We start from the raw sequence: 70643 nt of genomic DNA on the forward strand, positions 1-70643 counted from the left end.
TTTCCATTGAGACATATGGAATTGCATTTCTCTGTGCCTCAGTTTCTCCATCAGTGAGCATGGTATTTGCTTGGAGGTGGTTCAGCCCCAAGGCCAGAGGACCATCTGCTTAGTCTGGCTGAAGAGAAAGGTCTAAAGCAATCCTTTTGTGAATAGTCACAGCCAGCGTCCCCAGCCCTATCCTTGGCAGGAGGCCCTGAGTGCATTCCTGAAGCCTTATGCCCTTTGGCCTGTGTCCCGTCCCCCCCCCCCCCCCCCCCCCCCCCCCCCCCCCCCCCGGCTGGGACAAGACCTAGAAAGTAGGAGTGTATGTCACTTGGGAACCTGGGATGGGACTGAAAAGGGTGTGGGGTGGGCCAAGAATTTCTCTGGGTGGCTCAGCCCTTTAGCCCCTGGCACCTCAGAGATCGGGGTCACAGAGACAGACAAGGCTAATAGAGACTGAGCCTGAGAGTCGGAGATAGACAAACACAGGGCCTAAGAGAGACAGAAAGACTGGAGCTGAAGCAGAGATAAGACCCACTTTAATCTCTCCTCTCCTTGGTTCATGCACCTGGAGATGGGCCACATAAATACACAAACTATTATATGTGCCCCAATTATCTTCTGAAAATAATCACTTTGGGACAGAAATTACTCACTATATCCCACCTCTACTCTTGGAAGGGAAAAATATTTTTTATTACTACCCTTCAGGTGTTACTAGGTAAATAAGTCAACGGGTTTATTAGCAGAAATTTACTGAGAATTTTCTATACCCCACAAAGGCCATTTTTGGATTATTTTGGATTTTGGGTTTTCTGTGTCTCACCCTCTCATCAGCATGGATGGAAACTTGAACGTTTTCTCTTGAATTACCATTTAAGTTGGCGTTTAGCAATAAGAGGGGTTACTGGAGAAGAGGGAGGATACCCATACAGGGGCATTTGGCCTTAAACATTGGATAAGATTAGATAGATGAATAACCTGCTAAACAATCGGGGACCTGTATCCTGGAAATTTGTGAACAAGCACTGCCGTTAGTAAAACAGGACTGAGTTCTAGGTCTGGCTAAGAGCCTCCTCACTTTCCCTCTCTAAGCTCTCCTTAAAAGCCGGGTGTTGATTTTGAAGGTTCTCCCTAGCTCAGGCGTCCAGCTTAGGTCGAAAGAACAAAAGCTCCTTGGGAACAGGTTGGAGACTTTCTTGTTTGTCTGTGCATATACCCCGGTGCTTAGCACAGGGCAGGCCCTTAATAAATACTTGCTTGATTTGTTATGGTTATGTCTAATATAAAACCACCCCCAATATTATTATACACATATATTTAGTCATCTTTAGGTTTTGAAGACTCCAGGACTCGCAAAGACCAAACAGATATTATAACTGCTTATATTTTTGAGCAACGTCTTAGATCTAGTGTTCTCTTACACAGACGTCATTCTATTCCGTAAGTATAGAGAGTCCGCAAACTTGCCGTTCCTTCTGCATTAGGGTAGATTGGGGGATTAGGGGGAGGGAAATCTTTACGAAACGCACCGACTTTTTCAAGCCCCGAACCAATCTGCTCTCCCCCTCCCTACTCCTTTCCAATAAAGGAGGAAGAAAGCAGTATTTTATGTGTATATGTATGTATGTATATACACATTCACATATTTCTCAAAAGTTGTAGGGAAGAAGCTTTAGTAGAACCAGTAAGAAATGCAAGCAAGACCCCAAAAGAGGGGGAAGAGAGAGAGAGAGAGAGAGGAGAGAGAGAGGAGAGAGGGGAGAGGGAGGGGGGGAGAGAGAGAGAGGAGAGAGAGAGAGAGAGAGAGAGAGAGAGAGAGAGAGAGAGAGAGAGAGAGAGAGAGAGAGAGAGATGAGAACTGCTGCCGCGGCTGCAGCAGCGGCGGCGGCAGTGGCGGAGGCGGCGGCGGGGCCCGGCGTCCAAGTGGCCAGAGTGTTGGAGGGGAGGGGAGGGAAGGGGAGGGGAAGGGAAGGGAACAGAGGAGGGAGGGGGAGGAAGGGAGTGGGAAGAGTCCGGTCCGGGTTTTGCCTGCAGCCCCCGGGCAGCGTTCAGTGCTCGGAGCTCCAGCCCGGGCGAGCAAGCTAGCGAGCGCGCGGCGGCGGCGGCGGAGCTGGGATGTAGAGGCGGCGGCGGCAGCGGCAGCGGCGGCAGCAGCAGCGGCACTGGGAGGGAGCTGGGGCAGCCGAGCCCCACTGCATCCTTAGCGCCCCGGCGGAGCCCCGGGACCAGCACATAGTCTGCATCGTCCCCTCCGGGGCCATGCGCCCTGCTTCCTAAGCCCCCATTCGGTGGCGGGCGCCGCGCGCACCCCTCCTCTCTTTTCGTAATATTTGAGTATTAGTTGGGGTGGTTTTTTTTGGTTGTTGTTTTTAATTTTTGGAGAGGGAAAGCTGGGAGGAAGCGGACAGGGGGGCAGGTGCTTTTTTCCCCCCGCCTTTCTTGTTGCCGCTCTGGATTCTCTGGGCTAAGCCGGGCGGCGACAGTGCGCACGGAGGTGGCTGCTGCTGCTGTTGCTGTTGCTGCCTGCTACTGCTGCCCGGAGCGGCGGCGGCTGATCGGCTGCAGCTCCCCCCTGCTTTTCCCATCGCCCCCCCCCCACCTCCTCGTCCTCCTCCTCCTCTCCCTCCACCTCCCCCCCTTCTCGCGGTTGGCGGCGGCAGCGGCGGCTCCGGAGAGCTCGGGTAGGTGTCGGGGTTGTTGTCCTTCCCCCCCCCCCCCGCCTCCCCGCCCCTTCAGCCTCCCCTCCCTCCCGGGGCTGGGCTCCCCCTGCCCCTCCCCCGTCTCCCTTGGGGCAGGCTAAGCGGACGGGGGTGGGGGGGGGCTGGAGTTGGGTGGAAGTCGGCGGAAAGTTTGCAAGCTCTCGCTTCCCCGAAGTTCAGGTGCGGAGAGCCGCGGGCGGGGGTCGGGGGGCTGGGGGCCACCACCCTCCGAGGTGTGGGGAGCATGGACCCAGGAGGTCGCGGGGGGGCGGGAGAGGTCTGGGCCCAAGTCCCCAGGTTCCGAGATCATCTTCGCGGCTAGGACTCCGCTGCGATCCCGGGGCTGCTGCCTGCTCGGTCGCAGATCATTGAGTCCAGACAAAAAGCGGGGTTTTAGGGTCGGGGGTGGGGGGGCGTGACCACTCTGCGGCGCGGAACTGGGGTGGGGGTTGGGTACGGCTTTGCCCCCCTCTCCCAGTTGGGGTCAGCCTTGCGCTCCAAGGAGTTGGGAAAGGGGTTCCCCTGGCGGGGGGCGGGGTGGGTGGGAGGCGGTGTTTCCCGGGAGAGACTGGGGTCCTCAGCCTGGAGGGTGTCCCTGACCTCAGGCAGGTCAGGATCTCTGAGTCTCGGGAAGAAGGGAGTCTGTGCTCCTCAAGCCTGCTGGTCTCTGCTGACCTTTCTCTCTGCCCGGGGCTGGCGCCAGTGCCGGTGCCCTGTGCCCATTCCCTGTGCCGAGGGAGGGAGGATTGGGGCCTCGGTGGCCATGGGGATGAAGAAGGCTTGGCCTTTCACGTTCCCTAGTTTTGTCCCCTTCCTCTTTCTTCCCTCCCCCCCAGTCTCCCTACCTCTCTTGGCTCCAGGTTGGGGTGTGTGTGTGGGTGCTAACTCTGAGCCCGGCGCCCTTGGCCACGCGTGGCTGCCCCTCTTCCCGCCCTACCCCCCCTTCCAACCTCCGGAGGGGGGGGCGGTATTTGGCCGGAATCGGGGTCCTGCGGGGATCGGAATACTTTTAGATCTATTCATTCCGAGTCCTCGCCCCCGCCGGGATACGGGGTGCTGGGCAGGCTGATCAAGTTTGGCATTTTTCCCCCTCAAAGTATTTGCCCGTCTCTCCCCCTCCTTCCCCCGCTCGTCCTCCCCCCGCCCCTTCTCTTCCTCCCTTCGTCTATCCCAGTATTTGGGATTCTCCAGTGTAAAGGGCTGTCTCTAGCTACCAGCGTGGGCTGTGCTGTGCGGCGTGCCGGGCCGTGCCGTGCTCTGCTGTGCTGAGACTAGCAGAGACAGGGAGGGTAGGAGAGGGGATGAGAGGAGATGCTCCCGGCGGGAGGAAGAGGGAAGGGGGTGCCTGATCGGGTGGTCAGGGACCTCTCAGCTGCGTAGGTCTTCGACTTCTTGTGAAGGGGTAGAGGCGGCGGTAGTGTCCGCCACCATCCCCACCTTCCCGGTAGCTGTCTGGATCACCAGACTCCCAGACGAATCTAGGCAACAAGCATTTATTAAGCACCTACTATGTTCCCCTTAGCTCTCACATTCCTCCTCCCTTTAGGTACCTGGAAGGTCTCCCTCCCCTTATCTCCGTTGGACTGGGATTGTCTATGTAAAATTACTCCGACCCAGGAGGAATTTAATTTTCTTCTCGGAAAGTCGTCCTTTAGTGCACCCCCCCCCCAAACGCACACACATACACACCCCACCCTGGTTTTCTGGTGAGTAGGGGCACAGGGAACGCTGTGCGATCATGGACTTAGCTTTGTGGAATTGTGGCAAATGCTGTCCTTTTTAGGGGGGATTGGGGAGCTGTGGAGAGTGGGGGAAACCCTAGGAGCTGTCAGAACCATTGAAGTCCCCATAGGAAAATGGGGAATAATTTCGGTTTTCATTTACCAGGAAGTAAAAGAACTGGGGGGGGGGATGAGAAACACGCAATTTGGGGGGGAGAGGGAAGAGTGGGGGTGGTGCCTTTTAGTGACTGTTGCAACCAGAGTAAAAATTAATGACCCAGGCCCCTAGGGAGAGTGAGACTTTGGGCCAGATGGGTTGAAAGTCCAGTAATAACCCCACCCTCTTTTGTCCCTGGACCCTGAGTAGCCTTTAGGCTGAGCCCTCCGCACCTGCGGAACAGTGAGGGGTCTTAGAGCCAAGTGTAAGGGTGCTTGGTAGGACTATGGGGTTGTCGTCGGGGAGATCAGGGGTTTGACCTCTGTCTTCCTGCCCTTTGACTGGCGAGGTTACTCTGGAATGGAGAGAAGGGGCTCCCGCCTCAGGTCCCTACAGATCTCCCCCACCCCCACAAAGTTTATCCAGGAAGTGTGCCTGGGAATGGGGGTGGACCCACTGGGGTGCCCTCCCCTCTTTCCCCCCGACTCCCGCTGGGGTTTGCCTACAAAACACTGAATCTCTTTCAACTTTTCCGCTGAGGCCGCCTGGCGGGGGATGTGAGAGCGCCACGCTGGAGTCGCTCGGGTGCCGGCTTGCTTGGGGAGGGTCATTTGAACACTGAGGCATTTTCGCACAGCTGCCAAGCCCGGCATGGAGCGAAAAGGCTGCGAGGAGGGGGCGGGGCGGGGGGGAGACGGTTTTCAGCTTTTCCTCCCCCTCCGCCTAGCCTGGTGGAGGTGACATTCCAGGAAGACAGGTTCGGTAGACCTCCTCCCAGGTTATTGGGTGTGACCCCCGGTGGGGGGGGGCGCGGCGGGGGCGGAGCCGTACCCAAAGCTTGTCCAGAGTTTGGGGGAGGGACACCCATATCCTAAACCTGTGTTGTGGAAATAGGGGACTTCAGTTCTATAGGAATTGTGGAAAGCAAAGGAAACTGACCCAGCTCTTGAATGGGGAGGTGGGGGGCGCTGTATTGATGTAACAGATTTTTCTGCCTCCTGGATTTCCCTGGAAAAGAAACAGGAAGATTCCGCGGAGGATTGAGGGCTTGGAGGGGTGTGCAGAGTAAAGTTAATACTGATAGGGGGTATTCCCTTTCTAGGAGGTGAAATTTAGTCTTGTTCTCCACTCCTCACCCCTCACCCCTTTGGGTGGCTTGGAGTGTGCTCTGGAAACCTTGATGCTTGAGAGGGCTGGATGCCCTCGATCTGTGTGTGGGGGGGGCGTTGGTTAATTGAGGGTCCTCTTCTGCCTTTTCTGAAACCTGACCCTTCCCAGTTAGATGGCTGATGGGCAGAGCTTTTCTTACATGGTGGGGCCCAAATTATTCCCCCCTTCATCCCTCTCTCTTTGGTGCTGGACAGGTTTAACCACAGCACCGTATCTATCTATCTATCTATCTATCTATCTATCTATCTATCTATCTATCTATCTATCTATCTATCTATCTATCTATCTATCTATCTATCTATCTAAGGGTTGTTTCTCCTTAGCTCAGCAGGTGATTGGGTTGAGGTCCTAACAGTCTGTGGACAAAGCTTGTTGATTTATGAGCTGTAGGTCTTTATCATGTGAAGCCAGAAATGTCCTGCCTCTGTGGGTGGAAGGGAGCTGGGAGTCCATCTCCCTTCCCCCTCCCCAAGCAGTTCTTTGCGTTGGACATATGGGGACCCTCTCCCCACTTTCCCCTAAGTCTTCACACTTTGAATGATAGGCTCCTTCTACCCATTTGACAGATGGAAAAACTGATGGAAGGTAATTACATTGGGATTAGACTCTAGAGCAGTTGAAGTTTTGTCTGAAGGGTGTCTCTTTTTCTGGAAGGGGTGGGCCCCCAAGGTTGTTTTCCCAGTTTGCAGGTGTAAGCTAATTGAGATACTGGCAGAAAATGTTATTGTATATGTTTGGGGAGTGGTGCTTGAATTGCCCCCAAAGTAACTGTTTGGGTAGTGGGATCCTCCCCACACATCGGTCTCAGTTTATAGATATATCCCAATTTCATGGAGGGTGGGGGCAGAACATGAGGCTTTCTCATTTCAGGTATTCCCCTTCACTTTCACATACCAGATGAATATGTGGAGATGTTCCAATGTGTTCTCCATATACCTTCCCTCACCCCACCCCCTCCTACCCCCAGTATGGGAGGGATGTGGGGAGGTGTATGGAGAACACACTGGGGCATCCTTGATTAAGTGTATTAATAGTTAAACTCAGCTCATAGCTTAGACTCACCAGACCACGAAAAGCCTCCGCCAGTTACTCACGCTCTGTTGCTCGGCAAGAATATCCCGCTCAAGTTTTTTCCCCCCTGCTTTCTCTTTTTTTTAGCCCCCCCCCCATCCCTAAACCAGGTCCACCCAACCCCACCTCAGTATGTAACTGGGAAAGGGCCCTAGCCTGGTTCCCTGGAGAAAAACCAGGACTTCCTCTCTCTCCTGGGTATCTCCACCTTCCTAAACTCAAATCTATTGTCAGCTGACAGAGGTGACTATGATGAAGAGTGTGAGTGTGAGACTCTGTGTGTGTGTATGTATGTGGGGGGGGTGTTGGTATAAGAGATCCAAGCCTAGGTTGTTTGTACATCTCCAAATGTGTACCTCTCTTAATGTCCCTTGTACATAATAAGCACCTGTCCCTTTATTCACAAAACCGTGTCAAGGTGCTAATCCGTAAGTGTACATCTATCTGTACAGACTCCCTGTCCTCCATCCGTGCCTGTCTTTGTATGCTTGTGAATTTGTGGGAATCCCTGTGTCTCTGCAGAAGGGAACCCCCTTCTTCCTCAGCCCTCTCCAAGATCTTGGCCCAGACCTCTCAGACAGGCTTAGACTTCTGGCCTTCCAGGCACTCACAGTACCTGTTTGTTCCCTTCCCCTGTTAACCATTCCTTTCCTCCCCCTCAAGTCTCTCCCTTCAGGAGGCTGGTCCTTTGTTACTTACACCTTTTCCTGCACCTAGAATTTTGGAAGCTAGAGGAAGACAGACTGGGGACCTGGGTGACAGCACTTATCCACCGAGATGGCAGCCTGTGATTACAGGAATAAAAGGATTTTAAGGTCATAGGTTTGGGGCCCCCCCACCCCCACCCCCAGAAGCCATGCAGTAGCATAAGACCATCCTTGTGTGTGTCTGCAGGTTGAGAAGAACCTCCAAGTGAGCATCAGAGATATACGTGTATGTGCCTCTGGATGCACCTGTCAGCTAGTGTGTATACCTGTGATTACGCATGTGTGCATATGTATGAGATGCGCATAGTGTTAAATATGTAAAGATGTACCTGACCCTACCCTAGGAGGGGCCTCTCCTGTCTTTGTGTGGCTTCCCAGGTGTGTGTGTGTGTGTGAGTTGGGGGTGGGGGTGGGAGGACATTGGCCACCCATAATTTCCCTTTACTAAAGAGGGCAGGAATTTCTTAGTAAATGTCCATATGGGTTGTTTGGGTTCCCAACCCCCCCCCCACAAGGACAGCCTAGGCCTAGGAATCCCCACCTCCCTCACCTCCCTTTAGCTCTAGCCTATTTTTTGGAGTGGAGGTGAGGAAGAAAGGACCTCAGGCCCAGGTCCTCCCCAGGGAGTGGAGGTCATTGATCAGTGCCCCCCCACCGCCCTGGTCACCTGGTCCCTCCTGGCCTTGGGATACTCAGGGTGTTAACCCTGCCCCTCTGGCTCAACTCCAGTGCCTATAATTGCATTCTGCTGCCTAATCCCCCAGCCAGCTCAATTAGATCTCAAATTCTTCTTCATTTCCTGCCTCCCATGCTGGCCTCCATTCTGGAACCAAGGCCCTCCCTAGTCATACTGATCCTGTTAGTGCTTAGAGATCTCTGGGGAAGATTAACCCTTTAGACCCTGGTCCGACTAGGCTCAGGCTTAAGTGGCCAGGGGACAAGGGAGATAGAGCCCTGGCTGGGGAAGCCATTATGTCTGGTTCTTGGCCCTTTAGCAATGAGAATAACTTGTTTTCCCCTCAAAACAGCCTTGTGATACCTCTCCTTTTACAGATGCAGAAACTGAGGCCCACCCAGTTGGAAGGACACCTCCAGTGTTGTGCAGCTAGTGTCAGAGTGGCTATTCTAATAGAGGCTTCTCAATAAGCAAGTCCAGTGATCTTTTTATTACATCTGGGTCCTGATTAGTGGGAAAACTGAATCCCCTGAAGTGATGACATTTTTTGAATTCTTGCTGTGTATTCTACTGGGATGGAACCAGTTACCATTTTGTACATCATTAGAATCCCAAATAGTGTGGTTTTTGAATATGTATATACTATGTCGACTCGCCATTCCTCAGTTTCTCCATCTGGGAAATGGGGGTGCTGGTACTGACTCTGGAAGTCTGGAATGGGAAACTCTTGGTTGAAGGTTGATCTCTTCCTCTCTGAACCTGGGCGGGTTTGGGGGGTGTGTGTGTTCTGGGATATGATTGGTGCTCGGTATTGTCTCATGCCCCCTCCTGAAGACTTGTCAATGTCACTATATTGCACATTTGACTTTTAGCATAACTTATGGCTCTGAGGCAGCTCTCATACTACTGTTAATGCTTCCTGGGTAAGTACTGTCTCACTCACTAGACTGTATGCTCTGGGAAGGTAGGGAGTATCATATGCTAGAACTTCTCAATAAGTGTTTGTGGATGGTGGTGCTATGTGCAGATCTAGGAATTCAATTCTTCCCCAACTCACAATTCCCTGTAGTGTCCCCCCCCCTCCAGGCTCCAGCCTGAGCCAGGAGAGGTCAGCTGCCTCAATCCATTCCCTGAGACAGACAGGGAGCCTGTAAGGAGATTTGGGGAGGCAAGGGCTGGAGGTCACCTCCTCCTCCCCAGGAGGCTCCTCGGTGGCTGGGCTGACAGGCGGCCTGGCCTCCCTGAGGTTTGCTGGCAGCTTTGGAGACAGCTTGAAAATGCAGGGCTGCCTACAGATCAGCTCACAGAGCTGTAAAGGTCTCTCCATCCCATTACTAATCCCCCAGAGCTCCCCCCCCACCCCTGTAACCACCTCGTCCCTGTCCTTTGCAGCAAGAGGGAAAAGAGAAATCATATTCAAGCCAGAGAGCATGCCCAGAGCTCTCAGCTCTTCTGCAGAAACCCTCTGGCTACCAGTTCCTCCCTTTCCTCTGTCCTTTTCTACTCGCTTTGGCCTCGGTTGTGCAACGGTCTTGGGGTAGACGAGGAGATAGACAGAATGAGTGGGCCCAGATTTAAGAAGAGAGAAGCCATGCTCCCTGCTACTGCATGCCTTAGTATCTCCTGCCTTCATACAGTTTATGGGACCCTTGGCTGAGCAAGTGGCCCAAATTCTAACTTAGTGAAACCGCTTTGCAGGGAGGGGCCAGGGGCTCAGGCTTTTGCCCAGAAAGACCCCTGTGTTACCTCTATTTGGGGGGGGGCTGCCCGATTTTCTTCCGACCCTCCACCCCCTTCCTCCTGCATTGCAGCTGCTTCCCTACCATGGATGGATGGGTCTTAGTTCCTACCCTTCCTTGGCAGGCTTAGCATCCCTGACACCTTGAGACCACCTTGTTAACCCCAGGAGCCATGCTGGCTCTTCCGGGCAGACAGGATATATACCCAGCTCCCCCAGGCAAAGCTGTTGGGGAAAGGCCTGAGCAGAATGAGAGGACAAAGGGGGCCACTCCCTCCAGGAGGCCCTCCAGGCTTTCTGATGGGTCTCTCTGGCTGTGTTTCTTGACCACACTTCCAATTCTGTCTCTTGGCCTTATACTCTTTCTTGGTCTCTATTACACTGTCTGCATTAGTCTCTTTCCCACCCTCCTCTATCTTTATCCCTCTTACTCTGTTTCAATTACCTACATCTGCCCCCCCACCCCATATCTTCCCCTTATGTCTTTATCTCTGTCTCTGCTCTCTCTCTGTCTCTCTGTCTCTCTCTTTTTCCTCTTTTGTTGCCATCTCCTTCCCCTGCCGGAACAGAAACCTCAGAAACCTCGGCAACTGGTCCAAGCTGCTTCTCCTCCCCAGAGTCCACCTCTTCCTGTCTCCTCCCCCCCCCCAGCTGTGCTGTCCATGAGAGAGCTGGTTTTTATTTATTTTTCTGTTTGTTTGGGAAGAGGGCAGTGGTGGCCCTGGCCACTGAGGCTCTGGGAGCCGTGGAGCTGAGAGCAGTGGGTACTCCTGCTTGGCTCCAGCCCTCACAGGAATTTGCCGGGATGGCTGATGGCTCTATATTTATCTCTCCCCCCTCCTTCACCAACACTGGCCTTGAGCTAGGCAGGGCCAGGCCTGCCCAGCAACCCAAAAGGAGGGGAGGGGAAAAGAAGGAAGGTCAGGACAGCAAGAGGACCTTAGTCAGTAGGAAATATCCAGTTTGGTCTCCCTGTATCAGTCTTTCTGGGGACCTGTCAAGGAAGCTGAGCTCCAGTGGCCCCCTTACACAGGCCCCTACTCTACCCAATGCCCTCTGCCTTTCATTTCTTCTCCTAGGCAGGGAATAGCCTCTGTTTCATGGAGTCTGGAATCTGGCCTTCCAGTAGGAGAGGGAATCATAGGCCCAGAATGATATCAGCACATTTAGATTCTGAGGCATGAGGCTGTGGGTGGGCCTTGTTTCCTGTATGTGTATGCATGCATGTGTTTAGGGGGTGGGGGTTGAAGTTGGTGGGACAACTGGTGGACTGAGCCGGGGGCCACTTCAGGACACTTCTCCCCTAGTGGGTGGCCTCAAGAACCACCGTCCTGCCCCTTTCCCCTCCCTTGGGCAGCTTTCTTGAAAGTCTTGTGTGGATGTGAACACGCATATGTTGGGTGGGTGTGTGCAGTGAGGGGGGGGGGGTTGTCGGTCACTGGGAAACCTTCCCATCCCTCCCTTGGCCTCCTACCCCCAAGGATCTTTACTTCTGGGAACTGTTAGCCACCTGGCCTAGTTGGGCAGATGGGGGCTAGTTGGTCCCTTTCATCCCCACCCCCCAAGTTCTTCCTAGTTCCCTTATTTGGGGAGGGATCCAGAGCTCAACATCTCCCAGCCCCCTGCCTCTGCCCCTTCCCAGGGCTCTGCCCTAGGCTTGAAATCTGGTGACCAGAACTATGCAAAGTATTTTAGAACTGCCTTTCCCTGCCCTGCCCAACCCCCCTCTCCCACAGGGCCCCAGTGAGTCTGGTACCCTGGACACAGTCACATGTGAACATTCACACGTGCAAACACATGTTTGCCGGCTGATGTATCTGCATACATGAAAAACACAAATTCTCACTTCTCTGGGGCTCAGTGATGGGAGTCAGGGTTTTCACTTTTGAAACCTAGAGCTTTCTACAGCCCCTTCTTCCCTGGCTTAGAAGAACCAGTTTCACTGGGATCACTTAGCCCCCATCCTTTTTCCAGGTGTCCTTTCCCCCAGATTTCTGCCTCCTTCTCCTCCCCCTGCCCCCCAGCTCTGCCCTTAAGGAGCCCTGCTCTGGCCTGCCTTTAGGGAAGTGAGTAGCTCTTCCTGGGCCCTGAAGTTGCTCCTTAGGTGCCTGAGATCAGAAGGTGGCTGAGTCAGGACAGGATGCGACAGGCCCTGCTAGTTAAATGTTAGGGGAAAACCTTACAGGTCCTGCTGGGGAAAAGGATGGCAAGGACCCTGTGGAGTTTGAGGGTCTAGCCAATCCTACTTCCCTGGGTCTTGTTTGGGCCTGCAGTAAAGTCAGGAGATTAGAATGGTGGATTTAGAAATAAAAAGGACCTTGGAGGTAATCTAGTCGAGTCTTCTTATAGTTAAGACCCAGAGCAGTTGAGTTCCTTGCCCAAGGTCACACATATAGTTAGTAGCAGTAGGAGGATCTGAACCCATGTTCTTGGGTAAATGGGGAAAAACCTTGGGAAAAATTCCTCTTGACTGGACTCCTGGGTGCCTCCAATCTAATTAGGGTCTGTCCAGGGGCAAAGTGGGCCAATGACTCCTGGGTTCAGAATTGTCTCTGGCAAAGCAAGTTTAATAACCCCTTCCATGAGAAACACACTAGCACAGAGTATGTATGTGTGTGTTTGTACATACATATATGCATGCATGCATACATAGGCTTGCATACATGTCACATCCTCACGGTCACTCATTCATTTATCAAGCATCTTACATTGAGCACCAACTGTATATAAAACCTCAGGCCAGGCTCCAGAGCCTGTGTGAGTGAGGGGGGTGGAGATGAATAAGACCCAGATAGAAATAGGGATAAAACAAGGCAAGAGTGTAATAAGGGCACTGGAGAGGGACGCAAGTGATGGAGGGAGAATCACTTCTGGCTTCACAGAGGAAGTGACATTTGAGCTGAGACTTGACAGATATCTAGGATTTAGGCCAATGGAGATGGAACAAGTTGGGAGAATGGTAGCTCACATACAATTTATTTACATGTGTCTCTAGTACATGTGTACTAGAGGCTCAGTTTCTGGGACTGCAAAATGGGGATAATAATATTTATGTCACAATTGAGATAAAAATTGCTTTATAGGGTGCAGAACGTTATATAAATATAATGTGTATATACTGTTAGGTTTAGTCATAGAAGGGTGGGATCCCTGTTAGAGTTCCTTGGGAAGAGAGAGACAGCAGTAAGGGGAGAGGGTTTGGTTTTTTTTGAAGGGGTAGTGGGAGCTGGTGAAAGGGACAGAGTTGGCTTTTTTCAGGAACAGACAGAAAGAGATCAGGAAACCACTTGGAAAAAAATGTGATGGGAAAATCCTGGAGTGTGCTCCCCGGGTGTCAGTTTTCTTCTCTGTAAAATGGGTTTGACACTTTCCTGCCCTCTAGTGAGGCTCAGATGAGATCATGGGTGTGAAATCATCCTATAAGCTGTAAGAGCACAAGCAGAGGCATCAGGTCTGAGGATTAAACCTGGGGTGGGGGGGGGAGCTATTTTACTTTTCCTGGCTTTCCTACTTTCTTCTTGGCTGTTAGCCTCCAGGTTGGGGGGGGTGACCAGGAGCACTCATTATTCTCTCCCATTCCCCTTCTTTACCCAAGACATGCCCAAATGACTGAGCTGGGGCAGGGATTGATGGGAATTCAGTGTAGAAAGCTTGGAGCAAGAAGTGGGTGATGAGGAGAGACTCCTGAAAAGCTTGGCTTGGCATGTGAGAAGCTAGTGGGAGGTGGGGCATGGAGATGGCTCCCAGCCCAAGGGGATGGGAACCCCAGTGTATATGTAAGCCTGTGTGTGGGAGGGCCCTGGGCATTTCCCCTCTTTCCTCTCTAATGAACCCCAGGTGTTGGGAATAGTCTGGTGGCCCTGGAATGGTAAAACACTTTGGGATACTGTGTTGGCAAGGAGAGGAAGACTGTCCTGCATCTGCAGAGTGGGGGGTGGTCTGTTTCTGTCCCTGTCTCCCCATCCCTCACTGTACTTGCCTGTTTGGAAATCTATGGGCAGAAGACTGGACAGGGTGGGTGGGGGATAGTCACTAGATAAGAACTGGGACTCCTCCCAGCATCCTCCCTTCTCCCTCTCTGTTTAACCTCCAATAGCCAGCCAGTGAGGCCTGAGCTTGTCTGAGCTTCCTGACATCTGTGACTCTGTGTGTGTGTGTGTGTCTGCCTGTCTGTTGAAAGCTCAGGTTCTTAGGGCTAGTACCCTGAGAGGTATATAGGACAGGTCTACAAATGGTGTGTGGTGGATTGGGGTGGAAGGGGGCAGGGCTCAGGACCAGCCTGACCAGGGCTGAAGGGGAGAAGAGACCCATTTTTTTCACCTTGCCTCCCCAAAGCTGTGTAGGAAATTGGTTAATTGGGCTAATGATGTGGTGAATCATCTGGTGCAGAGGGCTCCAAAGCTTCTAGCTAGGTTAGGAAAATCAGTGCTGGCGACACCTCTCAGGGTGATCTGTCCTCGTGTTGAGAGCTCGGGGGACATTATGAAAGCTAGAAGAAATCTTAGCGATCATTTAGTTCAACCCATTGTCATTTTGTGGAGGGGCAAACTGAGACTTAGAGAAAGAAAGTGAATTGCCCAAGGTCCCTCGTGTCTATTTAGCAGTTAGAACCAGGTCCAGGACCCTGGTCTTCTCCAGTGACTTGGGGTAGGAAGGGAGATATGAGGGATAGGGTGACCTGGAGCTCTGGCAGAGGCTTTCTTTTAAACACAAGTGGAAAGAGAAACCACCAGTCTCTGCTCACCACAATTGCCCCCTTACGTTCCCCCCATCTGGCAGTGGGGTGAGCAGGATCTGGTGGCTGGGAGGGGCTGAGCGGAGGCCTGCCATGCCTGCTGCCCCTCAGTGCCCGCCTACGCTCCCGAGTAACCATCATGAGGAAGAAACATGGGTTGCTGCTTCCAGCAACAGCAGGGCAAGCCGGGACCGCTTCCCAGCTCCCCTTGTGACTCACTCCCTGCCGGCGACTCCCCCTCCCTCCCCGTGGGGGCCTCAGCATCCCCCATCTGTGCAATGGGGAGAAGAGACCTACTGCTCCCCACCCCCCTGCTGGCCTGTCCGAATGCTAAGCTGGGAATCGGATTCTCTTTCCTCCCTGTGGGAATTTGGGGAACCATTGCAGGCTGGGGAGAGCTGAGGCAGATGGCGGCAAAGACCTCCAAGGGTTATCCTCTCTCCTTTTACTTGCCTCTAAGAAGTACCTCCTCCTAAACCAACCCAGGTGGCTGCTCAGCCCCAGCTCCCTCGAGGAAGCAAACTGGGTACAGCCCAGCATGTTCAGGGCAGTCTTTCCTTGTGTCTGCTTTGAATCCTTCTGGAATCTGGAAGTCCAGTCTGGTTTACATGACCTGCAAAGACCCAGTTGAGAGAGAGAGGGAAGGGAGGGCTCCGTAGCCCAGGGAATGGCCGTGGGTTTGTGGGTAGACAAAGGACTGTCTGGGTGGTTCTCTGAGAGACTGTGCGTGTTGCTTGGGGGCGGGCCCCATTGGATGAGAGCATCGGAAAATCCCAGCTGGGTATCAGGAAGTGTTTCCTCTCTGACATCTGTAGGTCTCTACTTTCCCAAGGGAAGCTGTCCTGTCCAGAGCTAGGGTGGAAAGTCGAGGAGAGACTCCCAAATTGCCCCCTTCCTCCCCATAAGCCCCAGTTCTGCCCCAGGTTAGCTCTTGGGGGAGGGGGGAGGATGGGAGCCTGTTTCCCTTTTAGTCAGCCCTACAAACCTGGGTTGTGCAAGGGCAGGAACCCAAGGTAGCCTGCTTTAGCATAACCCGGTGGCTGCTATCCTGGGATAAGGGAGAACCCCTGCGGAGTTCTCATTTTCAAAGAGCACGCCACCCCCCCCCCTTACCCTAGTGCTCTCAGCCCCAGAGTTATGAGCTGTGGGCTTGGTGGATTACTATTTAATCAGTTTTGAGAGGTAGAGGAGACTGGGGAAGGAGGGGCTATGTGCATAATTTGGGTAGGGGGAATGCCTCTGAGCCCTGGCCTGGGATGCTTCTAGGGAGGGGCATTTCATAGTTGTTCCAGCTGTTTCTGGGTTTGGCCTCCTGGGGGTGTGTGTGTAAGGGGTGGGATGTGTGGTATCTGAAGGGGGCCGAATTCAAGCGGCTGGTTCCCAGGTGGTGGGGTGACCATGGGGGCTGGAGCCAAGGGCTACAGCTATCTCCTACACCCGGGAACCTAGGATTGAGGGGCAGTGGTAGGTTCCTGAATCTAGCTGGGTCTGTTTTCATGGCTGGGCCTGGCCAGAACTGGCCACTGCTGGGGCCCTTGGGGATGTGGGGGTTACAGAAACCATATGGGTTAGCCCTGAACAGCATGGAAATCCTGTCCTAGGCCTAAGCTGCTGAGGGAGACTGAGCTGATGGCCCCTCTCCTCCCCTCTCCCAGCCCCTCTGCCCCAGGGCATCTACAGAGACCTCTAGGGAAGCCGAGGGAGGGGGCAAGAGAAGAGGGAAAAAAGCTATGGTGGCAGCGGGTGGAGAGCAGAGCTCAGGAACAGCGGGTGTGAGAGCAGCCAAGTATTTGAGCTAGCTGTCAAAGACAGACAGGCATGTGGGGAATTCAGTTCGTGTTGTGGGGTAGAGATCAGCCGGGCAGGGAAGGGATTGTCCACCCACCTCCCTACAGGGCCTTAGAGGTTTTAGCAAAGCAAGAAACTGCCCCCTTTCTCCCTCCCCACTTGCCCTCCAAGCCCTTTGGGCCTGTCCTGAGAAGGCTAGCCTCCCATTTCAGCCTCTGCCTGTGGGTAGGAAGAGGAGGAGGTGGGGTTCATAGCTGAGGGTGGTCAGTGGCTTTATTCGATGTGAGCAAAATTGGGTGGGGGTTGAAATCAAGGGTGCTCTGGCTAGGGCTACTAGGTCAGCACACTAGGCTTTTGGTTTGTCAGGGCAGAGGGCCTGGCTCCAGGGACCAGGGACCGGTGTCAGATGGCCACAGGTCTCCCCAGGGAAGGCTGTTGAGGTGCTAAAATTAGGGATTGGGGTGGCAGAGGTGCTCTAATCTGGCAGAGCCACTCCCTACATTACCCACTTGTCCTTCTTCCAAGGGTCCAGGGGTCCCATGAAGGACCTGGGATGAGGGATGATTTGGAGTCAGGGTAGGGACTTTTGGTTATTTCAGGATGCTGATCTTGTATGGGGACCTTTTTGGGGGGAGGGGAGGGGCGTGCTCAGAGAAAATAGGTGACCAAGAGGTGGTTGCCACCCTCGACCAGGGAAGGGAGACCGAATTGGGCCTTGGTCTCAGTTGGCAAACTTGGATGCCCTTTCTAAAAAGGTTGACCCTTGCTTCCCGGCAAGTTTTGTTTCCTTGCGAACGACAGAACTAGGGGATCTTACTGTGAAGTGGATGGAGGAATCAGGGGGCTTGGGTTTGAATCTCAAGTCTGACATTTAACCTGGGTGACTGCCACTTGTGTGAGACTTGGGAACATGGACTGTGGGTTCCGGATTCCTATATTCATTGTCCTGTGGGGGGGAGGAGGGGGAGGGAGGTGAGATGTGAGGGGCGAGGGCGGATGGAGTTTTGCTTAGGTGGTTCATTTCCTCTGCATTACTAGGGTTATTTTAAAGTACCTTACCTGGAACAGGGCTTGGGGCTGGCCACCTTGGTCCATTTTGCCACCTCTAGTGGGCAAAGACTGCTTTGGGGGAATAGTCAGATTGGGGCATGTTTAGGGCTGGCAAGGCTATATTTAGTGGACAGCTCAGAAGCTAGGAGGCCCTGGAGCAGCTGCCAGTCCCTGGCCCTCCCACGACTTCTTCATCTTGTTTCCCCCTCCCCAGCCATCCAACCCCCCACCCCACTTGCATTTGATCTATACAGAAGTATTTTCTTCCCTCTTTCTCCTCCCTCCCTTCCCCTTGCTGTTTGCTCATCAGGGAGGGGAACAGCCCTGCCAGGGGATGGACGAGATGACCCGATAGGCTTTTCCTGTCTCGGGTTTCCATGAAATAGGAACCACAGTGACAGCAGTGGGGCCTGGCCCACAAGAGGAGACCGGAGCTGAGATGTGGAGGAGCCTCGACCCAGGAGTGTGTGTGTGTGTGTGTGTGTGTGTGTGTGTGTGTGTGTGTTGGGGTTGGGGGGGGGGATGCCAGCCATGGTGCTGGCCTTCTTGAGGCCTCTGAAGGCAAAGATTATTTATCAGTCTGGCCTCCCTCCCTGCCGAGCAGTCCTACTCCACCTCCCCTGTCTCTGGTTAAAAAAAAAAAGTATTGGACGCCGACGAGCTGAAGAGAAGCAGCAGGATTAGCTTGGGGAGACGTGAGTCACAGGCTCTCCCATCAGCCCCACACAGTCAGCGCCTCCGGCTGAGCAGGGGACACACACACACACACACACACACATACACTCTCTCTCTCTCTCTCTCTCTCTCTCTCTCTCTCTCTCTCTCTCTCTCTCTCTCTCTCTCTCTCTCTCTCGTCTCTGACAGGTTATTTAAAATATCCCCCAAAGTTCCCTGGGAGTTGAGCTGCCTTGATTTTTATGGGGAAAATCAGTAGCCAGGGTGAGTGAAGGTGATCTCTAATAAAAATGGGCCGCAATTCCTTGCCTAACCAGAGATTTCTCCTCCGCGGCCCCTCTTGTCCCCACCATGCATGAAGTTTCCACTGTGAAGGAGGCAGAGGATTAGGGAAAGGATAAACTGTATGACCTCAGGTAAAGATTAAGACAAAACAGCCAAGTTTTCCCGCTGATGCACCTTGGAGATTAAAATGAGAAAATCCAGCCCCTTGCTATAGCAGTTGACAGGTCTTGGAGGGGTGGTACAGTGGGAGAGACAAGCTGCTGGCTGGGAAGGGAGGGAGTGGAGAAGAGGAAAGAATCGAGAAAGAGAAGCGGAAAATCGATTTCCCCAGCAGCCAGGCTTTGTGTGGACAGTGGCTGCTCTCCTCTGAGGCTCCCCTGCCCCCTCCCCCTCCCCCAGCAGGCAGCAGGCTGGGGAGGGACTTTTTGGGGAGGAGGGGGAGAACAACAGACTTTCCCCACTCCCTACCCCCCCAGCCAAAGTCCCTAGTGCCTGAGCTGTAGGAGCCACATGAGGTATGGGTGGAGTGAGTGACTGAGACCCCCCTCTACTCAAAGGCCTGCTGGGCTGGTTCCCAGGCCACTGCCCTGCTATTGGATAGGGCCCCAGGAGTCCTGGCTCCCAGCCCTTCCTGCTTTCACATTTCTGGGTTCTCACTGGCTCCTTCAGCTGGGGAGGGTGGGAGGGGGAGGGAAGCTTTCTTGTTTTCTCTCCATTGCCCCTCCAGCAAACTGGCACAGTGAGGGCACATGACTTGGCCCAGAAACAGGGTGTCTCAGCTTTGGGGCCTTCGTCTGACCTGCCTCTCTGCAAGCCAGCTTATGTCTTTAGCTTAGAAAATGGGTAGAGGGTCTCCTGGACTGGCGACAGTTGTGGGGGGAGCAAAGGTGCTAGGATTGAGAATCCTCATTGCCCTGAGAACCCGGAACCCCGGACTGATTTTCACCCCCGGTGGGGGTAGATGTTGCTGGACAATCCCCCAGCCAAGGCTTTGAACTTCATTGCCCACCAACTATTCATTCTATAGGCAGCTGATAATTGAGCTCTTAATGAGTTGGGGTCCCCTGGATGAGCAGGAAGATCACCGAGTATGGAGTGCAGAGTGGTTCCTGTCCCCAGAAGCATGTAATCTAATGGGGGAGACAGACTGACTCACACCTAATCAGCATGGATGTGTCTAGGTCGATAGTCTAATTATAAGCTTGGGGGCCAGGGAAAGAGCAGATAGGTTGGGAGACTAGGAAGATTCTTAATCAGGGAAGATGAGAAAGAGAGAGAGAGAGAGAGAGAGAGAGAGAGAGTGTGTGTGTGTGTGTATGTGTGTGTGTAGAGAAGGGGGTTGTAAGAATTCCATTGGGAGGGTGAAGCAGGAACCTTGAGACCTCAGGGGATGTGGGAGTATAGGGTAGGGACCTGAGCTTCTTCCCTGCTTGACATAGCAACTTTGAGAGAGTAGAGAAATGATGGTGATGATGGTGATGGAAATTTGGCAGTGGGAAGAGCTAGATTTGTCCTTCCAAAGCCTTGGGCTACCACTTCTGGGCCTCAGTTTTCTCATCGTAAAATTAAGGTATTGGGTCTATAAGGCCGGTCTAGCTCTGACATTCTATGGATTTTATCTTTTAGTATATACACCTTTCCTAAGTGCAAGATTCTGGAGAGGTGAGGAGTCTATGAAAGTCTCTCTCTCTCTCTCTCTCTCTCTCTATATATATATATATGTGTGTGTGTGTGTGTGTGTGTGTGTGTGTGTGTGTATACAGATGCATGTATATGCGTGCATATTAGACTTAAAATGTTTTCGATACTTTGTTTTTTATATCAGTGTCACTTCCCAGTGACTCCCCTGTGTGGGGGGGAGGGAGAGGAGTTCCTCTAACTCCGTCCCCCTAGAGTCTTCTCTTATAATAAATAAGTATAATAAATAAATGGCAAATCAAAGAATATGTTGGCAATGTCTGGAAATGTATGCCGTATTCTGCTCCTACAGACCACCACTTCCCTGACAAGGCATTAGAGGCACAATTTTTACCCTCAGTCCTCGGGGGTCACAATTGGACACTTTATTGATAAGAGTTCATGGTTGTTTCCTTTAGATTATTGTATAAAATATGTTGTTGTTTCTGCTTACTTTACTCTGAATCAGTTCATGCAAAGCCGATCATGTTTTTTTCTGAATTCTTTTTTTTTCTTTTTTTAGTGAGGCAATTGGGGTTAAGTGACTTGCCCAAGGTCACACAGCTAGTAAGTGTAAGTGTCTGAGGCTGGATTTGAACTCAGGTACTCCTGACTCCAGGGCCGGTGCTCTATCCACTGTGCCACCTAGCTGCCCCTTTTTCTGAATTCTTAATAGCCATCATTTTTTTTTATGGTACATGAATATATTCTGCGTCATTCATAATACCAGTTTGTTTAGCCAGGTTTCAGTTTATGGATCTTGACTTTTCTTCCAGTTCTTTCCCACTATAAAATACTGCTAAATGTTTTTGTGTATATATATGGGACTTTTTTCCCCCTCTGCCTTTTACCTCCTTGGGTTCTATGTCCAATAGTGATATCATTGGGTCAAAGGTATATGCAGTTGGGTGATTTTTCTAGGCTCTTCTACATTGTTCTCCAGAAGGGTTCAGGACCCTCTTTTCAGGTGGAATCAGTGTAGAGTGGAGAGAAACCTAGACCAGGTGCTAGGAGACATGATTTGTAGTCCTGATGCTGGCTGTGTCTTTGGGCTTCAGAGACCTTGTCTATACAGTGATGGGAGGGAATGAGATGATTGCTTAAAATTCTTTGCTTAGAGGGCATTGGGCCTATCTTCCTGAGCCCAAGCTATTATTTAGAGTCCCTCAGTCTAAATCTACTCTGTGGATCCAGCCCTGTCTTCTGACACCCTGGCACCCTTTGACCTGAGGCTGCCACCAGAGACTTAAGTAGGCCAAATGGTTCTGTGGCTTTTCCAGCTGAGCAAGGGCCCATTGTACAATGAGAGGGAAACTGAGGAAAATCTTCAGGAATTGGGTAGGAGGACTGGCAGTGGGGAAGGAATTATGTTGGGAGGGGAATGAGTCCATACTGGAGCTTGGGGGGGAGGGGGTAAGGTTCTGAAGAAGAGCACTGGGAAGAGTAAGGCAATGAAGGACCTAAGGCAGGCAGGGCAGAAGCCCCTAGGAAACAATCCTCTGCAGTAGCTCAGGGTAGGGAAGCCCAGGTGATGACACACGTTGGAATCCCTTCCCTACCTCAGTGTGTGACCATCCCTAACCCCATCCCGGGTGGTTGGGTGAAGGTTTGCTGCTGTTAAAAGACTATACTTTGACCCAGTAAGATTTCCCCTGACTTAATTTCATGTCTTCCATCTGGGAGGCTGAGGAAGGACAGGATCCTTACTGTCTATCTTGGAACATCATGAAAGCTATGCTATGGGTGGACCTTAGCAAAGTAACTGGTAACACCCAGTCCTTAGTGAGTCCTTAGTGAGACTCTAATGCAATCACTCAGATGAACCCTAGGATATAGATGTATGATATGTAGCATAAACCTCTGTTGTCAATCAACGACAAGCATTTATTAAGTGCCTACCATGTACCAGGTCTGTGTTAGTCAGTGGTGATTTGTGAAGATGAAAAATGAAAAGATTTCTCTATGAGAAAAGGTAGAGGTGTAAACTTGTGGTCAAGTGAAATCTGACCCGATGGGTTAGAGACAATAGTGGTGATTCTTCATGTCTTAGAGCCTTAGCATGTCAGAGGTCTCTTAGTCCATATTGAGGTAGAATATTTTCCAGCAGCCATCCAGCTCCCTCATAAAACCTCCAGTGATCAGGGGCTTCTAGTGGTCCTAAGAAATCTGTTTCCTCTTCAAGTGCCCAGTTCTGCTTTGTCGAGATTCTAGGTCAGTGGACAGCAGACCAAGACAAAGTAAGAGCTAAGGAAGAATTTGGCACCGGCTACCTGGGGGGAGACTAGGACGACAAAAATCTCTCATAAGAGAGAAAGGAGGGGCAGCTAGGTGGCGAAGTAGATAAAGCACTGGCCCTGGATTCAGAAGGACCTGAGTTCAAATCCAGCCTCAGACACTTGACACTTACTAGCTGTGTGACCCTGGACAAGTCACTTAACCCCCATTGCCCCACCAGAGAGAGAGAGAGAGAGAGAGAGAGAGAGAGAGAGAGAAAGAAAAGAAACTCACCTGGCTTGGTAAGAGGGCGCTTGTCCCACTGTGGAGGGCTGGGGAGAGGATGGATTGAACCTCTGGAACCTCTCTTTCTTCCACCTGGAAATATTAGAAATACAAATAGAGTTGGGCTGGGAAGGTCTCTGGTCACAACCAGAATTGAGGGAAACAGGGAGTTCACCAGAAATGAGGAAAGAGTGCAAGGATCCCAGGACTGGTGGTAGTTATGAAGGGAGACAGGAAGCATTACCATGTGCATGTAGTGTGTCTACCTCTCTCAAGGACATCCTGTATGTTGATCAATTCACTTAGAAGCCCACCTAGTGGTAGGAGTCAGTGATAGGGCTCTTGCCAAGATCTCATTACCTTCTGCTTTAGGATTTTAGGGTCTGTACTGGGCTGAAGCCCAGTGTTCAGAAGCACCCTAGGCCTCAGAGCCTGGCTAAGGGGTAGTCATGACAAGGACTGCATCTGCTTCTCCTGATCTTTTAAAAAAATATATTTATTTTTGGTGAGGCAATTGGGGTTAAGTGACTTGCCCAGGGTCACACAGCTAGTAAGTGTTAAGTATCTGAGGTCGGATTTGAACTCAGCTCCTCCTGACTCCAGGGCCGGTTCTCTATCCACTGCACCACCTAGCTGCCCCTTTCTGGTCTTTTTTATATACCTCAGCTCTTGCAGTGATGGGAATTCTGGATGGAAGTTCACAGGTAATATAGCTTTATTATTGATTGAACAGTATCTATATGTAAATGATATTGTTATTCATTCATCCTAGAAATACTGAGAATCTACCATGTTCGTAGCTTAGTGCTGGGCATTATAGATGATAAGCTAATCTTTATCCTTTGGGAATTTGCCATCTCATATCAATTATTTATTCTGTTGTTTTATTTTTAATTAGACTTTTGAATGGCACAGGGAACTCCCAAAGAGGCAACACCTTCTGCCAATGCAGCTAGCCACTTTCTCTGCAATCTACAGATTAGAAAGTTACCTGGGGCACTTAGAGGTTAAATAACTTGTCCAGAGTCATCTTTATGAGTTTTTAAAACTCTTTCAATCCATAATTGCCTGTATTCCATCTCCATGCTTTTGTACTGGCTGTGCCTCAATGCCTGGAATGCCTGCCTTTGCTGTTTTAGAATCCATCTACTTCCAGCCAGACCCAGTTTAGGTCACACCTTAAAGAGGCAACTTCCTTAGGCTTAATATTTCCTCATGCCATCCTTCCCCCTTCCTCCCACTTTGTTACTTAGTATTTATTTTGGTAACAGTTATATTTTCTCAGTTATGTCCATTGTTTTGGGTTTTTTCCTTCTTTAGTAGAATGTAAACTCCTTGAAGACAGGGACTATTTCAGTGTGTGTGTGTGTGTGTGTGTGTGTGTGTGTTTCTCTATGCCTAGCACCTCACTCTGTGCCTGACAATGTTATTGAATCAAATTGGTTCTCTTAACACCCTCAAGGGGATTTTGAAATTTTAATAGTGGGGCAGCTGAGACAAAGAGATGAACTGACTTCCTCCTGACTAGAAGGATGATGATAAGGCCACTGCTTCAGTCTGATGGTCTGGGGGCAGCTAGGTGGCGCAGTGGATAGAGCACCTGCCCTGGAGTCAGGAGTACCTGAGTTCAAATCCGGCCTCAGACACTTAACACTTACTAGCTGTGTGACCCTGGGCAAGTCACTTAACCCCAATTGCCTCACTTAAAAAAAAAGGGGGGGGGGTCGGCTAGGTGGCACAGTGGATAAAGCACCGGCCCTGGATTCAGGAGTACATGAGTTCAATTTCGGCCTCAGACACTTAACAGTTACTAGCCCTGGGCAAGTCACTTAACCCCATTGCCCAAAAAAAACCAAACCAAAAAAAAAAAGAAGAAGAAGAAAGTCTGATGGTCTGGATTGGAGACTGGGAAGTTGAGATGTAGTGGGGTTCTTGGGCATCAGAGCTGTTCCTAAGACCTCTGGGGCCCAGACTTGGAGGCAGTTGCCGTGTCTCTACATGTGGGTAGAGGCGTCACTTTGGCCTTTCCCCCTGTTCCAGGGCCCCCTCTTTGCCAGGGAGCAGACCTATGTGTGCCTGAAACCCAACCCGGAGTTGCTTATTTGTTGCGCTGCCTACGTGCAGCATTAGTCGTCAAGTATATGAACTCCCTGGGGCTTTGGGGAACAAAGGACTTTGTCCAAAAGGGGCTGATTATCTAATGGTGGGAGGCCTGAAGGACTGGGGAGAAGTGCTAGATTGGTGTTGGTGTCGGGGTATGGGGAGGAAGGGAGAGTCCCACAGCTAGACTGAGCTGGTCACCAATGCCCCAGGGTTCCTCCTTTCTGAGACCTGGGAGGGAGAGTTAGGATGTGGTGTGATCATCCCAAACACCAGGGGCCAGGCTGGGAATGCATGTGCTCGTGATAGGTGGCTGTCAGATTGGGGAATTTGGGATAGTAGGAGGGAGGGGAGTGGGGAGTAGATGGGAATGTGTGGGGGTGTGGGGAGTCAGGGAATGTGAGAGCCTGTTGGACTGTGCTGAGAGATGGAGGGGGGATGAGCGAGTGAGAGAGAGAGAGAGAGAGAGAGAGAGAGAGAGAGAGAGAGAGAGAGAGAGAGGGAGGAGAGAGGAACAGAGAGGGAGAGAGCGCAGATACCTTTTTTGTTTGTTTTTTTAAGTGAGGCGATTGGGGTTAAGTGACTTGCCCAGGGTTACACAGCTAGTAAATGTTAAGTATCTGAGGCCGGATTTGAACTCAGGTCCTTCTGACTCCAGGGCTGGTGCTCTATCCACTGAGCCACTTAGCTGCCCCGCAGATACCTTTTAGGACACATTTTCAAAGTGAGTGTGAAAATTGGCTTGAGAGACTGTGGTTTAAAAATTCACTAAGGCCCTTCTCCTTTTTCTCTTCCCTCCTCTCAGTGCCACTGGCCTCCACCTGTACCTGGGTTCTATTCATCCATGTGTCGCCCCTCCTGCAGAGAAAGAACAGGCCCAGGTGGTTCCAGATGGGAACTGTCATGGGCCGAGGCCCACCCACTTGAGCTAGGAGTTCACGCTGGAGGAAGGAAATTATCCTATAAGATACCCTTTAAATTGCTGTTGCAATCCTTTATCCCTCTTTCCCAGATTCCTGCTGTTCTGAGGAAGGAGGGGGATGCTTAAGGAGCTTGTCTTTAACGAGGCCTCTCTTAGTGCTTTTCCTGGTTGCCTTGACCTATTTATATTCTGTCTTGGGTCACTGTGACCCTGGGCAAGTGTTTCATCCGTTGGTCCCCCAAGATGAAGTAAAATCAGTTAGACTGTCCCCTGGACAGTATGTCACACCTTTTACCAGGAGGTAGGTGGGGACTAACTTTGTTGTCCCTGCCACCAAAAGTATCCCCATCTTCTCTTCTTTCCTCTCCCCTATACTCCCCCACCATCCCCTCCCCAAATATTCCCAACAGCTGGCCTTGAAGTGCCTTTTGCACAAGTATCTGGTCCTTTAGAAGTCCCTTTGGATTCATCACCAAGATAACTTGAGTTATGGGAAACTGAGGCCTAGGGAGAGCAAGGGACTTAACATATGGGAGACTTGAGAAAGTATGGGAATAATTTAGTCCAGGAATGGTATAGGTGAGGAAAATACCATACTTAGAGTAAGGACCTGGATTCAAATACTGCCTCCTTTTACAGATTGCTGTATCAGAATAGGCTTCACTTTTCTCAGTTTCAGTTTCTCAATCTGTAAAATGGGAAGAATTTGGTACTACTCCCCTCACAGGGTGTGGAAAGTTCAACTTTTCTTTTTCTTTAATCAGTGATTTGGATAAAGTCACAGAAGTTATTCTTGTCAGATTTGCAGCTGACGTGCAGATGGGAGGGATAGTTAACACACTGGATGACAGTTAGCCTCCAGAAGTATCTTAACAGGCTAGAAATAGAAAGATGGGCTGAACTGAATTAGATGGAAGTTAATAGGGAAAAATGTAAGGCCCTAAACAGTTCAAAAAATCTATAAGCCAGAGGCAGTCTGGTTGGATATTTTGAAAAAGATCTGATGTTGAGTCGTTGTTGTTATTGTTTTATGGTGAACTAAAAGTGCAATCTGAGTCACAACAGCCCCAGCCCCAATTAGTTCTAACATTAGGTTGCATTAAAAGAGGCGTGGTATACTGAATGAGGTAGGTGACGTTATTGCTGTATTCAGGCCCCACATCTGGAGGACTGTGTTCTGTTCTGGGTGCCACATTTTAGGAAGGTTGTCGATGACCTGGAGTGTGTCCAGTGGATGGCCATCAGGATGACATCAGCAAGGAATCTGGAAAGTTTGGCCTGGAGAAGAAAAGACGTGGGGGTGGAGAGCTTGAGAGAGAGTGGGCTTGAAGTCCTTGGGAGGGCCCTCATGTGGAAGAAGGAGAATGAGGGAGAGCTTTTGTTTTGGCCCTCAAAGGCAGAACTTAAAACAGTGGGCAGGGATTTTCAGAGTAAGACAGTTTTAAGCTTGATGTAAGGAAAAGCTTCCTAATAAATGGAATAAACAGAAAAGTTAAATAATTGGCAGTAGGCTCCCCTTACTAGAGGTCTTTTTTCTTTTTCTTTTTTTCCATAAAAGTATTTTATTATTTTCCAGTAACATGTAAAGAAAGTTTTCAACATTTGTTTTCATAAGACTTCTAGTTCCAAATTTTTCTCACTCCCCCCTCCCCAAGACAGAAAGCAATCCGATATGGGTTATATATGTACAATTACATTAAATGTATTTTTGTATTAGTCATGTTGTGAAAGAAAAATCAGAACAAAAGGAAAAAAAAACAAAAACAAAAAACAACAAAAAAGTAGAAACAGTGGTTCAATCTGCATTCAGAATCCACAGTTCGTTTTTTCTGAACATGGAGAGATTTTCCATCACGAGTCCTTTGGAGTTGTCTTGGATCATTGTATTGCTGAGAAGAGTTAAGTCTATCACAGTTGGTCATTGAACAATGTTTTTGTTACTGTATACAATGTTCTCCTGGTTCTGCTAACTTCACTCAGCGTCAGTCCTCTTAAGTCTTTCCAGGTTTTTCTGAAATCTTCCTGCTCATCATTTCTTCTTCCTCTTCCTCTTCTTCTTCCTCTTCTTCTTCTTCTTCCTCTTCTTCCTCCTTCTCCTCTTCTTCTTCTTCTTGCAGGGCAATGAGAGTTAAGTGACTTGCCCAGGACCACATAGCTAGTACGTGTCAAATGTCTGAGGTCACATTTGAACTCAGGTCCTCTCGAATCCAGGGCCGGTGCTTTATCCACTGCGCCACCTAGCTGCCCCCCTGTTCATCATTTCTTATAGCACAATAGTATTCCATTACATTCATATACCACAAATTATTCAGCCATTTCCCAATTGATGGGCATTCCCTCAATTTCCAATTCTTTGCCACCACAAAGGGAGCTGCTATAAATATTTTTGTACATGTGGGTCCTTTTCCCTTTTTTATAATCTCTTTGGGATACAGACCTAGTAGTGGTATTACTGGGTCAAATGGTATACACAGTCCCATAGCCCTTTGGGCATGGTTCCAAATTGCTTTCCAGAATGGTTGGATCAGTTCACAATTCCACCCACGATGCATTAGTGTTCCAGTTTTTCCACAGCTTCTCCAACATTTATTATTTTCTTTTTTTTTTGTCATATTATTCAATCTGATAGGTGTCAGCTGGTACCTCAGAGTTGCTTTAATTTGCATTTCTCTAATCAATACTGATTTAGAGCATTTTTTCATATGGCAATAGATACCTTTGATTTCTTCATCTTAAAACTGCCTGTTCATATCCTTTGACTATTTCTCCTAATGAGTTTTTTGTTTTGTTTTGTTTTGGGTTTTTTTTTGATGAAGCAATTGGAGTTAAGTGACTTGCCCAAAGTCACACAGCTAGTAAGTGTCAAGTGTCTGAGGCCAAATTTGAACTCAGGTCCTCCTGACTCCAGGGCCAGTGCTCTATCCACTGTGCCACCTAGCTGCCCCTTGACTATTTCTCAGTTGTGGAATGACTTACATTCTTATAAATTTGATTTAGTTTCCTATATATTTTAGAAATGAGGCCTTTATCAGAAGCACTAGCTGCTACTAGAGGTCTTTAAGCAGAGGCTGGGTGACCACTAGACAACTAGGGGGGCATGTTGGATAGAATTCGGGGGTCTGGAGTCTGAAGACCTGAGTTCAAATCTAACCCTTAGATGCTGTGTGACCCTGGGCCAAGTCACTTAGCAATTGCCTGCCTCAGTTTCCTCAACTGTAAAATGAAAAGTTATGATAGCACCTCTCTCCCAGAGCTATTGTGAGGATAAAATGAGGTAATACATGTAAAGAAATTAGCATGTAGTAAGAGCTTAATAAATGCTTCTTCCCTTCCCCACTGGTCAGATATATAGTTGAGAAGATTCTTGGTCAGGACTAGATGATTTCTTAAGGTCCTGTCCAATTCATAGATTTAAAGATTCTCTGAAACTGATGAAAACAGCATATCCATGGGTGAGTTATTGTTACCGCCACCTTGTAGATACTTAATTATAATAACCACAGCAGCTAGCATTTGCGTAGAGCTTTAAGGTTTCCAAAGCTCTCTTACAAGTTTTGTCTGCGTCTTCAAGAGAGGACAGACCCCTTGGGCAGCCCCATCCTTTGCCACGTGCTGCTTGCTGGCTCCTTGGGATTATTCAGGTACAGGTTGTTTTTCTAGGTTCCTGTTTCTGCTCTCCTGGTCTCTAACCTTCAGATCACTCCATCTAAGGCTGCCTGGTGGGCGCCTCTCCTTCCTCTCCCTCTCTCTTTCTCTCCATGCTTGTGTGCGAGCTAATTAATCTCAGCCCTTTGGGAAATTAGAACGCCATGGCGGCCGCGTAAACAGTGTACCACCTCGCCAGACTGAGGTGACCCTGCCAATGGGTTTGAGGGGCTGGAGTACAATTGAGAGAAGGGGGTTTCAACTGCTGCTGGCCTTCTCCTGTAGCCACCTCTTTTTTTCTTTTCACTGAGCCTTTCAAAATGTATTCAGGGATTTAATCCCTCCTTTCCCCACCTAGAATTCCTGCCTTGTCTACCTAATCCTGGTTCACCTCCACCCTGCCCAGGGAAGCCAGCTAGCCCTGTTTGGGAAGAATCCAGTGTCGTTGGTCCAGCCCCTAATTAAGGGGTGGGAAGATGATGGTGTCAATCTTGGTCCTGTTCTCTGCCCATCACTGCCTCATGATGCAGATAGATTATGGAGTTTTGCTCTGGGAATTAATTGGAAAAAGTTAATTAATTGAAGACTCTAGGTGCTGCTTGACCCCCATGCTTAGCCTGTCCTACTGATGGTTGTTGAAGTTAATTTGCCTATAGCAAATATCCCTTGTCTGAAATCTCCATTCCTACAATGAACTGGACCTGGGCTTTCCATCTCTCTGCCTCAATCATTCAGATATTTCTGGTTCCGGGCCAGGGTATGTGTGTGGGAGAGTGGAGATGTGGGCTTGGATTTGAATCTCACCTGTATCACAGACCTTGTGTCTAAGAAAGTCACTTCCTTTCTCTGGATCGGTTGCCTCAGTTGTCAAATGAGGTAATCAAGCTAGATGATCTTCAGGTTTCTTCAAGTTCTGATTTTTTTTTAAAGACTTCAAGAACCATTTTTAGGGATTGTCTTGATCTTCTGTCTTTTCCTGGCTACCCCCTATAAAAACTATGTTCTCCCTTAGTTACATTGCCCCCCTTTGCCCCCACTTATAGGACCCAGTGTCTGCCGGGGGGGGGGGGGCGGGGTGTGTCTCTCTACCATCCCTGAAATCCTTTCCTGTCCTCTCAGTATCCTGGGCTGAGGTTCACACTAAGAACCTGAGGCAGGAAGACAAGCTGATTTTGTTGTCATGGGCAACAGAGTGAGCATGGCTACTGGCCGCAGGGTGGCAGACCCCACTACCTGTCCTCTCCACAGCAGTAAGAAGGGCCCTCAGCAAAGAGCAGCAAAATCTAGGGTCTCCTCAAGGAGGCCTTTGGGACTGAATCTGGTAGCTATGGTTAAATTTGAATATATTATGGACAGAGAATCATATTGAGATGAATAATTGGGGCAGCTAGGTGGCACAGTAGATAGAGCACTGGCCCTAGATTCAGGAGGACCTGAGTTCAAATCCAGCCTCAGACACTTGACACTTACTAGCTGTGTGACCCTGGGCAAGGTCACTGAACCCCGATTAAAAAAAAAGAGAGAGAGATGAATAATTCCCCGAAGAGGGGGTAGTACTGCGTAAAAAGGTGGTTCCCCAAGGGGCTTGGAGAGATATTCTTAAGTTACTTTCTTAGCTCACACCTCGGGCTTTCCCCAGCTTTTGTCTCTGCCCCAAAAGCCAGCTTTCTTCCTGCCTGTCATTCAGTCATACTCCACCCCACCCCAAACATACAACATCTTTTAACCGGTTCCTCACTTCCTATACCCAGAACTGAGAAGCAAATCCTATAAAAGGCATCCTGCTGAGAGAACTTCCAGGCCCCTCAGGAAGGAAGGGATGGAATATGAGATGAGGCAGCTGGGGGTGGCACAGTGGATAGAGTACTAGACATAAAACCAGATCTAGGAATCAGGGTATAGCCTCAGACACTTATTGGCTTTGCAAGCTTGGGCAAGTTACCACAGCCTGCCTCTGTTTCCTCATCTGTAAAATTAAGATAACAATAGGCACCTACCTCCAGGGTTGTTGTGAGGATAAAATGAGATATCTATCTATCCATTTATTTATTTATTTTGCTGAGGCAGTGAGGGTTAAGTGACTTGCCCAGGGTCATCAAATAGTAAGTGTCAAGTGTCTGAGGTCACATTTGAACTCAGGTCCTCCTGAATCCAGGGCCAGTTCTTTATCCACTATGTCACCTGGATGCCCCCAAAATGAGATATTTACAAAGTGCTTTGCAGACCTTAAAAGTGTTATATAAATTCTAGGTATTATTTATTAACATCATACTGGTTGTATATCACAGCCAGCACCAGAACAAGGTATATCCAGCACTCTTTGAGATGATACCTTTCCCATACCTCAATGATCTGCTGATAAGTCCTATGCTATTTACTACTATTCTAGGGTTGCAAGGCATCTTAGAGGTTGGATAGGTCAATCCTTCTATTTTTCAAATAAATTGAGGCCCATAGAGATCAAGTAGATCATCCAAGGTCACAGAGGTTAGGATTCAGACCCAAGTGTTTAATGCCAAGCCCTAAGTTCTTCCAGTGCTCATACTTTCTCTCCACCTGCTGTTGGATGACAGGGTGAGGGCCAGATCTGGGAGGTAGGTTTCTGAACTTTGGGGGAGCCCCATCTGTCAAGGTACTTGGTAAACAGTCTTTCCATAGCGAGTATGGGGTGGAGTATTCCTGACTGGCTCTCAGGGAAGCCATTTAGGGGTTGGGGAGTTGAATGTTCTGGGGCCAGTTGGGAAGAGTCTAGAGCAAGGTGACTATCTTGGCAACAGGCTGGACTCTTGGACTATTGGTTATTCATCTTCTTTTCCCCTGTCTTCCTCAGCTCCCTCTCCCTTATCTCTGGTCCCTTTCTCTCCCAATCCAGAGCCCTCTTCAGGAAGACTGCTCAGTTCTCCCACTTGATCATTGCCCAAGCATCCTTGTAAAGTTTGAGGTAGGAGGCTTCAATACCAAGAGTGGGGCCAAGGATGTGTGGTGCTGCTCTGAGTGGAGGACACCTGGGCAGTGAGTGCCAAGAACTACTTCCTTGACCTCAGATCTCTTTGGGGCTTGAGAAGCTATGTGTCCCCCAGTCATAAGAGGTCAGACAGCCTGCCCAGACATTTCTAGTACCCAGCCTGGCTTTGTGAGCCTCCGTGTTCCAGGGAATGCTGTGTTGTCCTAGTATGTTATGAGAAGAGCCAAGTCAGAGGTCTACTTGTGGGCCACTTGATCTTCATTCTCCAAGTATTGACTTGGAATCCTAGTTGTCCTGTTTATCATTTAAATTCAACTAAACAAAACTTTTATTAGATACCCTACTGTGTACCAAGTGCTGAGGATACAAATATGGGAAAAGGAAATCATTTATTGTTCTCAAGGGAACTTAGATTCTCTCAAGAGAAAACATGGAGTCCCACAAAGGAAATACAAAGTATTTTGGCAATTAATTCAGGCGGGGGGGGGGGGGGGGGGGGGGGGGGGACGTTCACAAAGGGTGTCACATAGCAGAGGGTTTAGTCCAGCCTGATCTGTTCCGTTTTGGCCAATAGCTAAGGCCACTGCAAAAAATATTTGGAGGGGCTTGTTATACCAAAATTGTCGTCAACAAAGAGACCAATAGTGTTTAAGCCTGTCCCTCCTGCAGGTCAGGAAGCCCTCCTGGTATCTCAAAGAATTGTAGCTCTCACTATTTGGTATCATATGTTAAGGGTTTCATAGCACTGCCTCAAAGATACCCTGCGTGTGTGGATAATCCAAATATTGTTCCCTCCATTAGACATTTAAGGAAACTGAGACTCAGCAAGTTTAAATTACTTGCCCAAGGTGACTCCATAAATATTAAGCTGCAACTTGGACCCAGGTTTCCTGACACCCAGTCTGGTCTGCTTTCTATGACACACTTGCCAGGTAACAACATGGATGACCTTCCCAGAGTCTTCTTCCCTTTCTAGTTTTTAGTGACTTTAGGGAGTGGCACCTAGGCTACTTCCTGTCTCTGCAGATAGATACCCCAGCATGAGGGAGCCATAGTTGTTATTGTGTGTCCTGGAGGGACATAAGTGGTTCTTTTTTTTTTTTTCAGTGCAATGAGGGTTAAGTGACTTACCCAGGGTCACATAGCTAGTAAGTGTCAAGTGTCTGAGGCCGGATTTGAACCTAGGTCCTCCTGAATCCAAGGCCGGTGCTTTATCCACTGCACTACCTAGCTGCCCCTATAAGTGTTAATGGAATAATCCATTTGTCTCCTTAACTCTTCAGAATGGTCCTATATTAGTGCAGTATTGTTGAGAACATAATTAAAAACCCACTGGCCAGGGATTCAGAAAACCTGGATTCAGATTCTGCTGCAGCCTTGCTTTGTGGCCTCAGGGCAATAACATGTATTTCATTTCCCCCATCTGTTAAATGGGGATAAAATTCCATCTTCCGGCTGCTACCTTGTAGGGTTGTTGTAATGATCGATTCAGTCAATACATTTTCCTTTTAAAGAAATTGAAGTTTTCATTGATGTCTTTTGTTTTTCCATTACTTTTGTTTTCAGTTATATCACTCCATTCTCTCCTCCCCATCAAGCCATCCCTTATACTACAGAATGAAAAAAAAGGGGGGAAAACCCAACCAGTTCAACATATCAACTGAGTCTTAAAATATAGGCAATTTTCCATATATGTTCAAAGAGGGAAGAGAAGTTCAGTCAATCCTTGCTGACGGCCTTCAGGCTCTGTGCTGGACAATGATCAAGTGTCCTCAAGGCACTTACATTTATAGTCCACGCAAATGACTATAATTCAAGAAAGAATGTGATAAGTGCTTAAGAGAGGGTATGACCAAAGATAAAAAGGAAGAAAGCAAGGGATCTGTTCAGAGAGCAGCAAGTTGTCTGATTTGGCGGCAATATATCATTTGCAGAGGGAACTAGCAAGAGATAAGGGTTGAGAAATGTAGGTTAGGGGAAGAGCATGGAGATCTTTCAAATACCAGACTGAGAAGTAGTGATAGGGAGCCACAGAAGATTTTTGAGCTGAGGAATGACAAAGTCAGATCTCTGACCATTAATCTTGTAGCCTGTGTGGGAGAGATTCTAGGTAAGGAGATTTGAGGGGTAGGAAAAACAACAAATGAACCAACATAAATTAAAGAGGTGATCGTGGAAACAGAAAAGGAAAGGGCTGAACTAAAAATGTAGGGGTTGGATTCCAAAGATTTAGCACATGATGGATGTGAGGGGAAGGGAGTCATAGGCCTGTAATAACCTTGACCTGGATGACTAGAGGGATGATGAGGGTTGTCAGGGGAAAGGAGGAAGGTTAGGAGAAGGACTTGGTTTGGGGTTGGGGGTAGGAATATGAGAGTTGGGCTTTGAATAGGATGAGGATAGTGGATATTAAACCCTTTGGAAAAGAGCTCTCCAGTGGTGGAGGTTGTGGTGTTCTTTGAAAATCAGGGAGCAGAGAGGTGGGCAGCAACTTTTCCAGGTCATAGCAGCTATTGGTGATGAAGGCAATTATCAGAGCTCTGAGGGCTCAGGGATGCTCAGTGTTTTCATTCCCCCGGGGCCCTTGGGGACTCGGAGATCTGGATTGTTTAGGTAATGACCTCATCCTCTTGAACATTGCATCATCCGTTCCAAGAGGTCTGCGTGACCACTCTTGACCCTTGGGCATATCACCACCCTCTCTCTGAGCCTCAGTTTCCTCATTTATTAATTGTGGACCTTAGAGAAACGATCCTCAGATTCCCCCTTCCATCATGGCAAGCCTGTGAGGGGTCAGCAGAGTGAAGATTATTCTTACCAATCTATGGCTGGAATGGAGATCTGGTTGCAGGAAGTGAATTACCCAAGATCACACAGTCAGTCAGTAGCAAAGCTGGGACTGAAGTTTAGGTCACTTAACGATCATACTCTCTTCCATGGTGTCCAGGGTTGGGGCTTCAGCTAGAATGATTCCCTCCCTCTTAACCTTCTGGAAAATTCTCATGCCTCATCATCCCTCTTCTTTCCCTTGTCTGATAGCTAGGTTTCAGTAGCAAACACCCCTGCATCTTCTCTCTTTTCTAGGGTCACTCTCTCAGGCTTCTGCCTCTCTGGCACCTCTCCCTGAGGAAACCTAACCCAAGCTCCCTTCCCTCCACCCACCGAACCAAAATAGCCTTTGCCTGTCAGTGCCTGGGGCCCCTCTTCTTTGAGACCCTGGGCACCTGATGTTTCATTTCATCTGCCAAGGAGGCCAGAAGAGGGGGAAGAGAAAAAAAGGAGAAATTGGAGTATGCTAAAGCTGGAAGGGACCTCAGAAGTCATCTATTCCAAGTCCTTCCAGAAGGGTGGTAAGGGAAAGAGAAGGGGAGGCCATTTTATTTTATTTTTTTAAATTTATTTTATTTACGGGGGCAATGAGGGTTTAAGAGACTTGCCCAGGGTCACATAGCTAGTGTCAAGTGTCTGAGGTTGGATTTGAACTCAGGTCCTCCTGAATCCAGGGCAGGTGCTTTAACCACTGCGCCACCTAGCTGCCCCCAAAGGGCCATTTGTAGAAAGAGACGGTGCCTCTCCAGACTTGGTTGGACATTATCTCCAGCTATGTGCCGTGAAAGAAGTCCCCAGGGCAGCATGAGTGTATGTTGGAGAGAGAAGTGAGTGGTCACCTCTGATCTTAGAAGCCAGACTAATTTGGGGCAGAGAGGAGAGGGTCAGGATAGAGGTGGGAAAGGAAGCCAGGTGGGTGGATGGGGATGTGATGCAGGAGCATTGGAAGGTGGGGTATGCCAGACTGTGAAGGGGGGAGTGTTGCTGCTAGAGGTGAAGAGTTGTTGGCTGAGCTGGGAAGGAAGGAAGCGGTTTGTGACTGGCCTGCTCTATATTGTACCCACCAAGGAAAATCAATATAGCCTCAGGAAAGACCTCTAGTCTGGATTTGGCTTGGCCTGAGAAGCGCACCTCTGATCTCAGCCTCTTTTGGCCAATTTGTCTGGTCCCTGAAACAAAAGTAAGGGGTCCTCTATACCTTGTTCAACCATTTAAAAAATTAATAATATGTTCTTTAAAAAGAGCATTGCAGGGACAGCTAGGTGACACAATGGATAAAACACTGGTCCTGGATTCAGGAGGACCTGAGTTCAAATCAAGCCTCAGACACTTGACACTTAAATAGCTGTGTGACCCTGGGCAAGTCACTTAACCCTCATTGCCCCCCTCCCCCAAAAGAGCATTGCTATCACTTTTGCAGTCACTTACTTCTCACACTTTTGTAGATCTTCTCAGGACCAAGTAGTTCCTTTAAAAAAATTGAATTATTTTAAATAATCTTTTAATTACATGATTAAATTCTATAAATACACAATGACAACCCCTAATAAAACCTTCCCTTTTAACAAAGAAGACAAAACAAGCCAACCCTGCCTGACAGTGTATGCCTCATTACATACTTGGAGTCTACCACCTTTCTGCTGAGAGGATGGAAGCATATACTTCTCCAACAGCTAAGCTTTCTGGGAAGTTAAAAAGGAACAGACTTCATTGGTCAGAGTTTTGCCATCTTTCAAAGTTATTTTCTTTTACATTGGCATTTCTGTCATTGTTCTGCTGTTTCTTTCTCTCTCTCTTTTTTCTTTGGTGGGGCAAGTGGGGTTAAGTGACTTGCCCAGGGTCACACAGCTAGTAAGTATCAAGTGTCTGAGGCCAGATTTGAACTCGGGTCCTCCTGAATCCAGGGCTGGTGCTTTATCCACTGCACTACCTAGCTTCCCCCTGCTGTTTCTCATAGGAATTCTGAAATGGTGATTTGAAAAGATGTACTTGGACCAGGGGTTAACTTCATGCTTTTCTCAGACCCTGGAGAGCTCATCTGATGCCTGCATTTAGGGTAACCCCTCCCCTAGCCGGGGTAAGGGCCCTCTTATACTTCTGTAGTACTCCTGAGAACCAAGTTGCTTCTTTAAAAAACCCAATAATAATAATTATTATTATTATTTAATTTTGAATCCTCTTAATAAAGCAACTAATTTCTATGAAAATACAATTATTATAAAATAATCAGTTTGGGATTATTATTTAATAATTATTTTATTGTTATCTTTGTTTTTATATTGCCTACATTTCCTCCTTTATCCTTTCTAGATCCCTGAAAGCTGTCTCATAAAACAAAGAATACAGGTGATTTCTTATGGTCCCTTTCAACGCTGAACACTCTCAGTAAGATATTAGAATTGAAAGGGATCTTCAGTATCATCTAGAGCAGGCCAGTTGTACTTTTTTTTTTTTTTTTTTTTTTTTTTTTTAGGCAACGGGGGTTAAGTGACTTGCCCACAGTCACACAGCTAGTAAATGTCAAGTGTCTGAGGCCGGATTTGAACTCAGGTACTCCTGAGTCCAGGACCGGTGCTTTAACCACTGCGCCATCTAGCTGCCCCCCTAGGCCAGTTGTACTTAATGAAGAAATTGCAGCCCAGTGAGGGGAAATAATATGTCAGGTAGTAAATATGTCAGAGCAGGGATTTGAGCCCAGGTCAGTATGTGACTCAGAGAAGGGATTGTGTCTCTATTGGCCTGAACTCCTATCTTTTGGTTCCAAAACCCTTCTATTGACCACGACACCGGAGTCCCTCAAAGATGCTGTGAAACTGACCTGTACTCTCTCTACCAGTAGGAAGGTCTTTCTAATATTATTGTCTTGACGACTCTTGTGACTCTGGGCCCAGGCAGGAGCAGGACTCTATAATTCTGGTTCCTTGAGTGAAGATCCCACTCGTTCTTCTTAGATGGAAGCTGAAATTTGGGGGAGAACTCCCTTTGATGTATATCCTAATTGCTTTGCTTTTTAAGAGTAGGAGAACTCCACCCTTGTTTCTCAGTGATCCAGGGCTGTGGTATTAGGAATGGCTTGGTACCCAAGGAAAATGTGTCTTCTAATGGAAGAATGAAGTTTTTTGGTGGGTCTGGGTAGTGAAATGTCCATCTCTATACCCCTTCATGTTTATCTTTATCGTTATCTGCCCTCTTTCTCCCCACCACTCCCAGTCTTCTCTTCCCGAACCAGCCTTCCCCAGATTTTCACTGGCTTTTACCTCAAATGCATCATTAGCCAACTGCTCACTGCTTAACCATAAACAACTTTGGGTCATGGTCTCTGTGAGTGCCTGGGGTATAGCGGGAGGGAGTGGAAGGCAATGGGGCAAAGCTCCTTCCAAATTCCCTTCTGTCCCCATCTTTCGGACCTTGGGGACCATGAATCATTTATGAGGAAAAATGAAGCCAATTAGGAACAAACTTTGAACACGGCTAATTGAGGTGCCCGGTGGCACCACAGGAATTAAAGGAGCCAGTGTTCTGGTACAGAATTTCCGCTGGCCTCAGGAAATGGCCAGAGAGATGAGATGCTCTAGGCTCTTCCTCCCCATCATGTTGTCTCTTTCTCCTCTTCCAGTGTGCTCTCATGTCCCTTAGCAGAGGTAGCGCCTGCCTTTTGCAGCTTCTCCCCCCTCCCCTCACCCCGACCCCAGAAACCCCAGGCCCTGCTGCGGACATTTGTGAGAGGCGGTTCCCCTGGTTGTTTTTGTAAGAGCTCGAGGCGCAGGCTCCCAAGTCCCGATGAAATCCCAAGCTGGCTAATTAGGCTCTACTCCCTACCCCAACAGCCCCCCCACCCCCTTCTGCCTGCACTGCTTTTTCCTCCAGGCCTGAAGTGTTGGCATGCTGTTCCCGGACACCATTCTGGGAGAGAGCCGCAGCCTTGCTGTGCCCCAGAGCTGGTTGCAGTTCTGGGGGCGGGGAGCCATTTCCAGCTGGGACTGGATTAATCTGGGGGTGGTGGGGGAGTTAACATATCCAAGAAAATTGTTCCATTGCTGAGGATTTTGGAGACTCGTGGTAGGGTCTTCCACCCCATGCCATTCTTCCTAGTACCCTAAGCCATGCTGTCGTGGGGCACAACCCTTGGGCGTGCCCTTGGAGCCCAGTGGTGATTTGGGGTGGGTGCTTCTATGTTGTGTGTTTTGGAAACGGTGCCAGGGGAGGGACTGACTACCGATGAGAACACGATGCAGGATTGGAGGGAGGAAAGGGTCAGAGTGATTTCATCAAGAGAGGTGAAGTCATTTTCAAACCATTGTGGGGGGTTGCTGTGAATTTGTTGATCATAGGGGGAAGATTTCTGGAGAAGGAAAGAGCAGACTAGCACCTAAGTGGTTGGCAGAGAGAAAATTGGGTTATAAATGCCTTCTGTTTCCTTTAGCCAGAGCAACAGGGCTGGAGGGCCCAGGGGCAGGCCAATGGAGAGGGGGTTTTGTCTGGGATGGAGGTCTTGAAAGGGACTTGAACCCCTGATAATCAGAGAGACCCAGCCTGCCCTGCTTCTGGTCAGTTTGATTTTTCGAAAGTTGAGATCTGGGGATGTCATTCTTGTTTTCACAAATGAAATATTCTGGCTGTTTTTTTTTTCCCTAATTATGTTAGCAGGTGGGATTTTTCTTTTGGGGGGAGAGGTTCTGATGTGGTGTCCCTTCCCGCCTCTTCCTGTGAGCTCACACTCCTTTCTCTCCCTCTAATGATTTTTTAATTATGTAGTCAATGTGCTGAATCACTGATCTTCCTCTGGGCACCTCCAGCCCGGCACCATCTCCCTACCCATCCTTGTTCCTACTCAGGTCTACCACCCACCCCATACCTGATTCCTCCCTCCCCCCAAACCCATGATGCTAGGCCGGGTTCCTTCCCTTCTTTCCTTTCTGACTGACTGTACCTGACTGCACAAGGGTACATTTGAAAGGTTTTCAGCTTGACCAGGATGCTGGTTGATGGTGGATGGGCACTATAGTGTGGAATGGTGGGGTTAGGTTAAGGAAGGGAGATCTTGGAGGAGACAATATGGTCTTCTGGAGGAATGGTATATGCACACCTTCTGGTAGGGCTTGCGGCGGCCGGGGCGGGGGGGGGGGGCGGGGAAGGGGGCACTTCCTTTGCTTCACCCACTGCCCTCTGCTGCCCCGTCACTGGCACCGACTGGCAGAGCTGATTCTCATTCTCACTGTGCCAGCTGCAGCACTCCCAGCCTCCCTCCCACCTCGGCGGGGTAGAAGATTCAGCTGGTCTTGCCCGACTGCAGGGCTGGGGGCCTGGCCAAATGCAGAGGCTGTCCGTCTTTCCATCTGTTCCCAGCTCATTTTAGGGACAGAGTTCTCCCAGACTAGAACAAGGTCTAGCTTCCCCAGCCCTTCACACCTACACATCCACATAGTGGATCACACATGGACTGGTGGTCCCAGCTACATGTATACACAGGTACACTCAGCCACACTCAGCCACAGTCATGCACATAGGCACAAGAACCTTAATAGTATATCCAGACATACAGGCACTTAGACATACATAAACAATCACACATGCAGATGATGTCACCCATGGGCACATGTATACAGTTGCACACACATGAACCCAAACACAAGTTGCCCAGCTAGTCATTCAGGTCCACAAATGAAAACATCTCATGGTGCCATAGCCTTGTTAGAACCGGAAAGAACCACAGAAATGGTCTAGTCCAGCAACTCATTTAATAGATGAGAAAACAGAGGCCCATCCTAAACACTTATTCTCTCTCTCTCTCTCTCTCTCTCTCTCTCTCTCTCTCTCTCTCTCTCTCTCTCTCCTCTGTCTCTCTCTCTCTCTCTCTCTCTCTCTCTCTCTCTCTCTCTCTCTCTCTCTCTCTCTCCCCTCTCCTCTGTCTCTCTCTGTCTTTCTCTCTCCTCTCTCTCTGTCTCTCCTGGCATCCTACTCCCAGACAATAATAGAGGGCTCCCCAGTGAGTTGTTGTGGGGAAGAGGACAGGGAAATGTTGAGTTGACCTCAGTCTTCTTGCCTATGGAAAATTGACCTCTCTTCCCCATCAGAGAGCCCTGGGGTCCATAGATGAGGTGGGATCCTCTGCTTGGGCTGAATGTAAGGGGGACAGTTCTTTTGGTTGGAGAAGCCCAGAGGAGCACTGTAAACTCTTTTCTCTGATCCTGCTCTCTCCCTCTCCTCCTCTGGGCCCCCTCCCATCTGTGGCCATGTCTGCCTCCACGGCCAGGTTAGGCTTTGGCTGGGGGTGGGGGACAAGGAGGGAAATCTGGGGCGATTCCCAGGCTGCCAGTCCCTAGTTGTGCAGTAGTCTTGCTTTGGGCTGGTGGGAGGATAGGGGAGGAAAGAGGGCAGCAGTTTTCTCCGGCTTCTCTCCAGGGCATCGGCGCCATGGCATCTGTCAAGGTCAGATAGCGAAGGCCGGAAAGAACCGGCTCTCGACTCGAGCCTCCCTGTGCTGGGCGGGCAAGCTGGCCTCGCGGCCCCTCTTGGCTCATTATTTTTGTGCTCCCGAGGCCAGAGCGACACCTCCTCCCTCCCTCCCTCCTTCCACCAGGCCTGTAGTCTGGGGGCTTTTGTTTTCTCGTTATTTCTCTAGCTCCAGCCACAGAGGCCCTAGCCCGCAGATGTGGCAGTGGATTAAACCTGCCAGGGAGAGCAACAATTATCATCGTTGGCTGTTGTGGGTGGTGGGCAAGGGATAAATCTACTTGCCAAGGGGAAGTACGTTCTCTTCCTAGGTAGGTAGGCTATGGCCCTATTCCCCATCACTGCCAAGTAGGGGGTGGGAGCAGGTGGCCAAAAGACCACCTGGCCATCAGGGTTTGCACACAGTCTTGCCTTTCAGCTGCCAAGACTTTGGGGCCCATTTTATGGGAGGGGAAAATGATGCCAGGGGAGAGGTGGGCATAGCTAGCTCAGGTGACCCTTTTGTCCTAGAAATAAATCACAGCTTACCCTGACTGGCCCCTCTCCTTCATAGATATAACCTTATTTAAAAGAAGCAAGAAGTCCTTGACTAGATGGGAAAACAGGAATGGGGATGGCCATCCAAACCCCCAGCTCCCCGGTACTTGTGCCCAGGTCTCCCCATCCAGTGGACTCTTGCCAGCCTACCTCATGTCTGGGAGACACAGCCTGCTTCCTGCAAGAGAGGGCCTTCCCGCACTCAGTCCCTTCCCTATTTCCCCCTCTTCCCCTACTCCTAAAGGAAACATTTCACATTTGCGAAATTTCACTTATAGGCAGGGCACTCATATCTTAAGTCATCTACCATAAAGCTTTGTGCCACTCCAACCTAGCATGTCAAGGAACCACAAACCTCTATACCCAAGGACATTCTACACAGATACACACACCTTTTTTTCCCTACTTAAACACACACACACACACACACACACACACACACACACACACATCCACATCCACAACAGTGCTGTGGGTTGCTGGCGCTGTTAGGCCCTGCCATGTACAATAAATCCCTCTTAGTTTGTGGATTATTGACCCGATAGAGCATGGCTGCCCTGTCAGGCCCCCGGGCAGGGTACGTCCAACTCACCCGCCAGCATCGTGTGTGTGTGTGTGTGTGTGTGTGTGTGTGTGTGTGTGTGTGTGTGTGTGTGTGTGTGTGTGTACACCCTGTATGAGCCCCTTGTGTTTCTGAGCAAAAATTTCCAGAGGCTCTTTTCCCTGCCAACCGTGTGCTCTGCTGCTGATAGGGAAATCTGAGTCTCACGGCAACTTTCCCCCCTGATTCCCTTTGCCGTACCCTCTGACTGCAGCCTGCCTTAGGGACCCACAGCCAAAAATCTACCCCCTCCTCTTTCCTATTTCTAAAGTCCCATATGTTAAATTCTGGAAGGGAGCTGCTACCAATGGCCAACATGGAGGGGTACCCAGCTCTCTCTTTGTCTCTCTGTCTCTGTCTTCCCACCTATGTTCACTCAACTAGTGTTTGGGGCCAGAAACCTGGCAATAAATCCAGAGGATACCGATGCCTGTTTCAGTCAGCCCCGGCTGGAATCCCTCAGAAAGTCTTTCCTAGCCACCTCCCCATCTCCAACAGCCTTCATCTTCCTTTTCCATATAGCCAGGCTGGCTGGAGCTTCCTAGGCCAAGGTCTCTGCCTTTTTTTTCTTGCCCTTTCTCCCCGGCACCCCCATCCTTGCTCTGGGAGCCCCTTCCAACAATGGCTGGGGAAATCTCCTAGGCTGGAATGTGGCTCTCATCCCCTTTACCCTGTGACCCAGCTTGCTCTGATGGGGCAGGGGGTGGGTGGTGGTGGTTCCTGGACAAGGAAGGGGGTAGGAGCAGCTGGAGACCTTGTGTGGTAGCTGAGGCTGATGTTTCCCCACTTCTCACTCTTCCCCCCCCCCCAGGAAACTCAAAACCCAAGAACCCAGGGCTGTGGCAAAGCAATGCAGCCCTTGTACAATGAGAGCTTGTGTGGAGCCTGCTGGGGTAGCCTGGGGGATGCTGGGGGAGGAGAACAAGTGGTGTTTCCCTGCTGTTTGACTTCCTGCAGAGACATCCAGCCACTGCCTCCTCCTCTTCCTCCTCCCGGAGCTTGCTATCCCAGCCACTCATCCACATTCCCCCCACTTTCTGGAGGAAGGACCAAGGAGAAGTTAGATCTGGGGGTTCAGTTGTGGCTCTGCTATTATTGATAGTGTGACCTTGAACAAGTCACTTTCTTCTGTGGCCCTCAGGTGCTTGGTGTGTAAAATGAAGGGGTCAGATTCTCAGTTTTTTAAGGTTTCTTTCAGCCCTTAACTGCTACAAGTCACTGAGATCAGAGAATCAGCATTCTAGAGTTGGAGAGACATCAGAGACATCAGAGGTCATGTAGTCCAAATCCCTCATTTTTCAGATAAGGAAATCAGGGCTGGTATTGATTAAGTAACATATCCAAGGTCACACAAATAGTATCAAATAGGATTTGAATCTAGGCCTTTCAACTCCAGAGTTGGTACTCTTCCTTTATATTCTGAAGGCAGAGTGACATTTGGGGGCGGGGCGGGGCAGTGGGGGTTAAATGACTTGCCCTGGGTCACACAGCTAGTAAGTATCAAGTGTCTGAGGCTGGATTTTGAACTCAGGTCCTCCTGAATACAGGGCCAGTGCTTTATCCACTTTGCCACCTAGGTGTCCCCAGAGGGGCACTTTTTCATCAGTATATCCCCTGCTGGCCTTTACAACCCTACCACTTTACACCCATCTGCCCCTTAGTGAGAGAGGTATGGCTCGTTAAGGCACTGAGGATCTTAGAGAAGGATCCCTTCTCCACCCCCACTCCTGCCCCATCCATGGAGTTGTGCATGGAGGGCTGGCCCAAGGAGTCAAGGAAAGTGTTTGAATCCTACCTTAGAGACAAATGTGTAGCCCTGAGCAAGTCACTTAACCTGTCTCCACCTCAATTTTTTAATCTATAAAATAAGTTGCCCAGTAACACATACCACACAGGGTTGTCATGAGGATTAAATAGACGAATATGTATAAAATGCTTCGTGAACCTTAAAGAGCTATAGAGATGCTAATTCTTATCTCAACAGTGACCCTGGATCTTGGTAGAGAGTTGGGTTCTGGGGAAAAAATTTTAAGACAGCTGGACAGTGTTGTTGGAAGTACAGTAGATTGGGAGTGAGATGATATGGCTTCTGTTCTTGGCTGTGCCCAACTGACTTGATGAAGTCAACTTCTGTGGACTTCAGTTTTTTCATTTATAAAATGGGGGAAATGACCTTGCTGCTCCACCTGCCTCACAGTGGGGGCTTGTGAAGACCCAGTGAAAGGTTTGTGTGTGTGTTTGTGTGTGTGTGTTCACTTTTTCTGTGGGACCTTTCTCTTAGTGGGACTAGAGGCTAAGGAAATCGGGGAGTGATGGGACATGACCTTGGCCCTCAAGATTTTGGACTGGCAGCAAAAAGGGGTCGTGGGAGAGATATTTCAGGGTCGGAGAAATGATATGGGCAAATGCATAGGGAATTGGGGGGGGCTGTTTAGTAAACTAGGGGCATTGTGAATAGAGTCATCTGCTTTGAGCAAGGCTAATTTCAGTAGGGAAGAGATGAGACACCAATCTAGGAAGGTAAGCTGGGACCATGTTATTGAGGTCTTTGAGAGTTAGCTTAGAATTTGTTCTTGATTTGGTAGATACTGGGGAGCCTTTTATGGTTCTTAGTTGGGGGATATTATGTAATCAGAGCTGTGCAGTAAGAGGATTAGTCAGATTGTGGTATATGGGATGGATTAAAGGAGGTGTGTATGCTAGGAATAGGGGTGGAGAATGAGAAGAGGAGTCTAGAAAGGCATTTCCAACCACTTTACCCGTGACATCAGTACCAGCATTATGACATCGTTGGCGTAGCGTTCCAAACACCAGGACAGTGCTCTATTCACACAGGGCCGATGTTGTCCCCTTCCTCTGCTCCCCAAAGCCCTGTAGTACAGAATCCCCGGGTAGGAGCCCTGTCCACAGCCCTCCCTGGAACACTGGGAATTGACTGCCAAGGTAAACCCCCAATCCTTGCACCCCTTGGGGCTTGGAGGTAACTCCAGGGATTCTCTTGAGGGTCTGACCTTTTTTTTTTTGAAGGTGACTCCCACACAGAAGGGTAGTGGTGGCAGACAGAGAGTACTTAGAAGGAAAGAAAGGAACATTGGAAACCACTTCTCTATTCTGTGCCCTGGTGCTGAGCAAATTAATTTCTGTTTATTGTTTATTGGGAAGGCAGGGACAAATCTTCCCCATTTCTCAGAGAATCCAAAACCTCGAAAAGGGGCGTGATACAGGCAATGCCACAGAACGTGTCGGACAGAGCTGGAACTATATCTCAGACCATCCTAGTCCCATGACCTAGTCTCTTGTTTCCCTTGCTGCTGGATTCTGTTTTAGAGCTAAATATAGGACTCTAATGGTTTGGGGGGGTTCCCTAGGGGGTCCTACCTTCATGAATTGATCCTGAGATGGGAGCTTGTTGAGTTGAAGAGCAGGGGCAGCTTAATATACTGGGAAGAATACCAGATTTAGGCTCAGGGAATCTGGGTCTGCTATTGTGATCTTAGACAGGTTGTTAGGCTTAAGCTCTATCTATCTTGAAAATGAGGGGGTTGGATTTGTTACTTTCTAGGCCCCCGTCACTTCTAAGCCCTTTAGGTCTCTGAGGTAATGATCCTAGGGTTGCAAATGGGACTTGCTGCTGTGCTTTCACTTGGGTTATGGGTGGGAAGAAGGGTACCAGATGAGTTACACCCCCTCTACCCATCCCTCCCAGAAATGAGCCTTTAGGGATAAGGTTCTATAGTCTTATGGATGGGGTAGAGAGAAGGTGTGATCTCACCAAATTGTCCAGGGAGGAACCCTTCTAAGTCTGATGTTCACCCTTTTTCTGCAGTTCCACCAATGAGGCTCAACTTGCAGAAGACCCACCCCACTGCCAGGCCCTGACACCAGGAACCCCCCTGGATGGTCCAGGACTGATACCCCATACCTACCCCCTTTTCCCCATCTACTCTGACTGGCCTTCTTCTGGCTGGGAGCCCCAGCAGCTGGTGTGAAGAGCTTCGTGGAGGGAGGTGGGTACCCCCTAGCACTGAAGTCCAGAGCGGGAGGGAGAAAGACTCAGGAAGACAGAAAAGATCAAAGATGACTGCAAAGCTTCTGGGTAGCCTTTGGCCTAAAGTGTGATTGAGAGCCATGTGTGAGGTCCAGGACCCTGGAGGAAAGGGAGGAAAATGGTGTACTGGCCCTTCCACAGTAGGGAAGAGAGAACCTCTTATAGAGCGGGGTTGAAAGGTCATTCTCCTCCTGGGTCTTCAGAGTGCTCATGGCTCAGGAGGACCTTTGACCTGGCCACAGAGTAGAGGAGTAGAGGTATCTCAGCCCTGGGATGATCTGGCTCTTGGCTCTAGGCTATGGGAAGTCTAGGTCCTCTATTAAGACACCCTTCTGAGAAAAGAACCCCAGGGGGAACTTCTAGTGGTTGGGCGGGTCTTGGGGTGGTAGATTTGAACTAATTGAAGTATTCTTTCAATGCATTCCTTGGTTTCTGTACATCTCTGTCATTCTCTATATCTGGCTCACAGCTTCTCTTGATGTTTCTCCTTGGTCTCTAGTTGCTTATATCTGTCTTGAGTTGCTTCTTTCTCTCCTGCTGTTTCTGTGTCTGGCTTAACATCTGTCCTTCTGTCTCTATGTCATTTTGTCTATCTTTGTCTCCCTGTCTGTCTTCTCTATCTGTCCTCCTGTCTATCTCTGTGGGTCTCTCTGTCCCTGTTTTTGTGTCTCAGTCTTTCTGTATCTCTTTCTATTCCCCCTTGTCCCTTGTCTCTGTGTGTCTATCCCCATGTCTGTGTCTCAGTCTCTCTGTCTCTGTCCTTCTGTTTCTGTGTCTCATTCTGTTGGTGACTCTGTCTACCCCCAGTGCAGTATTCTACCCTACACACACACACACACACACACACACACACACACACACACACACACTCTCTCTCTCTCTCTCTCAGACAATCAAGACCTTTGTGGGATGACCGATGGGCTGGCCGGCCGGGCGCCGCTGGCTCCGCATTGCTGATGAAACGGAGCCCTTTGTTGTTCTCTCTTTAGTCGGCAGTATTTCTTTTTGGGGGCTGGATGTATTCCTGGCAGGGATGATGATGGATGCTCTCTTCCTTCCAGCAGCAGCATTTTGGATTCCTTGCCCAGGGCCAAAGCTTGCTTGCCTTCCTTCCCCCCCATCCCTCCTACCCTCTCAATCTCCCCAGACTGTAACTCCTTTCCATTGGCACCTTGGTAGCACATGCCACCCCAAGCTCTCCTCAAAGACTTTCATGACCAGTGGGAGCCTTTGTGGTGGAGAAGGGTATGGGACATCAAGGAGCAATCTGGCTGTGCCAACCAATCTGGTGAATGGCGGATGAGGGCACAGGCTTTGGGGAGCCAGTGGGGAGACTGGGCAACCTCCTTGTAGTTCCATTGTGGATACTTCCCCCTGTTTCATGAGCAGATATCTGGGACCACCAGTGAGTGGGACCATGACTGAGACAGTCTTGTTAGAGGCATAGAGCACTTTGGAGGAGCTCAGGGAAAATTCTTTCTTTTTCTGAAGCTCTCTCGAGTCTTCTGCCCCTTTTCTCCTAAGTGTCTGGGGTGGTTGTCTCAGAAACCACCTTTCAAGGAGATTGAGGTCTACTCAGACTAGAGCACAAAACATTAGTCTTACTGACCTCAGCCAAGTCTCACTTGTCAGGGTGGCCCTTCCCTCCCAGCCCTGCTCCAGAAGACTGGAAGGGTCTGAGGATTCAGCAACCTTGAGATTCCCACCCCTGCCCCCACCCCAGGCTAAGTTAAAACAGATGAGGCATGACCAGAGTTGGGTGGGAGGACAGACGGGAGGGAGGGAGGGAGGAGGGAACTGAAGGTCTTTCCAGAAGCAGGCAGGCCTCAAGGGAAAGACTCAAAGGAGGCTGAGCTACAGGAAGCTTTGGGGGCAGGCCACAGGTTGGGGGAAGAGCCTGGAGTGACTGGTGACTGTGTCTGCCAGATTCCCCTATCTCTGGATGGCAGGAGCTCTTCTAAGGACCCTTCTGAACAGCCTGCGGGAGAAAGGCAGGGATGGGCTGATAGGATGTGCCAATGGTGGGCAGAGGAGGGGGGGTGCTGAGGCAAGAATCATGCTGGTGGTGGATGGGGAAAGGGAATAGAAGCTTCCCTCTAGAAGTAGACCCTTTCTTCTCACCTCCACCCCCCCCCCACACACACACTTCTAGGTGGCCCAGTGCTTAGAAGACTAGGCTTGGAGTCAGAAAGACCTGAGTTCAAATCCAGCCTCAGACATTTACTAGCTATGTGACCCTGGGCAAGTCTCTTAACCTCTGCCTCTGTTTCCTCAGCTGTAAAATGGGGATCATAATAAGGTTGCTGTGAGGGGCAAATGAAATAATATTTGTAAAACACTTAATATAGTGCCTGGTATATAATAGGCATTTCCTCCCTCCCTTCCTCTCTTCCTCCCAACCCTCCTCCATTTCCTTTTTTTTTACTTCCCTCCTCTATTCCTTCTTCCTTCCTTCTTTCCTCCCTTCCTCCCTTCCTTCCTTCCAAGATAAGGATTTCTTGGTTCATTGAAACAAATTTGAATGAGCCCTGCTTTCAAATAACAGGTCAAAGCAAGAAACTTAGGGGGGAAATGGTCCCTCTGCCTATAGCTACTAGCAGGGTGACTGAGGACATGTACTTTCCTCTCTCTGAGCCTTCATTCCCCCACCTGTAAAATGAAAGGGATGCTCTCTCTAGTCCCTTCCAGCTGGACATTTTCTGGTTCTCTGAGTTAGATCTTAGGGACTCAGTCTACCTCACCCTCTACCCACATTTCTATTTGGACCTTTTGAGAGGAATTCATTTCCCCCCTAAGCTTCTTGCTATGACCTGTTATTTGAAAGAAGGGCTCTTTCCTTCTGTCTAGGCCATGGAGTGGAGTTTCTCTAGCCCCCGCTTCTCAGGCTGAGAGTGCTTTGTCCCAGAACACCTGTACCTTGACATCTCTAGTCTCCTGAGTTAGGCCTCTTCCCTGACTAGTCTGGATGTGTCGGGGGAGGACCCTGCTGCCCAGACCAGGATGGGTTGCTATACGAGGAAGCCCAATTTTCTTTGAGGCAGGGTGAAGAAGGGTTTTTAGAAGAGAGTCTCAGGCAAATAGACATGGCTCCCAAGAGAGACCTAAACGGAGAATTCAAGGGAGATAGAGACTAATAGACACATACCCAGTGAAACTAGGACTGGAGAAGGGCTGAGAAGTCTTAGTGTCCCATACTGCTTCCTTTCCTTGTGTATTTCCCTTGGGGTTGCAGTGATGAAGATAATGGTGGTGAAAGAAGGAGCTGACTTCTCTTTGACCTGTTCTGGAGAAGCCTAGACCCTGAGTAGAGAGAAGTGGGGAACCGAGTTCCCCAGTAATTCGGCTATTGATTTCTGTCACCAGCTAGGGCTGGCAGGGAACACCAGCTTGATTGCTTCCTCCTAGGGTAGACCAAAGCTTCTTTATGTAGTTTTATGCCTCAATAGCTTTAAACTATTTTTTTTTTTTGGTGAGGCAATTGGGGTTAAGTGACTTGCCCAGGGTCACACAGCTAGTAAGTGCCAAGTGTCTGAGGCTGGATTTGAACTCAGGTCCTCCTGACTCCAGGGCCGGTGCTCTACCCACTGCGCCACCTAGCTGCCCCCCTTAGGCTCTTTTACTAGAAAGGAAACTGAGGCCTAGAGAAGATTTGATCAAGATTACCCAGCCAGAACTAGAACTCGGGTTTCAGCATTCTTCTGTCTTATCATACTTCTCATTTCACATTGAGACTGAAATCCTTACTGGATTTTGAGGTTGAAGCTGAGGATTAGGATCCCCTGGGGTACTGGCAACTTATCTCCCCACCTTTGAGCTTAAGAAGGCTGTAGAGTCTGGCTGGCCCAACTCAAGAGTCCTCTAAGGACCTGTGGTTCTATCCTTGTCTCCACTGGGTATGAGTGGAGAGAGTGGGAATGGGATTTTTCTCAAGACATAACCAAAAATTGTCCTATTCCTTTGTCCCTGTTTATTGGGCAAATCTATCTTAGGACTTCTTCCTGGCTCACAGCTAACTAAGCCCCTTCATTTCTATTTTTGTTGGGGGTGGGGGTGAATTTAGGTTAGACACAAGGAAGGACTTCATAAATTTCAAAGACTCTTGAACAAGTCAACTCAGGTACATACAGATAGACTCCTCCTAGGGGGATGGGGGTAGGGAACAGTAGAAGGGGTTCCCAATTGGGGGAGGGGTTTGGACTAGATGACTCCAAGGGGTCATCGTTGTTGGTGAAGTCACTTTATTCCTCCAGCTCCTCTCTGTCCCAGGGATTAGGGACTATCTCTCCCATTGCATTGAGCCTCTCTCCATCCCGACCCAATGGGAACGGAACTGGAGCTCTGGGAATGAGACTAAGCTGAGAGGCTTTGGGGATATGGGGAGATTCTGGAAGGGTCAAAAACTTCGAAGGGTGGCTTTTGGCCTTAACCTATTTAACAGTACCCTATCCGTCTCATCCTTCCCACTTCAAGTCCAGTGCTGTCTTTGTTAGTTGTAGCTGGAGGTGGGGGAATGAGTGTCATTCTAGGCCTCAAGTAGAAATGTGAGGGTTTCTAATTTGGTCCAAATGGCATCATTGGAACGGATAATCTCTGGAGAGTTCCTCCTTGACTGGGTCCAATATGACCAGTTCTTACTATCCTTCCCACCCATCCCGATTCATCCTCATATGATGTCGGTGTCCATGCTCACTAGGGTACCCAGCCCCCACTCACATCCAGATGGGAAGGGTTGCTATCTTGGCTGCAGGTTTGTATCGTGGGATCATAGATTCGGAGTTGGAGCAGCCCTTAGAAGGCCTCATTCATCTAATCCAACCCCCTCATATTGCAGATAAGGAAATTGACACTTAAAGAGGTGAAGTCATTTGTCCTTGGTCACAAAGATGACAAAATGTCAGATTTGAATCCAAGTCCTCTGATTTCAAATGCAGCATTTTCCCCTCTACTGTACCAGATTTAGGTCTGAGGACATCTTGAAATATTTGGCACCTCCTGCCCCTATCCCCAGGTCCTGGGGCTGAACGGGACAGGCCCCTAGAGCAGACCACTGTGCCTTCCGCCTTTATCCTTCCTTTGCAGAGTTTCCTTCCTCGTAGCAGTACTTGCTTAGGGGATTGTCAGCCTGAGAGCAGCCCAGGGCCCAAGAGCAGGATCTATGGGGATCTAAGGGCTCTCAGGAGCCATTGTCACGCTTTGAGATTCCAACACCTCCTTTTTTGCTCAGGGACTGTGTCTTGTTAACCTGAGCCAAACCGAGTTGAGAAATTCTACCCATGGGGCAAATTTTAATGTTCCAGAGCCTATGAGACACAGGTTTCAGATTATCTATGCCCTGGCCTGGCCTCTATGCCTCCCATCACTGCAGATAACATGGATTTGGCAGTGTGTGTTGTCAGCAGACACCCACCCTTGTCTGTGTCCTTGGGGTGGGCTGGGGGAGTATCTAAGCTCTTCGGGGGAAAGCAGGCTGTGTCCTGCTGTTGTCACTCCCCATCCTCTGGGCTCTGGTGCCCCTTCATGAACCAGGCCTCCCAATATTATCCTCTGCTCTCAGCTTCTTTCTCACTCTGGTCATTATCCCCACCCCCACACCCCTCTAATGCAAGGGCCACTCATTGGAGGGAGGGGGTTGTGATGGTGGTGTGGGAAGACTAGGGAGGAGGGCGGCAAAGGGCTCCAGGGCCTGGCGGGCTGGCGAACAGGACAAAGAGTCAGTGTGTGCCCAGCTTGGGGGGGTGGGGGGTGGAGCTCCAGCCAGATGTGAGTCTCTCCCAATGAACAAACAACCCGCTCAGCGGGCGGCACTGTTCCACCCTGCCCAGGCCCTCTGGCTCTGCCCCTCCCTTCTGGAGCCCCCAGATGGGTGGGGAACCATGGACTGCCCCCACCCCGAAGCAGAGAAGGGCAGTAGTTACTACAGATGCCCTTGGATCCCCATGGACCCTGCTCTTGGGTTTACCCTAAATGAAAGCCACAGACTCATGTTCTCAGATGCACTGGTGGTCACAGTGTCCTTGAGGACAGATTTATCTATCATCTATCTATCTGTCTGTCTGTCTGTCTATCTATCTATCTATCTATCTATCTATCTATTTATTTATTTGAGGGCACAAGGCAGAAGACTAGCATGGGAATAAGACAATTCTTTTCCTCCAGTTGGCATTAGGGGAAGTGTAAAGAAGGTATCGCATAAGGGGCAGCTAGGTAGTGCAGTGGATAGAGCATGGGCCTTGGATTCAAAAGGACCTGATTTCAAATCCAGCTTCGGACACTTGACACTTATTAGCTGTGTGACCTTGGGCAAGTCACTTAACCCTCGTTGCCCTGCAAAAACAAAAAACAAACAAACAAAAGAAGGTATCACACAGTACTATGTGAACCTGGGCAAACCTCTGGAACTTAGTTTCCTCATCTGTAAAATGGAAGGGTTGATTTCAGGGTTTCTGAGGTCCCTTGTAGCCCTAGATCTAGGACATTATAAGTGACCTTTTGACTTGTTCTGGGATGGATCAGGGCATGATAAATGAGGCCTGCCCCTCCCTGGCCCTATTCAACCCCCCAGGGCTTGGTTCCTTTAGTATCTCTTTGCTCTGAAACATGGTTTTCTCAAGACCCCAGTGTATCAGGACTCCCAGGAAACCCGGAGGCTGCTCATTAACTGGACATACTCCCTTGGCAAATGGTAGAGCTCAGAGGGGCCTAAAAGACCATCCAATTGAATTATTTTCAATTTGATGAATGAGGAAGCAGGCCCAAACGTGGAGAAGTGACTTACCCAAGGTTACATGGTTGGGGGGACGGTGGGTTTAGGGTTATTCTGTTCCCATTTCTCTTCAGTGTCACAGAGACCCAGGTCCTGGGGGAAATGAGTGCAGATCTTCCTGACCTTGGGTGGTTTGACCTCTAGGTCATTATGTTGATTCTCCAGCCTACACAGAAAAAAAGTATGGCTGACAAACTTTCCAGGTACCTTTAGAAGCAAAGGTCAGGGATCGGGGAATCAGGGGTGTTTAGTTCATAGGAATCCTTTATCTTCCTGGAGCCTGGTTGGGAGTTGGAAATTAGGAAATAAAGTGGGCCCAGACACCCTATACCTGCTGTCTAGGTGAGGGGCCTCTGTCAGCACTATGGTCACTCTTTGTTCCCTTGCCTGAGCCTGGTGGGGGAATGAGGTGCTGGGGTATACTTAATGAACAGGGATCCCCCAAAAAGAAAACTATTCTGGCCTCCTGCTGATTCCTATATATGAGGTGCTATATGATCTTCAGCCATTTTCCCCTCCCCCCCAAAAAGCCCCCCAAACCGTTTAGGATCATAGGAACTAGTTGAGAGAGTAGAGAACTAATCTAATCCTCTCATTTATAGGTAAAGACTCTAAGGAACACAGAGAAATTACTTACCCAAGGCCACATAAGTCATAGGATCATAGATTTAGAGTTGTAAGGGACCTTAGAAACCATCAAGTGAAAATCCCTCATTTTATAGCTGAGGAAACATTCACAGAGAGGTTAATAAATTTGTCCAGGGTCACACAGCCAATAAAAGTCCAAAGTGGAAAATATTAACTAGCAGAACTGATATTTGACCCCAGATCCTTTCATTTTAAAGCCATTGACCTCTCTACTACACAATACTCTCTTTGGGGTGGGGGGAGATTGTTAGAATCATGGGGTAGCTGTGCCCTAATTCTGCTCTCTCTTGTCCTTGCAGAGTAGCAGGCTTCCAGACCATGCATCTGCCTTGAGGCCACCTCCATATTCTCGTTGTCGGCGTCATCCCTGGCCATCAGGGGCAGGAGCCCATTACTGGGCTCGGGGTCGGTTGGGAAGCTCCCCTGACGGGGCTTAGTTGCCATCCCGGCCCTGGCCCCAACCATGTCTAGTCTCGTTGGCAGCCCACAGCCCGATAGCGGCGGCAGCGGCAGTAGTAAGTCAGGCACTGTAGAGAAATCCAGTTCAGATGAGGCCCTTCCCCCTGCCAACCCAGAGCGGCGGAACAAGAGCGGCATCATCAGTGAGCCCCTCAACAAGAGTCTGCGGAAGTCTCGGCCTCTGTCCCACTACTCTTCCTTCAGTGGTGGCAGCTCGGTGGGTGAGCTGGTGGACAAGGCAGCTGCTGCCTCTGGGCTGGCCAATGGGCACGACCCGCCCATGGACAAAACCAACTCTACCTCAAAGCACAAAAGTGGTGCTGTGGCCAGTCTGCTAAGCAAGGCAGAGCGGGCTGCAGAGCTCTCTGCCGAAGGACAGCTTACACTGCAACAGTTTGCTCAGTCCACAGAGATGCTGAAACGGGTGGTTCAGGAACACCTTCCCCTGATGAGTGAGGCTGGGGCTGGGCTCCCAGACATGGAAGCGGTGTCGGGCACTGAGGCCCTGAATGGCCCTTCCGACTTCCCCTACCTAGGCGCCTTCCCCATCAATCCGGGCCTCTTTATCATGACGCCTGCAGGCGTGTTCCTGGCTGAGAGCGCCTTGCACATGGCGGGCCTAGCAGAATATCCTATGCAGAGTGAGCTGGCTTCTGCCATCAGCTCGGGCAAGAAGAAACGGAAACGTTGCGGCATGTGCCCGCCCTGCCGACGGCGGATAAACTGCGAGCAGTGTAGCAGTTGTCGGAACCGAAAAACTGGCCACCAGATTTGCAAATTCAGAAAATGTGAGGAGCTCAAAAAGAAGCCTTCTGCTGCTCTGGAGGTAATCTGTTAGAATAGGGCCCCCCTGACTCTAGGTCTATCTCCCCTTCTCCTTTGTCCATCCCCCGACCCTGATATCCCTCCCTTCCCCCCAGTCCCTCCATATAAGCCCAAGTGGGAAGGCATGCTCAGATTCTGGGCTTCTGCTCTGACCAGTGGGGTTGGGGGTGAGATTTGCCCATCCATTGTGGTCTCTCCAGCTGAGCCAGCCAGCTCTCTCCTACCATTCCCTGCTCAAGCCCCATAGATAATGAGATTTCACACGTGTACACCTCTACCCTCCCCCATCCTGGGTCTGGTCAACTGTTCATTAGATGAGGCCCTGGGAGATTCATTTCCTCCAGCCCTTAAAATGGCCAGCCAAGCCCACTGGAGTGATGGCCTGTTTATGGAGTGTGGGCCCTCTGTGTTGTCCAAAACCTGGCAGACCGCTCTGTAGTTAGCATTCCTTTACTTCTGGGGAGACAAGCTGGGGGGGTGGTATTCTCCAAGTGGGGTATGCCTCACTCCAATAACTTTCCTTCATAGTGGGGTTGTCTGGGAGGCATGTCATCTCAGGGAGGGGACACCATCTAGGCCCAAACTTCAGGGGTCATGATACCCTCCCTTTCCCCCACCCCTTTCCCTTGGGCTACTCTCCTCTGGAGGGTAGAGCCTGTTGCTGGCCCACTGGTGTGGTATGTCCCTAGCACAAAAGCATCTTTTCAGACAGGCCCATCCCTCCCCCCCCCAACTTGATTTGATTGCAAATTGTAGGAATGGTTGGAAAACAATGATTGTGTCCCTGGCACCAAAGGCCTGGGCTCCCCCCTCAGCTCCCTCCCCTCCCTCTTCTCTGTTTCCCTCCCTCCCTTTCCTCATCCAGAGAATTAGTTGTTTGTTACACAAACACAGACTGCATAAACAGATAAATATAAGAAATGGATCCATATACATTGAGAAAATCTGCACACATGTAGCCATGCAGATAGACACATTGGCTCAGTAGGAAAAAGTACACAAATACATAGACATAGAAGCCTGGGCCTCGTCCTGGGTCTTAAGACCCTTGGCGCAGTCCCCTATTCCTTTCCTCCTTTGATGACCTCAGCAGTCATTTTGAAAAGGTCCTAGGAAGTGATCTAGAGGAAGCTCTATAGACAAAGTAGGCCAAAGGACCGAGATAGGTCAGCTTCCAAAAGTCCACCCAGCAGCCCTTGGGGATCTTGAGGGCAGGATTCTCTCTCTTTTTTTTTTTTTAGTGAGGCAATTGGGGTTAAGTGACTTGCCCAGGGTCACACAGCTAGTAAGTGTTAAGTGTCTGAGGTTGGATTTGAACTCAGGTCCTCCTGAATCCAGGGCCGGTGCTTTATCCACTGTGCCACCTAGCTGCCCCAAGGGCAGGATTCTCATAAGACTGGCACCTACCCCTCCTCTTGTTCCCAGGAGAGAGCTGACTTGGACGCCTGATTTCAAGTCTCTGGGCTACCTTTCTTTCTTTGGTTCATGAGACTGAGGGGAACAAGGGTATTGATGTGTAGGTATAAAAGGACCTAGAAATTAAGGACTCTCCCTGCCCCCTTTGCCCTCTCCCCATATAGATCCAGCTTAACAACCTCACTGCCCTAGTCTAGAGGTAGGGAATTCTGGAGGACTCAAGCACTTGCTTAGTGGGCCAGCTGGCTGGAGGCAGAAAGCAGGAAGGGCTAGGTAATTCGTAGGGGGACAGGCTCAGACTGGGCCTTCGCTTCTCTCTGTGTGGTTGGTGTGACTGAGAGCTGAGGGTAGGATTCCATCAGAAGAGAGATCTGCTTCCCCCTTCTCAGAGGGGCAAAATTCCCAGCTCAGAGGGAGTAGGGGAGTGGGGGAAGATGGGTCACATGTTTTAGAGGGGAAGTCATCTTTAATGTAGCAAAATGCTGAGCTACAAATTCCCCCCCCCCAAATGAAACCATGGTCAAGAAGCAAAGCCCCAGCTATGCGTCAGGCATTGTGCTAAGCATGGGAAGAACAAGAAAGACAAAACCAAAAATTGTAATCCTCCCAAGAAGGGCAAAACCTGGGCTCCAGAGAGTCCAGGGTGAGACCTGGTGGGGCATGGGGAGGACATAGATAGCTTCCTAGGTAATAACCACCCCCAGGGCATGGCTCAGTGCCCACCCTGGGCCTATCAAAGAATCATTTGTTTTTGGTTTTTATGGTGGGGCAATGAGAGTTAAGGGACTTGCTCAGTGTCACATAGCTAGTAAGTGTCAAGTGTCTGAGGCTGGATTTGAACTCAGGTCCTCCTGAATCCAGGGCCAGTGCTTTATCCACTGTGCCACATAACTGCCCCCTCAAAGAATCATTTGGAGGTTGGAGGAAGAGATCCTTTTCTAAGACTCACTTGCCAGAGAAGTCCAGTGGCTTTCTTCTGTTTTCTCTAATATACATAGGTGAAAGAGGCCACCCATGTTGGCCATGGAGAAGAAGGAGTGAAGTGGTGTAGAAGGAGAGCCCCCTGAGGTCTAGGACAGGGGATGAGTGAGGGCTTTTGGGAAGACAGCCGCCCCCAGCCTATGACTTACCTCCACTTGTTTGTCTCTCCTGTCCCTACCCCATCCTTCCCTCTCTTCCTTTCTCTCCAGAAGGTGATGCTTCCAACGGGGGCCGCCTTCCGGTGGTTTCAGTGACGAGTGGAGCCCGGGAGCTGCCATCTCGTGCAATGGCCTTGCTTGTGTTGTCTCAAGTAGGGGATTCGGGCGAAGACGAATGGATGCACCTATGTCTTTTAGAACCAAAAATATTCTCTCGCAGATTTCATTCCTGTTTTTATATATATATTTTTTGTTGTTGTTTTAACATCTCCACGTTCTAGTATAAAAAAAATCAAAAAACAAAAACATTTAACTGCTTTGCAGAAGAAGAAAAAAAAGAAAAATGAATCTGTAAAGTATGGAGACTTAATAGCAGAGAATGGACAATCAGTTTCCTTCGTGTGTTGATGTTTCTGTTGTTTGTGTGGAAGATGCAGTTTCTGTGTAGAGAATGTAAATTTTCAGTAACCTTTTAAAATCTAGTTACTAATAAGCACTACTGTAATTTAGCACAGTTGTTTAACTCCACCTCATTTAAACTTTGTTTGATTCTTTCCCATCATAAAATAGCGCATAGTTTTCCTAGAGTACGCCACTTCATGTTTATAATGAGAATATGTTTATAGCGATATAGAGCCCCCTACCCCGGAACCATCCACATCTGCAACTTACCAGCCAGGAGCAAAGTGTCAGAGGTGGGCGCCCCCCAAGCAGACCATGTTGTACCCCAGTGGTCCTTCAAAAGAAAATTAAACATGGTGACAATGACTACTTTAAAAAAAGTTCTGTTACCTAATTTCTATGGATCCAGGGCTCCAACATACAGAGGTGCCCCTAATCCCAGTTTTACTTAGAAAGAAAAAAAAAATCAGTTTTATAATCTTGCTAAGGTTAAAGACAGAACTGTCCCCAGGGCAGTGGGGGTGCCCTGGGGCTGAGGATTCCCCTCCTCTCCCCGCCCCCCACCTACATCACCACCCCCAGGCCCTGGTCTCTTACTGCTGATGGACATGCTGTTTGTATTGTTTTAGCGAACCAGGCTGTTTTGTGAATAAAATGAATGCATGTTTTGTGTCTCAATTCACATCTTGGTTCTTGATCTTCAGTTGTGTGGGGAGGCCTGGGTATGACCCCATTCTCTTTCCTTCCTTCCTTCCTCCCTCCCTGCAGTCCCCAAGTAGATGTGTTATAGACACCTCACCACCCACACCCCGGATGCATCAAGGAATTGAGATACTCCATCCCCAGCACAGGACCCAAGAGACAGAAAGAGTTGGGGTCTTTGGGAAGAAAGAACAGAAGGTGTCTACAAGGCGACAGAGGAAACACGGCTGAAATGACAGACTCTTTGAAATGGTCTTTTCATCTGGTGGGGGTAGAGAGGAGGCACCAGTCCCTTCCATCCCCCATCTTCCCATGAGCTTCCCCCTGCCCCAGTTCCTGGACCTCAGATAACCCACAGCTGGATGGATCTGTGAATCTTCTGATGGTGGGTGGGGTGGGGTGAGTGGGGAGGATGTGCTGCACACCCCATGGTGGCCCAAAGCTGACAGTAATTATGGTTTTATCCCCAGCTGGGGGCTTCGGCCTTTTTTTTGGTTTCTGGCCCTCTCCTTGCTTTGTCCTCTTCAAGCAGCCCCATGATGGGGAGTCTGAGGAGTGGGGAACATAATAGTATATTCCTTGTCTGCCCCCACACACATTTTCCCACTATTCTATACACATAGAACACTATTCCTGGCATACCAGGCCCCTGACTGGTAGTTTTTATATTTCTGACTTGGGATCTGTGTCTATATCTTTTTATCTCTATCCCCTTCTCCATATTTTTTTAAATTGTTTTTTAGTGAGGCAATTGGGGTTAAGTGACTTGCCCAGGGTCACACAGCTAGTAAGTGTTAAGTGTCTGAGGCTGGATTTGAACTCAGGTACTCCTGACTCCAGGGCCAGTGCTCTCTCCACTGCGCCATCCAGCTGCCCCCCCTTTTTTCTTTTGCACACCTTATTTTAAAAAAAAAATTTTTTTAAGGCAGTTGGAGTTAAGTGACTTACCCAGGGTCACACAGCTAGTAAGTGTCTGAGGCCGGATTTGAATTCAGGTCTTTCAGACTCCAGGACCAGTGCTCCATCTACTGCGACACCTAGCTGGCCCATATCTTCCTTTCTTTTTTTGGAGGGGTGGGGGTGAGGCAATTGGGGGTTAAGTGACTTGCCCAGGGTCACACAGCTAGTAAGTGTCAAGTGTCTGAAGCTGGATTTGAACTCAGGTACTCCTGACTTCAGGGCTGGTGCTCTATTCACTGCTCCACCTAGCTGCCCCCATATCTTCCTTTCTAATGAGCAGCTATTAGCTTAGCTTGTTCCCTTTCCCTTATACATGACTTGGCTCCCCAAATCATTCCTTACTAGATGCAGAACACTCTCCAACAGTACTTAGCCTATTCTACAACTTTGACTGGACTTCATCTAGTCTCCACCTAGAGAAGTAAACACCTGGGCATCTCAGAGTCCCAGGAAGCCTTACATTTGTCCTAGCTCTGCCCTCTATCCTTGGACTCTGGCCTTTGAAGGGCTGGGTTTTTATTCCAGGAATCCTTGCTTGGCCAGGGAATCACTATGTGTTGAGCTGCATCCAATGAAGATACTTTGTGGGCCTGGGGGAATGGAATGTTACCAAGCTGGGGAAGCTAAGAGGGGTCCATACTCTGTGGGGGAGGATGTTACCTAGATGGAAGTTTCTGGAAAGTCTGAAGGGGAAATGGGGAGTGAACATGGGCTGGGGAGGAAAGAATCACTATGGGTTGAAGAAATCAGTCTATGGGATGTTGGTGGAGTGGGTCCACCTTGATTTTTCATCAGTGGGACAGTTATTCAAGCTTAGGCTGTGTGGGAGGTGCAGGGGATGAGACTGGAGAGGTGAGTTTGGATAATAGGACAGCTCAGGATAGGCATGGATGCTAGGTATCGAGATGAGGGGAGGGTGCAGCTAGGTGGCATAGGGGATAAAGCACCAGCCCTGGATTCAGGAGGACTTGAGTTCAAATTTGGCATCAGACACTTGGCCCTTACTAGTTGTGTGACCTTGGGTAAGTCACTTAACCCTCATTGCCACACACCCCCCAAAAGAGAGATGTTAGTGGGAGTTAGGAGATCCAGCTTCAAGTCTAGGCTATATGACCTTGGACAAGTCACTATAACAGTGACCATATCTGGATCTGTTATTCTATATGTAAAATTAGGGGTTTGGACTAGGAACTCCCAAAAGTCCCTTACAGCTCTAATATTATTTGATTATGTGGGACCTGGGTTCTAGTCTTGGCTCTGCCTTTATTTGCAGGACTTGGGGGCCCCCGATGCCTCCCTGGGAGTCTCCTCTTTCTGTAAGATGAGGAAGATGACTTACAGGCCTTTCAGGCTCTTTAAAATGTCCCTTCCAGCTCTTAACATTCTAGAATAAAAGGGGAGTTTATGTAAAGTGGTTTTCAAATCTTAAGGGCCTATGTAAGTGCTACCTATGATTATTAGGATAATAAGTGAGGAGGTATGTGTACGTTGTTAGGAGGAGGGGAGGAGTCTGATAGGGAAGTTTCTGCCCTGAGCTAGATAACTAGCCTCTCTTCAGAGGACCGGATGGGATTGAGGGTGGGATTGAGATGTGAGGGATCGAAGTTAGATGTAAGGAAGAACTTGGTGATGGGGATAAATGGTTGGCATGGAAATCAATGACTTCAGTGTGCTAAGAGAAGGTCACAGCCTTTTATGGAAGGGGGGTGGGAAGTTGATGAACAGGGTGACCTCAAGTTCCCTTCCTAGGAATTGTGGACATTTGATCCATTGGGAGAATCCAGGGCTCTGCCAACCTTCCTGATCACCCATTTATAACAGGGAAGGGTGGGGGCAGCAGACCTTCAGGATAAAAGGGATGGGTAAGTTCTTTCCTAGATGTGTATGAATGCAATAGGGAAAATGTGCAAATGTGACCTCGTGGATGTGCCTGTGTTGGGTGTATGTGGGCATGTGTCTGGGTTGAGCTCCCAACACCCCCTTTCCCTTTTCCCCAGGCCAGAGAGAAGCCGGAGGGCCTCTGGGGGAGGGGGCATGCAGGCAAGGAAGGCAGCTTTCAACTCCATCTCTACCCCAGAAAAATTCCCTTTCATGTGGCTGTTTGTGATCTCTCCAGGCGGTTGGCTTCTCCGAGGAGCTGGGGGGGGGGTGTCCAGCCAGGGTAGGGGCTGGAGCCAGTGGGCGTGCTTCTCTCAGACTGCCCCCGCAGCAGTGCAAAGATCCAGAAATGAGAGACACAAGCACAAGCTGCCTGCCCCCAATCCCCGTGCCTGTCCATTCTGACGGAAGGGGGTGAGGGACCTACCTTCCTCCCCACCCTGCCCTTGTGTTGGTCTGGGGTATGTGTCCCTCAGGCCCTAGCTAACACTCAGCCCAGGTAATGGTTGGGGGAGTGCAGGGGGAGGGGTTTGAGGGGCAGCTAGAGAAAGCTGGCAGCCTGTGAGTTGAAAGCCAGAATTTAAGGTGGGTAGTGGTCAGCGGGCCTTGCTCAAGGGACAAGGGTATCTTATGCCCAAGTTTAGGGCAGGCAGGATAAGGGAGAAAACAACTTGGTTGTTTGGGGGAATCTCAGGACAAAGATGGGGTGTGGGGCTTGGAGCCTCAGAGCTCTTGCTAAGGGATTTGTCCTTGATGTGGAAAATGATTGAGGTCTGGGTTTGGGATGGTGGTGGAGGGGACCTAATGGGAGAGTTAATGCTTCCTCTGAATCCTAGGAATGAGAAGACCAGGTCACTGTCCATTCTCCCCCTTCGAGGGCTCGGTCTCCCGCCTCCATTCCCCCCCACACCAGGCAGCTGGCACTGGGCACAGTCCACAGATGGCACAGTGCAGGCCCCTTGCTGGCGCCCGTACAGGTGTTTGATTGGGGCCTCTAGTGCCAGGGCTTGGTGGGGGGGGCGTTTGAAGAGGGGGGAGTTGCCCACGTCAGTGGCGTCCGGTGACTCATCCATCTATCCCCTGCACTCATTAGCATGGTAATCCGCCCGGTCCCCAGCCTGGCCTTCGAGCTGGAGCCAGGACGCCTGGGCCCCCCAACCCCCGTTCCTGTCTGCTTCTCTCACCTCCTCCAGCCACTGGGGGTGGGGGAGCCTGGAGGAGGATGGGGGGAGGACAGGGCTGGCGGGAACGTGACAGGCACAGGTGGTAGGAACAGCTGCAGACTCCTCTCCGCCCCTTGCTGGCCAGGCCAGTCACTCCCGCCCTGGGGAGGGAGGAAGGGGGGGGATGGGTCAGCTGCCCGCTTGCCCACATCCCCCACTGCTGTTTAAATAGCCCCCGCAGGCTCTGCATCTGCAACTCGGCCTGGCAAGTTCCCCAGGTGGAGCAGAACGGAGAGGAGAGGTGGAGAGAGGCGAGGGAGGAGGTTGTGGGGGAAACGTTTCCGAACCTCCCTCCTCCTTTCATCACTGTGGCCGGCTCCGCCTCCTGCCGGATCTCAGTGCTTAGAGATCCCCAAGACTGGAACTGTGTTGAATATTACAGCTAGAAGGGACCTTGGAGGCCAGGTAGACCAAGTCCTTCATTTTACAGATAGAAAGTCGAGAGTCAAGAGATGAAAGTGACTTCCTGGACATCACACGGTGTGTTGTGGCTGAGCAGATTAGAATCCAGGTCTCCTCATTGTTTCAGCACACTGTGCTTTCTTGAGTTGAGCACAGAGCTTGACTCCAAATCCCAAGAGACATAGGGGACATGGGGGACAGGGAGGACAGGGAGGAGGGCAATCTAGTAACTAACTAGGAGACCTCTCGTTTTGTCCCCCGAGGGCCTGGGAACACTTTTCCTAGATGTGGACTCTTCAAAATGAGTTGGGGAACAATTAGCTGGCACTGAGTGGTTCTTGGTCCATTTCTAGAGTTATTGAATAAAAGGGTTGGATAATCCTTAGGCCTAGGATGGCCAGCACTGCAGGAAAATGGTGTTGGAGCAAAGGATGTTCTATTACTCTTCTAATTCAAGCAGGTCTCATTTCAGGTCTTCAGCTCTATGGTTCAGGGATGATTCCAGGTTTGGGGTGGCAAGACTGTGAATCTTTGTTTCCTTTGTGGTGTGGTACACCTCCTGACTTCATTCTGCCAAGGATTCATTCCAGTTCCCAACCCTGGCCTCCTTGGCTAGGCCCAGTCTGCACATTTCCATCTCACCCTGTCCACAACCTGCCGTCTCTCTTACCTGTCCTTATCTCCGCTTACCCAGACTAATGCCCTCTCCCCTCCTATTTGACCCAAACTTCCTTCTTTCTCTTAGCCTCCTTCTAGGGATGGAACATCTTTCTCCATCCTACTCTCCATGAACTCTATCCCTAATCTTCATGGGGCAGCTGGCCCTGGAGTCAGGAGGACCTGAGTTCAAATTCAGCCTCAGATACTAGCTGTGCAACCCTGGGCAAGTCACTTAGCCCCAGTTACCTCAAAAACATCCAGGGCCATCTCCAGTCATCCTTATGTATATCTTGCCACTGGACCCAGAAGATGGCTCTGGAGAGGAGAGTGAGGCTGGTGACTGCACAGCCCTCCCTCACTTCAATTCACTACAAGTCATTAAATCACCTCCCAATGTCGTGGTCCTCTTCTGGAACAAAGGACAAACAACAACAACCCTACTCCTCCCCCTTCAAATCCTTCCTCTGCCTTTGCTGTGACCATCCTAGGCTTCTCTGCCCAGGAGGATATATAGCTGTCTTTGTGGGGAAGTAGGGAAAAGTAAATACTTCCTTTTGAATGACAACTTTTCCCCCAAGACTCTGAACCTCATTGCCCAAGTGAATGCTCCCCTTCATTCCCACCCTTTCCTCACTTTTGTCTTTTTCATATGGGGAGGTTTTGTTTAAAAAAATAAAGCCAGCAGAGGGAAGCTAGGTGGCACAGTAGATAGAGCGCTGGCCCTGGAGTCAGGAGGACCTGAGTTCAAATCCTGCCTCAGACACTTGACACGTACTAGCTGTGTGACCCTGGGCAAGTCACTTAACCAGTTGCCCCGGGGAAAAAAAATAAAGCTGGGGTGGGGGGCCCTGCTGGGTTCTCCTTGCTCCCTTTCCACTTTAGCTTTCCCTGATTACAATCCTAGGTACCCTCTCCCTCTGGAAGCCTGCCTGTTCCTCCATGGTCCTTCAGTAGACAGAACCCAAGAACAAAGGCCTTGCCCTCTACCAGCTTCTAGTGGTGGGAAAACACAAGGATTCTGTCCCCAGCCCCCTCTTCTGGAGCTGTTTCTGGTTGGCTTTTACCTTCCTGGTTTTCCAGGGAAACCCTGTTCCCTGCCAAAGTCCCCCTTTGCAAAGATTGTGAGAGAGAACTACTCAAGGAAGGAGGAGCTATGTGTGAGAGACTGGGAATGTGAGAGACACTGTGTGAGAAGCTGTCTCAGTCTGAGATAGTATGTTTCTGCTGCTGACCCCTCATCCCTCATCCCCCCACCCCCACCCTGTGCATACACCTATCTCCTGCCCCCAGCTTGTATCTTAGGCCAGCTTGTGAGTAGGGGCCATGTTGGGTCAGTGTTCAAGGATTTTGGTCACTGCTATCCCCTCCCACCCTGGTTGAAGAGAACACAGGGCGGGCAGCTCTAGACACTCTGGAGCCTGGCTGGGGATACTCTGAGCAGAGGAGGATGGATGGCCTGAACAAGTGACTACCATAGGGCCATTCTCAGCCAGGGTAGGCAAGAACAGCCCTCCAGTTAAAGCTAAGACAAGAGGAAGACAAGGTTCCAGGGGATAACTAACTGGATTGGAATGATCTTTTTTTTCACAAAGCCTAGCCCCTAGCCTCCAGTGTCTACCGACATCCCTTCTCCTACCCTGAATTCAGGTGGACAGGGACCTCGAGATGTGCAGGTGACTGTGGTACTGTGCCCAACCCTTCTCACCTCCAGTTGACTTCAGTTGGTCCCATGGTTTAGCTACAAGGCAGGGTTTTTTTTTTTGTTGTTGTTGTTTTTAGTGAGGCAATTGGGGTTAAGTGACTTGCCCAGGGTCACACAGCTAGTAAGTGTTAAGTGTCTGAGGCCGAATTTGAACTCAGGTCCTCCTGACTCCGGGCCGGTGCTTTATCCACTGCGCCACCTAGCCACCCCAAGGCAGGGTTTTATGTTTTCTAGAATTTAGAGCTGGAAGGAACACCTTAGAAATCATGGAGTCCAGTCGTTTAATTTTGCATTGAGAAAGTTTTGACCCAGACAGAGGAAGTAGCTTCCTGAAAGTCACACAGGAAGTGCCAGAGCTAGGATTTTGAATTGAATTCTGACTCCAAATCTAGACGTGGGTCCATAAAACTGTTGCCTCCCCAGGGTTTTGTGAGGGATCAGGCTTGGAATCCCTCAATCCAAAAGACCTCTGTCAAAGTAAACTGTGGGGATAGACTTTTGCATAGGTGTTAAGAGGCAGTTGACTTGGGTGTCCTAGCAGCAGGGGAAATGGGCTGTAGTCCTAGGTTAGACAGTTGAGATAACAAGGAGTTTCCTCATCCCTAGGCCTTGTGACTAGCCAGAGTCCTCCCCTGCCCCCAATTGAACAAGGATTTATGAAGCCCTTACTTATTATATAGTAGGCAATGGGGCTACAAAGATAAAATGAAATAATGCCTTCCCCCAAGTAGCTTATGTTCTCCTGGGAAGAAAACATAAGGACACATAAGTAAATGCAAATATACATTTATATCTACATAAACACAAAAAATATACCGATGAATTATGGGGAGGGCACTAACTACTACTGGGAGAATCAGGAAGGACCTATTGTATGACACCTGAGCTGACAACGGTACCTTGAACAGAGCTGAGGGCTCCAAGAAGTAGAGGTGAGGAATCGGAGTATTTAAGCACCCCTTTTATGAGCCTGGAAGCTGGAGATTAAATGTATCTGAGAACACCAAGTAGCCCAGGCTAGCTGGAATAGAGGAGGCATAAGTGGAAGAATAATTAATTAGTTTGGAGAGAGATTTGTGAAGGGCTTCCAGTGCAAGAAGAATTTGTTTATCCTGGGGCAATAGGGAGTAATGGAAGTTTCTAGACCAGGGGATTGACATGGTTGGACCTGAGTTTTAGGAAAAAGTAGGGGACATTCTTCTCCCCACCCCTTCCCCTGATCCATCTGTCCAGGCTTGAGGAGAGGCCTAAGATGGGCAGAAGGGCCAGTGGGCCTGTGAGTCACCAAAATAGTTAGCCCCATGAGAGCTATAGATGATCAACTTTCTGTCTCTTTGGACATCCCTACCTTGGCCTTGGTGGAAGGATGTCCTTGTTTGACAAGGAGTTATAGAATAATAGAGCTAGAGCCAGAAGGGACCTTAGAGGTCATCTAATCTGACCCCCTTCGTTATTTTATTTATTTATTTATTTTTGGTGAGGCAATTGGGGTTAAGTGACTTGTCCAGGGTCACACAGGTAGTAAGTGTCAAGTATCTGAGGTCGGATTTGACTCCAGGGCTGGTGCTTTATCCACTGGGCCACCTTGCTGCCCTGACCCCCTTCATTTTACAGAGGGTTAGGGAGACTGAAAACCAGTTAAGTAAAGTGACTGGCTCAGGGTCACATAGTGAATAAGTGGTCAATTCATACATAGGCTCTCTGACTTCACCTTGTACATCATCCACTCTTTCTATCACACCACACCAACAGTAGGGTCCTTGACACTGCTTCCCCATCCCGGGCATCATAAGTCAACCCATCAAGTTCCTGAGAAGTCCGAATGCAGGACTCAAATGTTTGCTAGGAGTTCTACTCTCAACACTCTATCCAGGGTCCCTGGCCTTCCACGTACACACATGCACAAGGAGTGGGTACATCTTCATATACCCTAAAAAGAAATGCAGTCCTGCTCATGGTGTTGCCCCTTGTATTCATGGGCCCTTCCAGGGCTAACTAGGGTTGTCCTTAGGAGGGCAAGTTACAGGGCTGTGTCTCCTCAGCAGGCCTGGGAAACCACCATTCTTCAGCCTGTAGGATAAGACTGGGACTCGGTCTCATACCTGGGAGAGGAGACAACATCTGGATCACTGTGGGGGGTTTCCTGGCTTTGGAGTTGGAAATGATGCTGCTGGATCAATTAGGAAACCACCTCTCCTTGTCATTAGGAATCTGATAGCAGTTACACTAGTGAAATTTTGGATATATACAGTGGTTTATACTTCCCAAAGTCCTGCTACATACATCCCAATAGCCCTGTCAGATAGGCAAGGCAGGTATTATTACTTATTATCGTTGTTGTTTTTACAAGTGAAGATATGACTTTGACCACTCAAAGGCCTTCGCCAAGAAAGAAAAGACCTTGGGAAAGTCCCTTCCCCCAATGGAGAATAAGGTCCACTGGAGAACAAAGTTGACAACTTTTATTTACCTGAAAGGTAAACTAAAGTTGGGAAGAAGCAGGAGTCCCTTGGTTTAGGATATCTGGAATTCCATGGGGTAGTAAAACTTGTACTGGGGCAGCTAGGTGGCACAGTGGATAAAGCACTGGCCCTGGAGTCAGGAGGACCTGAGTTCAAATTTGGCCTCAGATACTTGACACTAGCTGTGTGACCCTGGGCAAGTCACTTAACCCCAATTGCCTTAAACATCCAGGGCCATCTCTAGTCGTCTTGATGTATGTCTTGCCACAGGACCCGGATGGCTCTGGAGAGGAGAGTGAGGCTGGCGACTTTGCGTAGCCCTCCCTCGCTGAAATCCAATTCACTGCAAGTCATAACATTACCTCCCTATGTCATGGGAGGACAAACAACAACAAAACTTGCATTAGATTTTGAAACATAGGACTAGGATTCAAAATCTGCCACTTTGTGACTGGAAAGTCACCCTCTCTGTGCCTTGTTTCTTTCTCTGGTAAAATGAGGGAAAATATGGAAAGCTTGGTGTTTTTGTTTATTTGTTTGTTTTTTGGCAATTGAGTTTAAGTGACTTGTCCAGGGCCACACAACTAGCAAGTGTCAAGTGTCTGAGGTCAGATTTGAACTCAGATCCTCTTGACTCCAGAACAGTGCCACCTAACTACCCCCCAGAAAGCTTGTTTTTTAAAAGTATTTTGACAACTGCATCTTAACATAATTGTTTTCCTTTATAATCCTATGTATTATATATTTTATGCATTTAAAAACAGCATTCTGAGAAATGGGTCCATAGACTTCACCAGATGGCCCAAGGAGTTCAGCACACAAAAATAGATAAGAACTCTTAGTTTAGCTCAAAATCCTATCCTACCTGGTTCTTCAGTAGAAGTAAAGGACCTGGGGCAGCTAGGTGGTGCAGTGGATAGAGCACCTGCCCTGGAGTCAGGAGGACCTGAGTTCAAATCCGGCCTCAGACACTTAACACTTACTAGCTATGTGACCTTGGGCAAGTCGCTTAACCCCAATTGCCTCACTTAAAAAAAAAAAAAGTAAAGGACCTTCATCACTCAGTCCTTAGGCATTAATGCCCTTCTGTGACCTTGAGTAATTGGGTTGTTGTTGTTATTGTTTTTAAAACAACTGTCCCTCAAAGTACAACACCCATTCCTAATAAAAACACTAGAGAGTTTAGGAATAGGGGGAGCTTTCCTTAGAATAATAAACAGTATCTACCTAAAGCCATCAGCAAGTATTATATGCAATGGAGATAAATTAGAGGCCTTCCCAATAAGATCAGGGGTGAAATAGGGATGTCCATTATCACCCCTATTATTTAATATTGTCCTAGAAATGTTAGCTTTAGCAATCAGAGAAGAGAAAGGAATTAAAGGAATTAGAATAGGCAAGGAGGAAACAAAACTATCACTCTTTGCAGATGATATGATGGTATACTTAAAGAATCCTAGAGAATCAACTCAAAAATTATTTGAAACAATTAACAACTTTAGCAAAGTAGCAGGATATAAAATAAATCCACATAAATCATCAGCATTTCTATACATGACCAACAAAGTCCAGCAGCAAGAAATAGAAAGAGAAATTCCATTTAAAGTAACGGTAGATAATATAAAATACTTGGGAGTCTACTTGCCAAGACAAACCCAGGAACTCTATGAACACAACTACCAAACACTCTTCACACAAATCAAATCAGATCTAAATAATTGGAAAGATATCAATTGCTCATGGATAGGCAGAGCTAATATAGTAAAAATGACAATACTGCCTAAATTAATTTACTTATTCAGTGCCATACCAATCAGACTACCTAAAAATTATTTTATACAGCTAGAAAAATTAATAACGAAATTCATCTGGAAAAACAAAAAATCAAGAATATCCAGGGAAATAATGAAAAAAAACTCACAGGAAGGTGGGTTAGCGGTACCAAACCTGGAGCTTTACTATAAAGCGGCAGTCATCAAAACTATCTGGTACTAGCTAAGAAATAGAGTGGTAGATCAATGGAATAGGCTAGGCTCAGGAAATGCAGTAGTAAATGACACTAGTAATGTGGTGTTTGATAAACCCAAAGACTCCAGCTTCTGGGATAGGAACTCAGTATTTGACAAAAACTGCTGGGAAAACTGGAAGATAGTATGGCAGAAATTAGGCATAGACCAACATCTTACACCTTATACTAAAATAAGGTCAAAATGGATACATGATTTAGACATAAGAGGTGATGCCATAGGTAAATTAGGAGAGAAAG

At 49.2% G+C, this 70643-nt stretch overlaps 1 protein-coding gene across 5 annotated transcripts; it reads left to right on the top strand.

The window, feature by feature from the left end:
• Nucleotides 1-1989: 1989 nt before the first annotated feature.
• CXXC5 (CXXC finger protein 5) lies at nt 1990-59070 on the top strand. 5 transcript variants are annotated; one of them, XM_043982663.1, is made up of 4 exons: nt 1990-2669; nt 46515-46695; nt 54447-55432; nt 58041-59070. In XM_043982663.1, the coding sequence occupies exons 3-4, from the start codon at nt 54611-54613 to the stop codon at nt 58080-58082; spliced, it is 864 nt and encodes a 287-aa protein (XP_043838598.1). In that variant the 5' UTR covers nt 1990-2669; nt 46515-46695; nt 54447-54610; the 3' UTR covers nt 58083-59070. The 5 variants fall into 5 exon arrangements, with proteins under 5 accessions (XP_043838598.1, XP_043838594.1, XP_043838596.1 ...); XM_043982659.1 differs by having other exon boundaries at nt 1992-2669; nt 58038-59070; XM_043982661.1 differs by having other exon boundaries at nt 1992-2669; nt 54452-55432; nt 58038-59070.
• The last annotated feature ends 11573 nt before the right edge of the window (nt 59071-70643 follow it).

Source organism: Dromiciops gliroides, chromosome 2 (assembly GCF_019393635.1).
Source record: "Dromiciops gliroides isolate mDroGli1 chromosome 2, mDroGli1.pri, whole genome shotgun sequence".
Lineage (NCBI taxonomy): Eukaryota > Metazoa > Chordata > Mammalia > Microbiotheria > Microbiotheriidae > Dromiciops > Dromiciops gliroides.

Bases quoted from the DNA above. Each gene is read 5' to 3' on its own strand.
- CXXC5 (XM_043982659.1), top strand. From the start codon at position 54,611: ATGTCTAGTCTCGTTGGCAGCCCACAGCCCGATAGCGGCGGCAGCGGC. The intron at 55,433-58,037 runs GTAATCTGTTAG...CTTTCTCTCCAG, and splicing joins AGCCTTCTGCTGCTCTGGAG to AAGGTGATGCTTCCAACGGG.